General features: G+C 37.5%; 3 protein-coding genes, 1 long non-coding RNA gene and 1 pseudogene across 7 annotated transcripts; 3 read left to right on the plus strand and 2 right to left on the minus strand.

Annotated features, from left to right (window-relative positions):
- The first annotated feature begins 3,013 nt into the window (after nt 1-3,013).
- LOC145123995 (protein neprosin-like) lies at nt 3,014-6,783 on the plus strand. Its single transcript, XM_079059205.1, has 7 exons — nt 3,014-3,385; nt 3,481-3,567; nt 3,674-3,928; nt 4,146-4,307; nt 4,616-4,669; nt 4,799-4,945; nt 6,185-6,783. Exons 1-7 carry the CDS (start codon nt 3,158-3,160, stop codon nt 6,560-6,562), a joined length of 1,311 nt encoding a protein of 436 aa, XP_078915331.1. The 5' UTR covers nt 3,014-3,157; the 3' UTR covers nt 6,563-6,783.
- Nucleotides 6,784-28,059: 21,276 nt separating this feature from the next.
- On the minus strand, nt 28,060-29,014 carry LOC145126735 (casein kinase II subunit beta-2-like). Its single transcript, XM_079062043.1, has 4 exons — nt 28,900-29,014; nt 28,583-28,692; nt 28,313-28,478; nt 28,060-28,198 (listed from the first exon to the last, which is right to left on the minus strand). Exons 1-4 carry the CDS (start codon nt 29,012-29,014, stop codon nt 28,068-28,070), a joined length of 522 nt encoding a protein of 173 aa, XP_078918169.1. The 3' UTR covers nt 28,060-28,067.
- A 292-nt stretch (nt 29,015-29,306) lies between these two features.
- On the minus strand, nt 29,307-30,416 carry LOC145126736 (pentatricopeptide repeat-containing protein At5g50390, chloroplastic pseudogene; annotated as a pseudogene).
- Nucleotides 30,417-51,831: 21,415 nt separating this feature from the next.
- LOC145123865 (uncharacterized) lies at nt 51,832-53,303 on the plus strand. Of its 4 annotated transcripts, XR_013715373.1 has the most exons (5): nt 51,832-52,298; nt 52,381-52,477; nt 52,569-52,689; nt 52,818-52,878; nt 52,990-53,303. It is a non-coding gene; the product is annotated as an uncharacterized LOC145123865 (long non-coding RNA). The 4 variants fall into 4 exon arrangements; XR_013715372.1 differs by having other exon boundaries at nt 52,818-53,303; XR_013715375.1 differs by having other exon boundaries at nt 51,834-52,298; nt 52,389-52,477; nt 52,595-52,689; nt 52,818-53,303.
- A 3,489-nt stretch (nt 53,304-56,792) lies between these two features.
- Nucleotides 56,793-57,736, plus strand: LOC145126737 (uncharacterized). The gene is made up of 2 exons (XM_079062044.1): nt 56,793-57,668; nt 57,710-57,736. The coding sequence occupies exons 1-2, from the start codon at nt 56,793-56,795 to the stop codon at nt 57,734-57,736; spliced, it is 903 nt and encodes a 300-aa protein (XP_078918170.1).
- Nucleotides 57,737-72,089: the final 14,353 nt, after the last annotated feature.

The following is a 72,089-nucleotide window of genomic DNA, read 5'->3' on the forward strand; positions in this document are numbered from 1 at the left end:
TAATACCATTTTCCTAGTAGTGAATCTTCATCATCGGTCAACAAATATTGTAAAATTAAAATTTTAAACCTTTAATTGTTTAAAAACTATATTGATTATAAATTGTTCTCACATAAATCGTTTCAAAGGAAACTATTACAACTGCGAAACCGTTAGATACAGGTAAGTAAAACAATAATCTATATGTCACATAAACCCCATTCTAGTTTTCTATATTTGGATTCTAAATTTCAGTGGGTTAAAAAAAATCATTTTACTTAAGATGATCTTAATCCACCTTGAATTAATTGAAAGTGACCGAAGTTGTCATTACTCGACAAAAGATAATAGTAACAACGAGATTTATATTAAACACTAAACTTCATGTACATTAGTGGCAAAATCGTAAATTGACATGGATTGGAATTGATATGACATGCCATTATTTATAATTTGTAAGGAACTGCGTTTGTGGTGTTTCCATTGTTGTCTTCATATGTAGAACAAGGACAACCGTCACTAAATGCAATTGTCTAACAATGAACATGTGGGCTGTGGCTGCTCAATGCTCACTTCCCAAATTTTGGCATATAGGATACAGATGAAGGGCATAATTGTCAATTCCAAGACCGAAATAAATGAAATTTCATGTGTTCAAACCCTATATCCAGATATTTTGAAACCCTTTATCCAGATATTTTGATTGGATGTTTTGATGTTATGAGTTTAAATAACATAATTAGGTATTGTTTAGACAACCAAAGTTACATCTTATCCAGCTGTATGGTTTTTAGGGCATTTAGAAAATGTGTGCAATGATTAAAACGAGTGTGATACACTCGTATGAGTTAGAAAATATGCTTCTAAATGGCAACTACAAATGAAAAAGAAATTAAAATATCGAAGGAATGCAAAAACAATTTAAAAAACTCTAATACAACGTTGGTGATAACGATTTTGTCGCAATATATTTGGAAAAAATGATTCCAATAGAGGACACTTACTCTTAGGAACTTATCGAGTATTTGTGGTATATGGTACGTAGGTGAGAATCTATAATAACTGTCCATGGTTTAAATCTGGCTATCACTTTCCTTACCCTATTGAAAATTGTTATTTAATTTACCTGTATTATTGTATATTTTGGTTGTAGGAATGCTCATGAGGAATCTAATTCTTATTTGTCGTTACTTTATGGTTTTTTTAAATTGTTTAAATGCATAGTTAATCAATAAAGTTGTATAGATTTTAAAACTTATATAATAAAATAGTGTTTAGACAAAATTTAGAAGCAAATTACATTGTAAGATCAAAGTATGCAATTCATTGTAATCAAGACCAATATATGTAACTTTGTTTTATTTATATAACATATTTATACAAACATTTTCAATCATTTAATTTAAGCATGTTGCCTGTAAAATATTTCATTTTTTAGTTTTAAAATAAAGCAACATCCCATTTTTATGTATAATAAAAAAATTTCAAACCAATGCTACATAATTAGGCATGCAACCAGTTGTTAGAAAATTAGGCATGTAACCAGTATTGACTTTGAGGTGCTTCAAAGTAAGCAAATGGGATGGCAAAATCTATGACCAATATTGACTTTGAGGGAATAAAGAATAATGCATTTGATGAGATTCTTAGATATTTAAATGTCTATATACTATTTATTTTGAATGTATTAAAACGTAAGATATTGGATTATGGGGGAAGGCATTAAGCAGTATATTATAAAAAAACAAAGTGAATAATAATAAATTATTAATTATTTAATTAGAGAACAAAGAGCCTTTGGCCAAACAGTATCAATATATTGAAAATATGTGCCTCCCTTAAGGAATTAAGAGGGTGGGGGTTTGAGTTCCATGCCGAACAAAATGAATAATTTAGGAGTAAGATTTAGTAAATAATGTATTAGCCGGTATAACAAAATGGAGAGATAAAGTATTGTTTCCTATATAATCAGGTTATAAAAAATTGGAGAGATAAAGTATTGTTTCCTATATAATCAGGATATTAACTCATACAATATTGATGATATGTAGAAAAAAATAGAAAATGTTTTTGATAGGCTAATTTGGAAAATAATCACAACCTTCGAATTATATTAGATCGTGGTTCATATCAATTTTCATACTAATCTTACTTATCATTTGAACCTATATCTATAAAACGTAATACATATTTAGATATGGTTCTTATTTGTTGTTGCTTTATAGTTTTTGAAATCATCTAAAACTACAAAGTTTTATAGTTTCTAAAATTTATATAATAAAACAAATCTTAGTCCAAATATGCAGTTATATTTTATTGTAAGATTAAAATATACAGCATGATCAAAACATGTAATTATGTTTTGTTCAATAAAATCACTCATTTATGGTACAATATTCAACAATATTTTCTTATTTACCAATTTATATACCTGACACATGTTATACCAACATCGTTTCAACCGATTAAACATGATACATGTAAGTTATCTCTATTTTTTAGTATTAAAACAAAACAACATTGCTTATTCATATAAAACATATTTTATTGCATAATAAAGAAATTTCAAATCATTGTTACATGATTTGGCATATAACCCTTCTAAAAGTATCATAAAAATACATGTTTTATGTATTTTTCACTTACAACTATGCAAAAAGTGATGCAATCTCGATCAATGATCATCCTCCTTTTTGAAAACCCACACTTAACACCACCACACTCCAAAAATAAATAAATTTTACACTTTCCTCCCTCAAGAAACTCAAAACCATTTGAGAAGAAGACGATGCATTTTAACATCTCTGATTTTGGATTCACATATTGCAAACAAAAAGATCCCCCAAAAATTCAGGTAAAATGTCAAATCATTTACACCTTCACCTCCACCATGAAATTAAGAAGAAATTATTCTTCAATGAGTTTCCAGTGGCATAGTCGTAGGTCCACACTTGCCAAACGACAAACAACATAGCTGGCCATCTATATATTTTTTTCATCTTCAAATTTCAATCTATAATTTCTTCAATTCTCACTGGTTTTCTTTTCTTGCTTTAATTTTGGTTTCCCTTTATACCCTCCAAGTCTCTCTCAATCACGAGGGTAACAGAAGAAAGCGTCAACGGTTTTTGTTTGATTCCCATGAAAAATCTTGGTGCGTGAATTTTGTTGTGTATGGATGTGTATGAACAGCAGATGTGATCAGGATAACCATATATTGTTTTCCCATCGTACACAATTTCACTGCCATTGTGTTTGTGTGTGTGAAAGAAGAAAAATGATGGTGAATTTTGCGGTGGTGCTCGGTCTTCTCATGACGGCGCATTTATGTTACGCTACCGGAAATGGGTTTCAGGTTATGAAGCATTTGAATCGTTTCAACAAACCTTCAATGAAATCGATCAAGGTTTACTTACTTACTTACTTTCCCTCTTTTATATATCACTGATTCTGCTTTTTTGTTTCGTTAATTTGCTGAAGTTTTCTGAATGCATTAAACAGAGCCCAGATGGTGATATAATCGACTGTGTTCATATCTCAAATCAAGCAGCTTTTGATCACCCTTCTCTCAAAAATCATCAAATTCAGGTCTTTCTTTCTCTCTCTTTTTCTCTTGATTCCATTTAAAATCGGGGGAAAATTCAATTTCAATTAAAGCTAATCAATGAACACTTCGATCTTTCTTTAACTATAGATGAAGCCAAATTTTCATCCGGAAGGGATGAATTACGAGAGCATGAAAGCATCATCAGAAAAGCAGGAAACAATTCCTCAATTATGGCGTTTAAATGGGAATTGTCCCAAAGGAACAATCCCAATTAGAAGAACAAAGAAAGAAGACATTCTCAGAGCTTCTTCGATCAATAAATACGGAAAGAAAACCAGTCAATCCACTGTCGCACATCCAACTTCCGTAGATCTCGACCTCATCAACCAAAGCGGCCATCAGGTGAGTTGTACACTATACATCACAACCCGGTCGACTCAGTTGAATCATGTCACGAGTTTCAATTCCAACGTGGATTGTACACTCGACTCAGTTGAATCATGCCCACACATTACATTGTTGTAGAATTAACCTTTTTAGTTAAAAAAAATAAATAAATATACCCTTTTGCTTTTACTGAATCTTGCTTGTGTTATCTTTGATTTTGGAGATCATTTAGCATGCAATTGCATACGTTGAAGGAGAGTTTTATGGAGCAAAGGCAACCATGAATGTTTGGGACCCACAAATACAACAATCGAATGAATTCAGTCTATCTCAAATTTGGTTACTCGGAGGCTCATTTGCTTCCGATCTCAACAGTATTGAAGTTGGTTGGCAGGTAACCGGACAAACTTTCTACGGCTATTCTATTTTTTACCATACTGATAACAAGGGCATTTACGTCTTTTTTCACACATTACAGATCGAGAGCAAGTTCACATTTTTATTTGGTTGGGACAAAACATTGCAATGTTTGTCACACCGACAGTAGTAGTCTGCGTCTCAGTCGAATACATGTCAAACACAGTACAACTACAACCTGTTCTGTTCTGTCATGCATGTCAAACACAGTACAACTACAATCTGTTCTGTTCTGTCATGACATGTCATTATTGTAACAATTTTTATACATTTTGATGATATCAGGTTAGTCCAGATCTTTATGGGGATAACCACACCAGATTTTTCACATATTGGACTGTAAGTTCATCTATTTCCATCAATGATTGATTACATGTGAATTTGTAATAAAAAAATGGATAAATTTGCATAGGATTCTGATGAAATTGTACGACTGTGGGCCCTAATTATTCTATAAAATATTGGCAGAGTGATGCATATCAAGCTACAGGCTGTTACAACCTTCTGTGTTCAGGATTTATTCAAATTAACAATGAGATAGCATTGGGGGCCAGTATTTCTCCTATTTCTAAATACCATGGTTCCCAATATGATATTAGCATTCTTGTTTGGAAGGTAATGTTCTTATTATCGCTATATGTTTTAAATATTTGACATTATTATAAATTATAATGTTGTGTGAATACATACAAGATTTGATTTGAATAGCAAATATTTAAAAGTAATATGGGTTGAACTATTCGTTTAAGGAGGAGGTATAATAAATTTAAAAATGGAAGTTGACGTAGAGAATCTTTGACGTTTGTTCTTCATGACAAGAACTTCATTTTTTAATCTCCATTATAGCGGGAGATTATTGAAAATTAACATGATATTTTCATTACTTCAAGAATTGTTTTTCAAGATTTGTCGTGCATTCTTTTAGTGTTCAATATAGTTAGAGGTTTATATAAACGCTTAATTAAAGTCATAAAATAACAACATTTTTTTTATTTATCCCACCTATACATAGCAAGTCTTGGACTTACAAACTCGTTAACTTGTTTACTTCACATGTAAATTTTGATGACATGGTGTCTACATGACATGTATTTAACACATCATTAAATGGTTAAGATCATATAATGGCAATGTCGATATTTTGCTATTGTGTGACCTTGATGTGTCAAATACATGCCACATGACGCCATATTAACAAAATTTTCTGGTTAAACCGGTCAACAAGTCAACGGTTGACCTGAGTAGAACATTTTGTGTAAATACAATGACTACACAAAAATTTATACAAAATAAGACAAATTGCAAAAAGCCACAACGAATTTTTACCATTTTTTCGATTTAACCAGTTAATTATATTCTATAGCGATTAAATTATTATAATCTTTTTGACCATATAAAAAAATCATTCTTCCCGGTTACCCACTTTGAAAATGGTTAATTAAAATACTAAGGGCGTGTTTGGGAGTTCATTTAAAATTCCTTATTGACTTTTTTGAAAAAGCCAAGCATTCCTAACTTTTTGAAAAAACCATTTTTTTTTTTTGCCTAAAAGGTCATCTTTACCAAACATTTTTTTAACTTATTGACTTTTTAAAAAACCAATAAGTTAATAACTCATTTTAAAAATCACTCCCAAGCACCCCCTAAAAATCATAACTTACTTTCACCATTTGTCACTTTAGCCACTTAACTACTATTTTATTATGATTATTTTAATAATAATCGACGTGTTGTGCTTTTCTTGTACTCAGCACTCTGTATCTACGAAAAGATGTTTTTTAGAGTGTCAAAAAGTATAATTATTTAATCAAGCACAAAAAATAGTTAAGTGGCTAAATTAATAAAACTGACCAGGACCCCGAGCAAGGAAACTGGTGGATGCAATTTGGGAATGGAAAAGTGCTCGGATACTGGCCCGCATCTCTATTTTCTTACTTAACCGACAGTGCATCAATGATCCAATGGGGAGGAGAGGTGGTCAACTCAGCCTCAGACGGGCAGCACACAACCACCCAAATGGGCAGCGGGCACTTCCCTGAAGAAGGATTCGGGAAGTCAAGTTACTTTAGAAATGTTCAAATAGTCGATGGGTCAAACAGTTTAAGGGTTCCTAAAGACATACAAACTTTCACCGAGGAGCCAAATTGTTATGATGTGCAAACGGGCAAGAATGGTGCTTGGGGGAGTTATATTTTCTATGGTGGTCCAGGCAGAAACCAGAACTGCCCGTGAAAATTGATCATATAGTTAAAGAAGTTTGTGTTGGTGTATGTGTGTTACTTTTAGGTTTAATTGTGTATAAGTCTTTTGATTTGTTGTAATTTGTTATTGTATACGGTATGTTAGAAACAAGATGATGTTATCGATTCTTTCGATTTTATGTTTTTGTATCCATATGGCCCTTAAAGAATCTTTCGGGCAATTATAAGGAAGATGATGTTTATATTCTCACATCTTTAAAAAGAGTATAAAATGAAGTATGACTTCTTCGATCATCAAGAGTTTTATTTAGTATCAAGTAGGTTTACTTGATAAGCATCTTCAATTCTAGTTATAAAGTATTTCTTTATCAATGATGTTGATATATGCATCAATGCATGCATGTGGTATCAAAAGCATGACTAAAAATTATGTGTGTAATATTGCGATCATGTTGTTATAAAGCGAACTAATTGATTAAGAAGTCTTGAATTGAATTTGATAATTCGACTACGATTGATTTTATGTGTTAATAATGGACAATCATGGATGCCATCTATTGTAAATAATTGAGCGAAGACTTTAACATTTATCAAATACGTTTGGTATCCATTTAACGAAACAGTGAAACACAAAATAGAATAAACATGTTTTGGCATGAATTAAATATAGAAGTTTTGATTGCGCATGTGATTGTCTAACGAATAGTTGTTGATTAAATCATGTTACTTTGATTTCAATCTACCTGTTTGTGTTCGCAATGGTTTGTTTGTTTAAACTAATATGTCTTGCACGGTTTGAGAGTATGAGACGAATTCCTCCTTACATGGATAGATGATTGCTTGGTTATCAAGTTTATTATTATTATTATTTATGAATGTTTCATTTAAATAAGAGTTATTTGAGATCCTAACACCCTGTTCCGAGTTTTATTTAAAGGAAAGAAAAGAAAAGAAGAGAAATGTGCAGAGAAAAGAAAAGAATGGAAAGGAAAGTAGAGTATTTTTCTCGAGTTCGAGAGAAAGGAAAGGAAAATTATTATTTTTGTGTTCCCGAGTTGGAAGGAAAAGAAATGAAAACTAAAAGTGGACAATTATACCCTTGTCACCTTTTTTCCATAATTTCAAACACGATTCTCTTGAAAACAAAATTATGTCTAAACTATTATTTTTTTTGCCAACTATTGCCTACATCTCGACTTCTTTAATTATTTTTTTCACATGATTATTTATACAAAAATCATTAATGCATAATTCATTATTAATCACAATTCTAGTATGTTCTTCATTTGTATAACTTTTTCAAACAAAATCAATATAAAGTGAAACAGTAGTCAATAAACCCAAACCAAAAATAACATAAATGTATGAATAATCAAACAAATTCATAAGAAACCAATTTAAAGTCAATGCAAGAATAATCAAACAAATTCTTGATAGCTATATATCTTGATACATGGCAATCATATCTAAGGGTATATATGTAATTAAACTATTAGCTAGTATGTTATGTATGTATATGTTCTGAGTTTTAGTTAACAAATAAAGCCGATTCTTTTTGAGTTTTAAGTAGAATTTTTCTGAGTATTACCGTGTTTTAATACCAAAAATTACCATAACTATAGAGAAATACAGAAAGTTTACAATCTAGAAGACTGAATGAATCAGTATTAGATAAAAAAATTGTTGATTTTGATCAGAAATATCAAAACATTATGTGGTTCCTCTGTTTGATTTAAAGGCTTTTAATTTTGACTTAGTACAGAAAATAAAATGGGGAAGATGCTGGAACATTTCATGGTGTTTCGAATCTCTAAAGCATAGCAAAATAAGTGGACATGTAGTTCTTGTTCCAGAGCCTAATTCCTCAAGAAAATTAATGAATTCACAACTATTCAATGAACACTAGGTAAATTGGTTGTTCCTATCATCAAAACTGTTGAATAAGAGAATTATCACGTTAGTTTATAATTTATATTCATTGTGTTTATAGTATTTTGTTTGTTTCAATTTTAATTTTTTAATAAATTTCTAGATGAGTTCTATGATCACAGGTTCCTGATGTGGCAGATAATAATCATACAAAAGAAATCGATGAAGAGACTGTGTTCAGAAGAAGAAGAATCGTATTACAAGATATCAAAAAAAAAATGAAACCTGATGTTGGAAGTGAACAGCTTCAACAGAGCGTGAAAAAGGAAGAAGCACAGTAGCAGCGTGAAGGAGGAAGAAGCATTGTAGCAGCGATTGTATTTTCCTGCGTTTTGCTGCTGTTACGTGATTTTATATGGTTCAAGGGTAATATGGTAATCACAGGATTTTCTATGTATCATTGATTCTCTTCTCTCCAAATCTCTCCAATTTGGGAGGAAGATTAGGAGAGAAAATATACCTTCGATTTCCTTTCCTTTCTTCCCAAATCACTCCAAAAAATTAACTCGGGAACGCCACTAAATCCTTCTTTCTCTCCAATTCCATTCTTTTCTCTCGACTTCCATCGTTAATTGCAACTCGGGAACAGGGCGTTAGGGTGCCTTTAGTTGCGAAAAAAATGGGTTGTTTTCAGGAAAAATTTTCCAACAAAAATGAGAATTATGAAAATGCATTTAGTTCGTCTATTTTTCTAAAATTTTCACGGAAAATGAAAATTTTCCGTTTTCTAAAATCACAAAGAAGTTGGAAATTTTTGAAAAACCGATAATAATTGTTTTCCACATTTTTCTAATTCCAATTTTTTTCTAAAATATAAACACACACCCACTCTCACCCCATCCACCTCTACCTACCCCTACCTTAACACCACCACACCCCTACCTACCCACTCCTAAGCGCCCCCCCCCCAATCGATACGGTAATTGCCCCCATTGCCTCCTTCTTTCGAAAACATGATCCGACGACTCATGTAAGAATGTGACGGTTTTGGCTTTTGGTTAGGCATAAACTGCAATCTCAATTTTTATTTTGCTTTTGATTAGGTTGTGGGTGGAGGTTTAGGGGAAGATGAATAGTGGTGGTGGGATGTGGTTGTTGATGGAATTTTTGGGTTACAACTTTAATGTACTTGTGGAAAATCTCTTAACACTTAAGGGTGCACGCAACCTAAGGATCTATGTCTTTACAATTAATAGCAACATACAATGAACTACTAGAACCCTATATCATAATTAAAATATATGAGATTAGGGTTACATACCTTTTGAATTGTTATGACAATCATTTTTTTGAATCCTTTCCTTTTAGTCTTCAGAAAGCAAACCCTAAAACTATGATGTCTTTAATGGCTCACACCCAAAACTAGAAACCCTAGAATGAAGAGAAAAGAGAGGAGAGAGGAAGAAATTTTGTTCACATGATTCTTAGAAATGTCATGAACGAAAATTGCAAGCTAAGGAGTCTTATTTATAGTTTAAGTAACTTGTAGATGAATCCAAATTTGAATTAATTAAATAATAGATTTAATCTCAATTGAAATCATTTCTTTATCTGTAACCAGGAGACTTCCAGAAACCCTAGAACCTCCTCTAAAACCGTCCATACCATGGATGGTTCTAGAATTGCTTCCTTTGTTCAACCATTGAACAATTACAGCTCACCACTTGCACCTTTAATTAATTCCAATTAAATCTGATTAGTTCTAAATTAATTCTTACTGATTTAATATTAATTCATTAATCATATAAATTAACAACTCAACTGTTTAACTATTGATCTCATATTAATTTATTAACCACATAATAAATTAACAACTCAATTATATATTTTAATTAAAATATTAATATAATAATATATTAACAAATCATTTCCTTCCCCTTCTAATATCATTTCTTGCTATTTCTGGTTAAGAGGGCAACCGGAAAAGGACTTTGCTTTTAATTACAAGTATATACCAATTTAGTTATGAGTTTAGACACCTTAATCCAACAGTCTCCCACTTGGATACGTCTATAACTACAATTGCATGTATAACCTCGAACCAAACAGCAAAGTGTGTTTTCCAAAGCCACTGCCGAACTCCGATTCAAATCAAACATTGACCTTAAGATAACTAATCAACTATCCATTCGTTCTACAAAATATCACATGAACAAAGTCATAGATTAAATGATCAACCTCATGTTTATTTGTTTATTTATCGATCTCCGATTTCATGATCAAATTCACACTACAAAATCGAACACATCAATTCAGTCCGGACCAGACTTGGTTCTTATAGATCAACCCAAATCACCGAGGGTCCCAAATATATCGCTTTTCCTGTTAAGGCAAAATGAACGAATAAACTTTGATTACATAATTATAAGCTTTACTCGTCAAATCACACATGATACTATGTTTTATAACATCAAGTTATTGACGCATTTATGTAATACCAATGTACAACTGACTTTGTAACATCCCAAAAATCAAGGCAATAATTTTCATTTTTAAATAAAGTAAAATCATTGTTTTCAGATACCATCCAAATCAAAACCATTCATTTACAAAACATTGTTCTCAAAAATAGAAATCATATATATTAGAGTGTCCCTAAATCAATATAATCAAAACCAAGAGGATGTGCATGATCAAGCCTTCACCTTGTCCTAATCATCTGAAGTACCTGAAACATAAAACTGAAACTGTAAGCACGAAGCTTAATAAGTCCCCCCAACGTACCACTACACAAACATATAATCAAACAAATAACGGGTTTACAACCTTCTGGTTGGATTACCCCTGGCCCACAACCTTTCGGTTGGAATGCCCCGGACCATAACCTTTTGGTTAGCTTACCCAATACATAATGGGTCCACAACCTCCTGGTTGAATTACCACCGGCACACAACTTTTCAGTTGGAATGCCCAGGCCCACAACCTTTCGGCTGGCTTGCCCAATACATAATGGGACCACAACCTCCTGTCGGATTACCCTCGACCCACAACCTTTCGATTGGAATGCCTCGACTCACAACCTTTTGGTTGGAATGCTCCGGTCCATTGACTGACAGCACAACACAGTACAATCTCAACCCCACTATACCATGTTGACATATACATAACAAATAACATATATTCAACAACAAATAATCATATAACCAGACAATAGACAAACAGGCAAATCTACAGGGTACTGCAACATAACGACATCCTATATACGAGGATGCACAATCTAGTGGGCCGACATTGGTGCCTTCGACCCACAAGTACAGTGAGGAAGTCTCACCTGAATCTAAGAATTCTAAAACACTGTGATACGATCCATTTTACTGTTGCACCCGCGAATCCGCTAATCACCAAAACAAGGTAAAATCTCAAGTTGTATCCAAAGTCAAACTTGGTTAAAAAGTCAACGGTCAAGGAAAGTCAACAGTCAGCCGTCCTCACGACGTGACCAACTATAGCTCAAGTCGTGACATGCATCTCACGACTTGACATTCATCTCCTCTGGTCGTGAGATCCGTCTGAGTGCCATTTTGATCCAAAAACTTTTTAATCCATTAAGCCACTAATCCATCTTTTCCAGGAGGCTTCCTAACACTCCTAGGATCATAAAAATTGATGATTTAAGGTCTTGTATGTCCAATACAAGACTTAAGCTCAAACAGGGTCATTTATGAAGAAAAAGGAGTTAGGTTCTCAAGAAATGACTCAAAAATCCTCCAAACTTCAGATCCATAAGATATAAGCACTAAGGGACCCCTTGGACCCATAAATTTGCCAACTTTATGGAGTCCCAACACTCTAACTTTTAAACCATAACTAATGTAACACCGGGTTCTTAGTATGCTTTTAAATTATAATTTTATTCATTTTTAGGCAGGAACTTGACGAGTTGGAGGCCCCAAACTCTTCGAGTAGGAAATGGATTTGGACGCAGGTTTTGAAGTCTACTCGACGAGCTGGAAGCCTCAACTCGACGAGTAGGACCGCCTGAGTGAGACCCTAATTTTGGGGTTTTGCACCCTATTTAAGCATCTTAATCCCCTTATGCCAGCTTCATTTACAGCCTCCACGTCTCAAAACCCTAGCCAAGAAACCCTATAGCCTTGTGTGAGCTTGTGAGCCATGCAAGCTCTAAGATGTAATTTTGGCCTTTTAAGCCCCAAAAGACCATGCATGGAGGTAAAGGCAGAAACTTTATGTGTTCAAATGATGTCCAGGGCCTAGATCTCTGTTTGTATGCTTTAGTTTGGAGTATGGATGCCTTATGGACCAAGATCTAAGTCCTTAGGATTTAGGGTTTGAGCTAAATACGTCAAATGAGGGTAGTAGTGGGTAAAGTTGGAAACTTTACCCTTAAAAGGACATTTTCAGTGTATATGAGAAAAAGATGAAACATCCCAAAAATACAATCTAAAAATTTCGTTTTTAATCATTAAGAAAACCATAGCCAATAAACATTATATAAAAAAAATCATAAATAGTGTATCTCAAAATATCATAACAGCTGTCAAAATATATCAGAGTATAAACATCCCAGGCTAAACAAATGGTGTGTGCGCTGCAATCATCCCGAGCTCTTCCCTTTGCTACCGCAAGTACCTGAAACTAAAACTGAAAACTGTAAGCACGAAGCTTAGTGAGTCTCCCCAAACTACCACATACTATACACATAATCACATAACTTGGGCCTTTCCCGCTACATCAGGCCCCGCCCGGCATCAGACAAGTCCGACATCAGGCCCCGCCCGACATCGGACCGAAATCTGGTATACATATAAACATATCAACAATGCATATAACATAAACACATAACATAAACATAACTTGGGCCTAGCCCACTACATCGGGCCCCGCCCGGCATCGGACCATATCCGGGATCGGGCCCCGCCCGACATCGGACCGAAGTCCGGTATACATGTAACATATCAACAAGCATATATCATAAACACATAATATAAACAAATAAACGTTCCTCATGCTTGCCCCGGCATCGGACCGTAGTCCGGAACACATAACAAACACATGCAAGAATCACAAATACATCAAGCATACAAACATTCCCTGGGCTTGCCCCGATATCAGACCGAAGCCCGGAATCATATAATCTACATCACGCTAACCCCGACATACACCATCATACATAAACGGGCCGACCTTGGTGCCTTAGACCCGTTCCTACTGGAAGCGGACTCACCTCACACTGCTGAAGTCCTGCGGAGCAAACCCTAGCTGCTGGATGACAGATTCTCGAATCTGTCAACATCAAAATAACACCCAATTAATAACTGGGTCCCAACACATATCCATAAGTCCATGCTTGGGGTAAAAGACTACTTTACCCCTAACTTAGCTTGATTCAAACCCAAGGCCCAATCCAAAGGCCCAAAAGTCTAATAATGAACCAAGGCCCAACTATGGCCCAATTTTCCAAATTGGCCCCAAATCCTCATATGGGCCTTACCCTAAATCCCAATCCATATATTCTTAGTCCATATGATTGTTCTTGGATGGCCCATTAATAGCCTAATCACCAAAGCCCAATAGAAAGGCCCAACTCAAAGCCCAAGTAAAATTAAGGTTTCCACATAAAATGACGATTAGGGTTAAGTGTTTCTTACTTAACCCATTAAGGATTTAATCCATTAAGTCCATCAATCTACTAGGTTAATCATGTAGTGTGGTCAAGCTTAATACATAATCTAATTCCAATGGCTCAAAATGCGGGTCCCGATAAGTCCAAACCAATAATTCAAAAATTAGGGTTTTCTAAGCCCTAATTAGGGTTTTCAACCCATCACAACCCAATTAGGCCCAAAAGCTAAGTCTTTAGGTCCATTAGGGTTTCATTAGGTCAATTAGGGTTTTCCTAAGTCGGGCACCACCCACTACCACCTCGGGTAGTGGTGGTCAACGACGGCTCACGGCGACGGCCACCACCTCATGGTGGTGGTTATGGTTCTAGTCCATTTATGTCCAAACATCCCAATAGAAATCCAAAAACATGCAAAACACACCGCCACCCAACACGGCGGCTGGTGGCGGCTGATGGCGGCAGCCACCACCCTATGGTGGTGGTTATGAGTTTCTTGATTACACTAGTCACTAATTACAATTTACAATGCCAAAATCCCAAATAACATACACACACACTAAGATAAACACACACACACACAATGGTGGTGATGGCTTTTCCCAAGAATTCCGGCTAAATAAAGCACCCAAACACCACTTTACTGAAATAAACACCATTGACACATACTCAGCCACCTATCATGGTGGCTGGTGGTGGAAAAAGAGAATTCACGGCAATAGCCACCATGGTTGGCTGCCATGGTGGTCTTTTTGTGTCTTCCAGCCACCTAAACACACTCACACTGCGACATGGATTGAAACTAACACCCACACGTCGGAAGTCATACACTAACGAAGCAACAGCCTCACCATCGGAGGAAGGTGACGGTCGGAGAACCCACGAATGAGAACAACGAGAAACGATGGCGGTGGTCCAGTGACAACACAACAGCAGAAGAACGAGGAAGGAAGGGAGGTCGCGACCCCGACTGGTGAATGGCAGCAACACCAAATCGTGTTCTTCCAATCGCCCACTTCCCCAACGTCCAAGGGCATCCTTCGTCTTCAACGGAGTGAACGCATCGGTGGTTATCAGCTTCAACGTCGGTGGTGGAGCAGCGGTATCCGGGGATCACGGTGGCAACACGGCGGCTGGAGGATTGGAGGGATAATGGTGGCGGTTGGTGTGTTATTGCTAGGGTTAGGGTTTGCAATGTTTAAATATGGAGGCTGCACATGAGGGTGACGGGTTCAACCGTACTCCTTCAAACTTCTATCCATTTTACCAATATCAGCCCCTCCCCAACATATCTTTTCCAATTTAAACCCAAGACTTACCTTTTAGCCCCTGCCTCCATAAAATCTTTTCAACTTTAATATAATAATTACCAAACACCCCCTTTCTTCTAAAAATCTTTACAAATAAATCCCGAGATTACACTTTAACCCCGAATAATCCAATTTATAACATTTGGCTCCCCAAAACCAACACCCCACTAAATATTATAGATTTTAAGGTTACTATTCTTTTATAAATCTTTATCTATTTATTTATCTACTAAACATGGTGTTACAACTCTCCCCCACTTAATTTCGATTTCGTCCTCGAAATCATTCCTTACCATTCCTTACACGCCAGACAACTCGAACGACATGGCCACAATCCCGAGCATAACCTAGCCTTTCCAAGGCAACCAAAACCATCCCTCGCAGGGTTCTAAGATCCGAGAATGAACGAATTCCTGGCATTATGATCACATTACTCAATCTGAAATCCGAAGTCTCGATATGGTCTGACTCCCTTACAGACCACCCATATAGAATCATGATATCTGAATCCCGTTGTGAGTGACTTAGCATTACCCAACAATCTGTTACCCATCCATACCTGAAATTCTAAAACATTAATACTAATACTGCCAAAACACTGAAACTGCCCGAAACAACATGTTGTCACATGGCTGCTTTCTAAAATCTAACGAGACCTCCCTGGTCTCAATTCGTTTTCCAGTCACCTGAGATACCGGGTTCCGGCCCGGTTGCGGAGCCAAAGGACTCCCACGTAATCGCCCCACATGATTTTCGAATGAAATCCTTGTCTGTGAATAGTTGCCATTAGTTATCTTGCCACTATGGCTCTAACGACCTCTTGATCCAACCGATCGGGTTCATACGTCAAATCCTGATGTCACCCAACTCCAACGCTAAAAGTGATTGCTACATGACTAAGGGTAGCCTTATATCACAAACAACCTTAAACGGTCCATCACTTCCTTGATCCCATGACTGCAGTGATGTTCCTACGATCTTATCGCTGGCTCAACCAGGTCTAATTCATCTAAGGAAATCCGTAATCCAATCTGTGGATCTGCCACGCCCTCACTGCTACACCCGAACTGATGGGTACTATTGTTCCTTCCGCGATCTAACCACACGCTCATGCTATCTACCAACCTAGTGAATGCTACAGCTACACCCGCATACTTACAACACTCTAACACTGTCTGCCAACCTTGTGAATGCTACAGCTACACCCACAGACTTACAACACTCTATCACTATCTGCCAACCTTGTGAATGCTACGGCTACACCCGCAGACTTACAACACCCTATCACTATCTGCCAACCTTGTGAATGCTACAACTACATCCACAGACTTACAACACTCTAACACTATCTGCTAACCTTGTGAATGCTACGACTACACGCACAGACTTACAACACTCTAACACTATCTGCCAACCTTGTGAATGTTATGGCTACACCCGCAGACTTACAACACTCTAACACTATCTGCCAACCTTGTGAATGCTATGGCTACACCCGCAGACTTACAACACTCTAACACTATCTCAATCGCTGATTACCAATCCGAACACATCCAACGTCGAGCATACACACGACCTAGCATCCCAGAATGAACTCATGTCCTGACTGAAATCCCCATAGTTTCATTACAACTGTTGTTTAAGAGTAATTACACCATAGTTTCATTACAGATAGGGGAATTCAAATTACATATCAACGATCTATTGCGGCTCGATCTTGACTTCTTGCAGAAGTACCTGTGATAAATCCTGTGTAGCCCCAACCACTATACGGGGGCAATTCGCCCTGATGTGACCAGGCTGATGACAACGATGGCACAACTCTACCTCCAACGTGCATTCTTGGCGATTGTGACCCTTGCACCCGCACCTTCCGCACTTAGACCTGCTACGAGCATCCTTTTGTACCCCTTCGTCCTTCGTGGAACCACCACGACCCCTCGGGTTTTTGACTCCTGCTGCAGCCGCACCCAACTGCTCGGTTTGTCGACTCAGACCATGTTCCCGCTTCCTCTTCCCCATGTGTCCATCCCAACCAATCTTCTCCTCCTGAGTCACCATTGACCATCCCGTCAACCGCCTGAATAACTGAGGTCCGTCCCTCGAGTCTGGCAATCTCTCTATCAGTGACAAACCCAATGATGTTGGGTAACTCCTCTCGCAGGGCACGCGAAACCTCCACAGTGATCCAATCATGTGCTAGACTCCCCTGAAGACAAGGTGCATAACCCACCTTCTTGACTGAACCAAAGATTACAGGCGTCTGCTCCAAAATACTGCGGGTAATCTCAGCTGAAATAAACTCCCTCATCTGCTCATCGAGATGCCTGGCTCCAGAGCCCGAGCCTAATCCCTCACCGACACCTGAACTGCCCACTAGTCTACCCTGTAGCGTCACCATACTACATCATAACATAACAACAATCAGAATACTCATCACTATCGAGGGATCACACACGCACTACAAGTTCCCTGGTTTTATCTCAGCCCTCCTTGACTCGAGTACGGATCCTCTACTTTCAGTAGTACGGGCCCATACTACCTTCCACATCTATCCATACTTTCCTCAAGCATTGCCTCAACTCCACGAAGTCCCTTACTACTACTACTGCTCCCAGCACTACTCTCATCCTAGACTTGCCCTAGGGTAATCACCATCCCACTCTCCGCCATCAGCTGCATAAAAGTCCCTGCTATCTCCCCGTAACTAGCTCGCAAATACCATTACATATCACTAAGACTAGATAATTCTTCGAATGAGAGGTTCTACCCTACAACGGTTACACTCAAACGAGAGCTGCGAAATAAGGCTAAACCTAACCTTCTGAAATTATTTAGTCCTCGCAATATGTAACTTAACATATTCGTTTACTAGTTAGTAAAAGATAACTAGAACTCCTAAAAGTACAAAGCAAGCAACATTCGAGCATTGAGTACACGTAATCAAGCATATACTAATCAGGCCATCATACTGAGTAATCTGTACTAGCATGCAATTCATAAAGATGATACACATATAACAGGCATATAAGGCATCCTTCCTAGATCATTAGTCCTAATCTAGTATGCAGTTCTCATAAACATATAATAACATAAACTTGTATGGGTAATTTGGGAGTACTCACTTGAGCTCGGTTGATTGCATGCACCACATCCTTTTTTCAAAGTTCTTTTCTATTTTCAAAATTCTTTTCTTTTTCTCAAAGTTCTTTTTCTAAAAATGATTTTCTTTTGAAAATTTTCATACCAATTCCTTAGTTTGAGTTCAAACACACCCGAGAGTGTGCCCGAATCCCTCAAATCATAGTCAATAAACATTATATAAAAAAAATCATAAATAGTGTATCTCAAAATATCATAACAACTGTCAAAATATATCAGATTATAAACATCCCAGGCTAAACAAATGGTGTGTGCACCGCAATCATCCCGAGCTCTTCCCTTTGCTACCGAAAGTACCACTACTAGAAAAACAGCCTTTTACGATGCGCAATGCGTGTCGTAAAACGCTCAGACGACGCGCAAATGTGTGTCAAGGAAGGCCCTGTCATAACGAGAGACGACACGCTTTTGCGCGTCGTCTATTTACGATGCACATTTACGACACACATTTACGAAGCTAATTTACGACTCGCATTGCGTATCATTAAAGCCCATGTCAAGAAAGGCCATGTCATAAATTAAGATGACACACATTTTTGCGTATCGTAATTTTAAATGTTAAAAAAAACTATTTATAGATTTACTAATTTTCAAATTAAATTTGCATTTAATTATCATAATAGAAAATAAAATACCATATACAAAAAATAAAATGCATTGCATAAAATTTAATGTCATACACATAATAGATGAAAGTACATTGCTATTTCTTCTATTTATTGCTATACTATTCGATGAAATTTCAATGTGACATTAAAGTAATCTCCCCATGTGACACAAGAGACAATTTGATTACATACAACTTGAAAAATGTGGGCATCCGACCTCAAAATTTTTTATCTTTGCAAAAATCTTGTTACGCATTCCCCATGTGCTAATTGATGGGTTTGAGCCAAAAAAACATCCTATGTGCTCATGCAAACCCTAATGCTTGGATCTAGGTTTCTCTATTGTACATGCATTCATCCAAGTCTTTCAAACCCTAGATCTAGCATATGATATTCGAAATTAACATATGTAAACAGATCTAGATGATTACCTTGTTGTTTATTGAAGATCTTGAAGCCTTGAGAACCTTATCACCTCAAGTGTTGTGCCTCTAATGAGTCACAAACACCAATAGAAATTGGAGGAAACAAGAGAGAGAGGGGAGAGGAGAATTTCGGCTCTAGGACTTCTAGGGTTCAAGTGGCCGAAATTCCCATTCCTAGGGGTCCTTTATATAGGTGTAGGAATTAGGGTTTCAATGGTTATCCTTATCTGATTACTTAGCCACCAAGAAGCCCAAGGATAATTCTAGAATCCCTATGGACGAATTCTTTAGGATTTATCCCTAGAATTCGTCCACCCTATCTATTAGGGTTTCCTTGCCCTACTTTGTAACTATCACATAATTACAGTTCAGCCCCTTAAGTTCAATTAACTTCTTTTGATCACAAAACTAATTCTTAATTAATTATTGACCAATATTAATTAAACAAATATGATTTATGTTTTAATATATTATGCTTATAATATATTAATAAACCATAATCACCTCTTTCTATATTATTCCTCCAGTCAAGTTGCTTTGGTGAAGGCAACCCAAAAGGACCATGCACAACCGGGCCAAGTACATACCAAATATAGTTATGGACTTAGACACTAATCCAACAGTCTCCCACTTGGATAAGTCTAATAACTATAAATGCAAATGCACCTTCTGAATCCGATTAGCAATCGCAGTTCTCAAAACTCTTGATCTTATCAATAACTTGTCCTTAAGATAAGGGATCGTATAATCCTCTGTTCTAGATATCGTGCGGACAAATACATGGAACATAGTCATACTTATTGTCCAACAGTTGTTTTCTCGATCTCTGATTCATTTGACATAGAACTTAATTGAACACATCAATTCAGTCCTGACCGGGCCCGACACATAAGTCAAATCAAATCATCGAGGGGCCCTGATATCGCTTTTACCCTCTTAGGATAAAAGGAACAGATAAACTTTGACTTATATGCATTTACTATCCACAAATCAAATCATACACAACAATGCGTTTTATAACATCAAATTACTGATGCGTTTACGCATTATCAATGCACAACCAATTAACAAACAACAAACCATATATCTAGGTTTTAAGACCATATGATATTATCGTCTTGCGATCACTCGTGATAAATTCCATGAAGTGATTCCAACAAGCGCGAGTCTAATCTAATGCTCAAGTCAAACTCATAAGCACTCATGAACATTGTAGCAAACTTTTGCTATGTCTAATACTCTTCAGACAATCTACATATCAATTAATGACAGTCTTCATTCATACCTACTTCCAACATATGAATGATTGTGGACCGATCGAATAATCTTGTTATTCAGGAAGTCAAAACATGCAAAATGAAAGAACAGGTAAAAAATTAACATAAGACAGTAACATTACTAATAAATAATACTCTTTTATTTAATCATCGAATGTTAATTAAAATTTATCTATTACACGTTTCTAAACAATCTAATCTAAACTAATATCGTCCTTCAGCCCAATGCTCCTAGCGTGCTGCAAGTGCTTAACCCTGTTGAGTCCCTTCGTAAGCGGATCTGCTAGGTTATCCTCTGACGATACCCTCTTCACTACGAGGAGTCCTTCTTCCACTCGATGTTGAATAAAGTGATATTTTCTGTCGATATGTCGAGATCTGCCATGATCCCTTGGTTCCTTGGTCAAGGCAACCGCTCCTTCATTATCACAGAAAATTTCCATAGGCTCCTTTATGGCTGGCACAACTCCAAGGTCTCCAATGAAGTTCTTCAACCATATTGCCTCCTTTGACGCTTCGCTCGCTGCAATGTACTCTGATTCGCACGTTGAATCAGCTACGGTCTCGTGCTTGGAACTTTTCCAAGTCACTGCTCCTCCATTAAGGGTAAAGACCCAGCCCGACTGCGAACGATAGTTGTCCCTGTCGGTCTGAAAGCTGGCATCACTGTACCCTCGCACCTTTAAGTCATCACTCCCACCGAGGACTAGAAACCATTCCTTGGTCCTCTGAAGGTACATAAGAATATTCTTGACTGCGGTCCAATGTGCTTTGCCAGGGTTCCGTTGATATCTGATGACCATGCTCAAAGCGAAGGCCACATCAGGGCGAGTACAAGTCATAGCATACATAATCGAGCCAACTGCGGAAGCGTATGGTACTCGGCTCATTTATGCTATCTCGACTTCGGTACTCGGACTTTGAGTCTTACTCAACTTGGCATTACTTTGGATTGGTAACTCCCCCTTCTTTGAATTCTCCATACTAAAACGTTTTAGTACCTTGTCCAAGTAAGTATTTTGACTAAGTCATATTAGTCTCTTACTTCTGTTTCTCACTACCCTTATTCCCAGAATATAGGCAGCCTCTCCGAGGTCCTTCATAGCGAAGCACTTCCCAAGCCAGGATTTTACTTCCTGCATCGTCGGGATGTCGTTTCCTATGAGTAGTATGTCATCAACATACAATATGAGGAAGCTTACTATACTCCCACTGGCTTTGACATATACACATGATTTATCCTCGCTTCGCAGAAAACCAAACTCTTTGACTTTCTCATCGAAACAAAGATTCCATCTGCGAGATGCTTGTTTTAGTCTATAAATGAACTTCTCAAGCTTACACACTCTATTGGGATGCTTCGCATTGATAAAACCCTCTGGCTGAGCCATGTAAACATCCTCAGCCAACTTCCCACTAAGGAAAGCGGTTTTGACATCCATCTTCCATATTTCATAATCATGAAATGCGGCAATGGCTAGCATCACCCTGACAGACTTTATCTTCGCAACTGGTGAGAAAGTTTCATCATAGTTAACTCTGAGAGTTTGAGTGAAACCCTTCGCAACCAAACGTGCCTTATAGGTATGTACATCCCCATCCATGTCAGTCTTCTTCTTGAAGATCCACTTGTACCCGACCGTCTTACGACCTGGTACATTATCAACCAAATTCCAAACTTGGTTGTCATACATGGACTGAATCTTGCTGTCCATCGCCTCTTTCCACTTCGCAGACTCTGGGCCTGCCATGGCGTCCTTATAGCTGTTAGGTTCGTCCAAATTTATTAGTGTACTATCACTAATATACATATCCCCTTCTATAGTAATATGAAAACCATATAACTGGGGTTGAAACCTAACTCTTTTGGAACGTCTAAGAGGTAATGAATCGTTAATCGGTTCAACCGGAGTTTCCTCCTCGGGTTGAGCGCCGATGTTAGAGGTTCATTCATCGCTTGACTCTTGATGTTCTTCAAGATCGATTTGCCTCCCACGGTCCCCTTGGCTTAAGAGTTCTCACTCTCGGAAAACCCCTCTCCTCGCAACGAAGACAACATTGTCACTCGGTCTGTAGAAGAGATATCCAAAGGACTTCGGTGGGTAGCCGATGAAAATACATCGCTCACTACGAGGTTCGAGCTTGTCGTGAGTCTCTCGTCTTACGAAAGCCTCGCAACCCCAAACCTTGATATGTGCCAACAAGGGAGCTTTCCCTGTCCACATCTCATTAGGTGTTTTGGCAACCTTCTTCGTAGGGACTAAGTTAAGGATATGGGCGGCAGTCTTTAAGGCATACCCCCAGAATGAGATATGTAGCGAAGCACGACTCATCATGGAACGAACCATGTCTAGAAAGGTTCGATTACGCCTCTCAGCCACACCATTCAACTGTGGTTTCCTAGGTGGCGTCAATTGCGAAACCATTACGCATTCCTTGAGGTAGTCGTGGAATTCAAGACTTAGGTATTCTCCACCTCGATCAGATCGAAGCATCTTGATTTTCCTACCCAACTGATTCTCCACTTCTTGCTTGAACTCTTTGAACTTTTCAAAGGTTTCTGATTTATGCCTGATTAAGTAGATATAACCATATCTGCTATAATCATCGGTAAAAGTCACGTAGAAGCGGCAGGCATCCTTTGTGGTGGATCTAAATGGTCCACATACATCTGTATGTATGAGGTCCAATAAATCCTCACCCCTCGCACAACTGCAAGTGAAGGGTGACTTGGTCATCTTTCCAAGTAAACAAGATTCACACACATCATCGTCCCTAAGGTCGAATGACTCCAACACTCCATCCTTTTGGCGTTGGGCTATGCACTTCTTGTTGACATGTCCAAGACGACAATGCCACAAGCATGCTTTATCCAAATCATTGGAAGAATCAATACACAACACATCATTTCCTAGTTTGTATACAACCATCACAATTTCATATATTCCATTACAAGGCAATGCTTCAAAATATAAGACACTATTAAGATAAGCATAAATATAACCCTTTTCATTATCAAATGAATATATAAATCCTTGTCTATATAAACCATGAAATGAAATGATGTTTCTTGCCATATCTGGCGAATAGCAACAATTATTTAAATCTAAACCTAATCCATTACTAAGCACTAAGGAATATACTCCAATCTTGGTGACAGGCGACGATCTTCTGTTTCCCATGATTAGGTTTATCCTTCCATGCTCCACATCCCTATTTCTTCTTAGTCCCTGCAAATCAGAATATATGTGAAAACCACATCCTGTATCAAGAACCCAAGAAATAGCATGCGATGAATCATTAGATTTAATAGTGTAAATACCTGCGAAGGACGGCTTGATCTTCCCATCCTTGATAGCTTGTAGATATTCTGGGCAACTTCTTTTCCAATGCCCTATCTTGTGGCAGTGGTGGTACTCTGCCTCCTTAGCGTTAGAGTTGGGTTTATCAGAACCAACTTTGGTTCCACTAGAAGAGGTACCATCTTGGGACTTTCCCTTGTGGTGGCTCTTTGAGGGAGCCTTCCTCTTCTTACCCTTCCCTTGCCCTATTGCCAAGACTGGGGCAGCAGCGGGAGTTGGAGTTGATGCAATAGACTTATCTTTGAGATTGCTCTCAGCAGTCCTCAGTAAGCCCTGAAGCTTGCTCAAAGAGACCTCCTCCTTGTTCATGTGGTAGGTTATGCGGAACTGGCTATAGCAGGGAGGCAAGGAATGAAGGATGATATCAATTGCCAGCTCTTCATCGAAGTTCACATTCAACTTTAGTAGGGGATCGACATATCTCTGAATCTTTTGCAGATGAGTAGTAAGGGACTCTCCATTACCCATTTTGGTAGTGATCATCGAAGTGATGATCTCGTACCTTTCTTGCCTAGCGCTTTGGTGGTACCAGTCCAGCAGATCCTAATGCATTTCATAGGGGTACATGTCCTCATAGGACTTCTAAAGTTTTGCAGTCATAGTCGCTAGCATGATGCAATGGACTTTCGTGGCATCACGCTCATGGGCCTCAAAGGCCGCGATCTCTTCAGCAGAGGCAGTGTTGATGTCAATCTCCTTTAGCTTCTCATCGAGGATATACTCTTTGTCCTCGTAACGAGTGACCATTCGAATGTTGCGGATCTAATCATTAAAATTTGACCCGTCAAAGATCACTCTCCCACACAAGTTCATGAGTGAGAACGAGCCAGAGGAAGTTGAACCAGAAGCGTTGTTGTTGACATTCGACATCTGAAAAGGAAAAAGATCAAAGTTTGATTAGAAATGAATCCCCAATTAGACACCCAAATGAGAAATTAGGGCTAGGATCCAACAACATTATTTACAAATTAGAAAAGGGATGCCGTAATCTAACAAGTAAATAATTTGAAGGTAAGTGAATGACGATTCACTAATTCTCCACCATGAGAAACGAAAAAGAGATTAAGTTTTAAATGTATTGAAAACTCCTAGATCTTTTGAGATTCATTGAAATTTTCAATGGCATGTTTAAATCTCGATATGCCCCTCTAGTTTGTGACTGGGATACCGAGGGTCACAAAGCGGGTGTGAATAACCATGCAAATATACATGGTGCCCTCATTGTTACAGTCACCTATTCAATGTGCCGGTTAACCACACATGCTCCATCGAACTATGAAGAACAATGAATCACCCTTTTCCACCTTTTCTTAGAACCCAATTAGTGTGCCGGTTAACCACACACGCTCCACTAACTTCTTAGCAAGGGTACAAAGTGAAATTTCATGGAATTGCATGAATTCACTTTTGCCTAAAGTAACTAAGATTGGGAATTTTTGTAAAAACATTTAGTTACTTTATATAGGTTCATTATAGTTTTTAATGAGGAAATGTTTGCCCTATCCTACCCGTTCGGCTAACGACCCTCCACTAGTCAAGGGTGCGGTGGGTAAGAGTGGATACCTAATGGTGGTCATTTTACAGGCCGCTTCCTTAAACACCCCTTATAGACTAGCTTCGTGAATGAGGCCTACTAACGGTAAGACTAGCATTTAGGTTACATATATATATATATATATATATATATATATATATTAATCTTATAATATTATAAAGTATAAGGTTGAATTTTAAACTTGTAAAAAATTCTAGGTTTTGAAATTTAAATAGTTCAAATTAAACTTTTAATCATAAAATTTAAATTTCAAAACTTGAGGACAAGTTTTGAACTTTTCAAAACACAAAGGATCAAATAGCAAATAATTTAAATGAAACAATTAATTTAATGATTATCTAGATTTGACCTAATCAATTTTATTTATAAGATAATTCAACAATTAATTTAACTAATCAAATATTATCAAATAAGGAATTTATTATTCAAACAATTAGTAATTATCTTTTGATTTGGTAAGGATAATCATAAAACAGTAATAAAATTCCGATTTTATTAGTAAAAAACGATTTAGGTAATTATCCTTAAGCAAAACAGCAAGAAATCTCGAAAATCTCTCTGTTTGACAGCTAAACTCGTCGAGTTCACATTGGAACTCGTCGAGTTCATCCAACTCGTCGAGTTCATCCAACTCGTCGAGTTCCCAATGGAACTCTTCGAGTTCATCAGACAGATAGCCCAAAAATCGATTTTAAAGCATGAATGAACATACAAGGCATCAATACAATAGAAACCAAACAAAGCTCGGATACCACTGATGGGTTTGAGCCAAAAAAACATCATATGTGCTCATGCAAACCCTAATACTTGGATCTAGGTTTCTCTATTGTACATGCATTCATCCAAGCCTTTCAAACCCTAGATCTAGCATATGATATTTGAAATTAACATATGTAAACAGATCTAGATGATTACCTTGTTGTTTATTGAAGATCTTGAAGCCTTGAGAACCTTAGCACCTCAAGTGTTGTGCCTCTAATGAATCACAAACACCAATAGCAATTGGAGGAAACAAGAGAGAGAGAGGGGAGAGGAGAATTTCGGCTCTAGGACTTCTAGGGTTCAAGTGGCCGAAATTCCCATGCCTAGGGGTCCTTTATATAGGTGTAGGAATTAGGGTTTCAATGGTTATCCTTATCTGATTACTTAGCCACCAAGCAGCCCAAGGATAATTCTAGAATCCCTATGGACGAATTCTTTAGGCTTTATCCCTAGAATTCGTCCACCCTATCTATTAGGGTTTCCTTGCCCTACTTTGTAACTATCACATAATTACAGTTCAGCTCCTTAAGTTCAATTAACTTCTTTTGATCACAAAACTAATTCTTAATTAATTATTGACCAATATTGATTAAACAAATATGATTTCTCTTTTAATATATTATTCTTATAATATATTAATAAACCATAATCACCTCTTTCTATATTATTCCTCCAGTCAAGTTGCTTTGGTGAAAGCAACCCAAAAGGACAATGCACAACCGGGTCAAGTACATACCAAATATAGTTATGGACTTAGACACTAATCCAACACTAATAACCTATAATTTTCCACAAATCTTACAACTTAAATGAGTATATGATAAGAAACATCTAATGGAATCACAAAAGAAAAACTTCACCTCCTTATCTTTATCAGTGAGAGTTGGCACCTCAATACATATTTGGGATACATGCAACACTTTTTTAACATTAAATGCATGTTGTTCAACACTAAAAAAAGGACACACAAAGTGTGTGATTTGTGAAACAATTTTCGTGACCTTGGGGATTCATCTCCCAGGAAATTTAGGAGCAAATTCTTCATGCTTTCTGCAGTGACTTATGAAGAGTTAGTTACATAAAAAATATAAAAATTAAAAGATAGATGTAATGTACTATTATGAGTATGAGCACGCACAGACAAACTGTGTTGCTGCAATGCAACTTGTATAAACTAAACTAAAGGAAGCATCTATGTGCAGGTAACAAAACAAATATACAACAATCAAAATTCAAAACAAAACAAAGAGGAATACAATGAAACTACCTTGGCTTGTACAGACCAGACCAGAGCATCACATTACATTAATTCTACTACCAAGTGTAACATATAGAAAGATAAACCATTTTCCATATAACTTCTTAGACCTCATAAAATTTAATTAAAAAAAAACACAGAAACGACAGCCACATTGAAACATCTACTAATTTATTTTTTTTCTTTCTTTTGATATAATAATCTTAAGACCATGATAAACTTTTCACATTTTCAGGACATACATACCCATGTAAGGTTAGAACCCGAACCCACCCACTTAAGCATTGCATGTGAGATTTGTAATAAGTCATGGTTTGTGAAGCTTGAAGCCGAATACTCTTGGGGTGTAGCACTGTATGGCCTTTTGTGGCTTCAGGTGACCATAACTCATCAAGAACAAGTGAGGGAAAGTCGTTCCAAAATAAGCACCATCAATATCTATTATGCAACCAAACTCAAGGAACACAAACATACAAAAAAAAACCAGATTATTTTCAATGAAAAATATATTATAATCAAATGCTTGCTTTTGTAGATTTTAATAAAGGATACTGCCTTGGTATTTGGATCGAGGGTAGTAGATATCTTCACATTTGGGACAATAAATTTTGACAGTGCTGGATCGAGGTATGTCCGATTGGCCAACAGGAAGACAGGGTTGTCCACAACAGTAAACTCTTGGGCACCTTCCAAAGTTGTAAATTTTGTACTTTTCCAACTATATATATGCAATGTTTTAAACACTACAAATCTCAATATACATATATATATTTTATAAAAAAATTAAATTTATCAAACAAGAAAAAGAGAACAGATCTGTACCATTGCATACATTCCACGGGTGGTCAATATGTAGCGCACATGAATCAGGCCATATAACATCTCAGCTGCTGACTCAACCAGTTCATTCTGTTCTTCAGTGAACATATCGCCTTCTTATTTATAAAACAAATCACCATTACTTTAACCAAACCAAATATATATATATATATATATATATATATATATATATATATATATATATATATATATATATATATTCCAACTATATATATGCAATGTTTTAAACACTACAAATCTCAATATACATATATATATTTTATAAAAAAATTAAATTTATCAAACAAGAAAAAGAGAACAGATCCGTACCATTGCATACATTCCACGGGTGGTCAATATGTAGCGCACATGAATCAGGCCATATAACATCTCAGCTGCTGACTCAACCAGTTCATTCTGTTCTTCAGTGAACATATCGCCTTCTTATTTATAAAACAAATCACCATTACTTTAACCAAACCAAATATATATATATATATATATATATATATATATATATATATATATATATATATATATATATATTCCAACAAACAGTCATTTATATTAGGATATACCAATACCAGTAAACAATAACAGGATACAAATTTATTTATTTCAAAATCTGAACTTTTGTGATTACAAGTTACAATTTATAACTCGCAAGTAAACAGAAATAGAAAAATTAAAGATGAGAATAAAGGTTATAGAAGATAAAAAAAAAAAACTAGTTTTCTGAGTTTTTGTTTGGAACATAACCGTATTTTCCAATTTCCAACATTAATTTCTTCAAATTCCTTACAATTTGAACATGGGATTTTGATTTTTTATCACTTGAAACAAACATATGCTGTTGTTTCTTCACATCTATCCAACTACACACAGGCAACATCCTCAAACCTTTCTTTTTTAAAGTATGAAAAACAGAAGCAGCTTCTTTTTGTTTTCCACATCTGTTGTAAATATTTAAAAGAACAACATAATTACTAAGCTTTTCTGGCTCCATACCGTATATTTTTTCAGCTGCAAGCTTTCCAAGTTCTAGATTCTTGTGGACCCTACAAGCTGTAAGCAAAGCAGCCCACATGTTTACTGTAGGATTAAATGGAGCATTTTGGATCAAAGAAAAAGCTTCATCTAATAACCCTTCACGACCTAATAACTCAATCATACATGCATAATGCATAGCTCTAGGTTTTACCTTGAAATCTGTTCCCATTGATTCAAATATGTCCCACCCTTGATCTGATAAACCAGAATAGCTACAAGCAGATAGAACAACAAGAAAAGTAACATGATTTGGGATCATGTTTTCAGTAATCATTTGTTTGAATAACTCTAAAGCTTCAATTCCTCTCCCATGATTACCATATCCAGCAATTAACGCGTTCCATGATATAACGTTCTTGTGAGGAATTTTTTCAAACACGTTGCGTGCATCATCGATTCTTCCCCATTTACTGTAGAAGTCAACAAGTGCAGTGTTGGCAACTGTGTCTAGACCAAAACCATGGCAGATGAGGCCTGCGTGTTGAAGAACGACAACCTTACTTGAACAAAAAATTGGTTTACGAAAAATTGAGAAGAAGACCAAGTAGTTGTGGCTACCTACAGTCGATTTCCCGATTTCTATTTCTCTTTCTCCCATTCCAGTCTCCGTCTTTCTGTTGCTATGATAGAGAGTTTCCTTCCGGCGTTGGGTTTTGAGTACAGTAGTATTAGCATAGGTAGGCGATGTTAGAGGTGGGAGAGGATGGTGGTGGGCAACATGAGAACTGTTTAGAGTTAAAGAGGAAGCGATAGTATGTCCAAAGAGCAGCGGAAAAGGTAAAGCCATCGGTGTTGGTGACGGATTTTTTGGAAACTGATGAGATGTGAAAAAGAGAGGATTCAGCGGAGGGTGAAGAAGCAGCCGACTGAGGAGGTGGCTCATACGGTGATGGGTTGAGGACGGAAAGCTGGCATCGGACGATGGCCGACGAGTCAATAGGTGAAGATAATGATTGATTGTTATTACGATTTAAGTGAGATATGCAAATCCATGGGAGATCTCTATGAAATCGCAGGTTGGGTTTTAGGTTAGAGAGAGAGAAAAGAAGACGAAGACCCTAGGCTTCTTTCTTGCTGATTGGAAATGGAGGGGGTTTTAATTTTTCACATAGGCGGGGTTTAATTTTTGGGGATTTCATTTCCCGCTCAAAACGCGTGTTTCGTTAAAAAAAATATAAAGCGACACACTTACATGACATGCATTTTATAATAGGCGTCATTCGTATTTCTTTTTTTTCTTTTCTGACACTAATTTCAGGGCACGCACAAATGCGTGTCCTCTATCCTTCAAATTTCATAAGAGATGACATTATTTTTAGGACGCACGTTTTTGCATATCGTAAGTCATTGCGTGTCATTGTTTGCGCGTCATAAAAGGCTGTTTTTCTAGTAGTGTACCTGAAACCAAAACTGAAAACTGTAAGCACGAAGCTTAATGAGTCTCCCCAAACTACCACATAACATACACATAATCACATAACTTGGGCCTTGCCCGCTACATCGGCCCCGCCCGGCATCGGACAAGTCCGGCATCGGGCCCCGCCCGACATCAGACCGAAATCCAGTATACATATAAACATATCAACAATGCATATAAGATAAACACATAACATAAACATAACTTGGGCCTATCCCACTACATCGGGCCCCCCGACATCGGCTTACCCGACCTCGGACCGCATCCGGCATCGGGCCCCGCCCGGCATCGGACCGAAGTCCAGTATACATATAACATATCAACATGCATATATCATAAACACCTAATATAAACAAATAAACATTCCTCGGGATTGCCCCGGCATCAGACCGTAGTCCGGAACACATAACATCCACATGCAAGAATCACAAAGACATCAAGCATACAAACATTCCTCGGGCTTGCCCCGACATCAGACCGAAGCCCAGAATCATATAATCTATATCGGGCTAACCCCAGCATACGCTATCATACATAAACGGGCCGGCTTTGGTGGTGATGACTTTTCCCGAGAATTCCGGCTAAACAAAGCACCCAAACACCACTTTACTGAAATAAACACCATTTGACACATACTCAGCCATCTCTCATGGTGGCTGGTGGCGGCAAAAGACAATTCACCGCGACAGCCACCATGGTGGTCTTCTTGCGTCTTCCAACCACCTAAACACGCTCACACCGCGGCATGGATTGCAGCTAACACCCACACGCCGGAAGTCATACACTAACGAAGCAGCAGCCTCACCATCGGAGGAAGGTGACGGTCGGAGAACCTACGAAAGCCAACAGCGAGAAACGGAGACGGTGGTCTAGTGACAACACAACAACAGAAGAACGGGGAAGGAAGAGAGGTCGCGACCCCGACTGGAGAACGACAGCAGCAGAAAATCGCGTTCTTCCAATCGCCTACTGCCTCGACGTCCAAGGGCAGCCTTCATCTTCAATGGAGTGAACGCAACGGTGGTTCTCATCTTCGACGTCGGCGGTGGAGCAGCGGTATCCGGGGATCACGGTGGCAACACGACGGCTGGAGGAGTGGAGGGATAAGGGTGGCGGCTGGTGTGCTATGGCTAGGGTTAGGGTTTGCAATGTTTAAATATGGAGGCTGCACATGAGGGTTACGGGTTCATCCGTACTCCTTAAAACTTCTATCCATTTTACCAATATCGGCCCCTCCCCACTAGATATTTTCAAATTTAAACGCAAGACTTACCTTTTAGCGCCTGCCTCCATAAAATCTTTTCAACTTTAATCCAATACTTACCAAACACCCATTTCTTCTAAAAATCTTTACAAATAAATCCAGAGATTACACTTTAACCCCTGAATAATCCAATTTATAACATTTGGCTCCCCAAAACCAACACCCCACTAAATATTATGGATTTTAAGGATACTATTCTTTTATAAATCTTTATCTATTTATTTATCTTCTAGACAGGGTGTTACACAAGAAGCTTAGATATGAAGAGTAGGGGCTTAATCCTTTAAGATGGCCCAAACAGACTGAGGAACTCGTCGAGTCCAGAGAGGGACTCGACGAGTTGTGCCGTTATGTCCTGATTCTGAATATGGTAGAACTTGACGAGTCTGAGGATGACGCGACGAGTTGACTCGCTTAATCGTGACTATGAGTAGCCAGAGAACTCGACGAGTCAGGGGGATGAATCGATGAGTTGGATCGCGATTTTAGGGTTTTTGATTTATAGAACTTGGCGAGTTGATGGATCAACTCGGCGAGTTGAATCAACTCAGAACGTTGACTTTGACCAAAATGTTGACTTTGATCAGGGGTAAAATGGTCATTTTACGCTAAGAAGGATTATAAGATTTTGACAAAGTGTTATTGTAATAATGATATCCGGGGAGTCGTTGGAGCAGCCATCAAAGATTCCTCACACGAGATTTCGCAGTTAGCTTACGAGGTGAGTTTTCCTCCAGTTAGAATGTGTCGAAGGCACCAAGGCCGACCCGTTTATGTATGTTAGTATGTTCCGGATTAAGGTCCGATGTCGGGCGGGGCCCGATACCGGACAAGGCCGATGTCGGGCAGTGCCCGAGGTAGCAGGGCGGGGCCCAATGTATGTTATATGTGTGTATGTGTATGGTATGTGGTAGTTTGGGGAGACTCACTAAGCTTTGTGCTTACAGTTTTCAGTTTTGGTTTCAGGTATTTCCGCTAGTAAGGGGAGGAGCTCGGGATGACTGCATTGCACACACCACAACTTTTAGCCTGGGAGGATTCACTATGATATTTATACATGCGATATTGTTACAGTATTCTGATATGATGTTTTGAGATACTATTACTTATGTTTTTATGAGATGTTTTGGGTTACCATGGTATTATTTATAAATTTAAAATGAAATTTTTGGACCGTATTTTTGGGATGTTTCAAGTTGGTATCAGAGCCTTGGTTTGAGTGATTCGGGCACACTCGCGGGTGTGTCTGGACTCAAACTGAGGACTTGTTATGAGAATTTTCAAAAAGGAAAATCAATCTATAAAAGAACTTTGAAAAGAGAAAAGAATTTTTTAAACGAGAAGGGGATTTTGAAAAGAGAAAAAGGTGTGGTGCATGCAATCAGCCGAGCTCAAGTAAGTACTCCCAAATTACCAATACAAGTTTATGTTATGATATGTTTATGAGAACTGCATGCTAGACTATGGCTAAGGATCAAGGAATGATGCCTTTTGTGCCTGTTATATGTGTATGAGAACCTCATGCTAGTCTAGGGCTAAGGATCTAGGAAGGATGCCTTATGTGCCTGCTTTATGAGCTTATTGAATTGTATGCTAGTACTGATTAGTCAGTAATATGATGACCTGAGTAGGATATGCTTGATTATGTATACTCAAAGCTTGAATGTTGCTTGCTTTGTACTTTTAGGAGTTCCAGTTATCTTTAACTAACTAGTAAATGAATATGTTAAGTTACATACTGCAAGGGCTAAATAATTTCAGAAGGTTAGGTTTAGCTCTATTTCGCAGCTGTTTTTTGAGCTCAACCGTTATAGGGTAGAACCTCTCATTCGAAGAATTATCTAGTCTTAGTGATATGTAATGGTATTCGCACGCTAGTTAGGGGGAGATAGCAGAGACTCTTATGCAGCTGATGGAGGAGAGTGGGTTGGTGGTTACCCTAGGGCAAGCCTAGGATGAGATTAGCGCGTGAAGCAGTAGCAGTAGAAGGGACTTGGTGGAGTCGAGGCAGTTCTTGAGGAAAGTACAAATAGATGTGGAAGGTAGTATGGGACCGTACTACTGAAAGCAGATGATCCGTACCTGAATCAAGGAGGGATGAGATGAATCCAGATAACTTGTAGTGTGTATGATTCCTCGATGTATGATAAGTATTCTGATGTTTGTTATGGTGTATTTTCTGTATGGTGACGCTACGCACTAGACCAGTTGGCACTTCAGGCGTTGGTGAGGGATCAAGCTCGGGCTCTGGAGCCAGGCAGTTAGACGAGCAGATGAGAGAGTTCATCTCATCTGAGGTCACGCGCAATATTTTAGACCAGACTCATGTGATCTTTGGTACGATCAAGTAGGGTATCTTGGAGCTTTTGGATGAGAGACTGAGTGCTTTCCGCACTGAGGTGGCGGCCATGATGGGGTCGCGCACGCTGAAATTCCGGGAGTTCAGAGATTGTGGAACTCCCGACTATCATGAGGCTCGGGACCCCATTGCTAGTAGTAGGTGGTTGGCTGATATTGCCAACGCCTTCCGTACGAGCTGATGTCCTGAGGGGGACAAGGTCCGACTTGTCTCCTGTCTTCTGAAGGACAGGGTACGAGATTGGTGGGAGGAGGTTGGGAGAGCTATTGGAGATGATGTCGCTATTGATGTGATGACTTGGAGTGATTTCTTGGCCAGGTTCAGGGTCGAGTTTGCACCTATGATTGAGGTGCAACAGCTTGCGAGGGAGTTCCAGGACCTCCAACAGACTAAGGAGACGGTGGCCGAGATCACGGCTATGTTCATGAAGAGGGCCCTTCTCGTTCCACATTATGTGGAGGACGAGGAGATGAAAAAGGCCTGATATCATGAGATGCTACGGCGTGATATCCACCACTTTGTGAGCCGATCCAGCTGACAGACGCTGGAGGATATGATTGCTAGGGCTCGGGAGAGGGATGTGGATTTGGAGATGGAGAGAAAGAGGAAACCAGATGGGGTTCAGACAGGTAGTTCGGTGTAACGCCCGTAGATCCGGGCTAGTCAATTTAGAGACAATGAGCATCAAAAATGAGTTTTTGATGGAAGATTATTTAGAAGGAATAATCTTAACCAAGTTTTAGAATATGTCACAAGGGTTCCGTACATATAAAGAATGCCGAAATCCGAGTTATAACGAAGAAGTTATGGTCCGTCGAAGTTTCGCAACAAAACCGGCACGACATTATGCGACGTAAATAGTGACTTTATGATAGAGGACTTTTTGGCCTTAGTAATCTAAACAAAATTTGTCGTATACGTTAAACCGAGAGCGTGCATAAAAAGAACGCCCAAATCTGACTTCGTATGAGGAAGTTATGATTTTTCTAAGTTTTGGCCTAGCAGTGCACGGCCTGAAACTCGAATTTTAGATCGAGCGGTTTTTGGCCAACACGACCTAGATGAGAATTGAAGATGTCATTAATAGGAACTCAACGACAAAAAGACAGACGAAAATGGAGTCCGTATGTAGAAGTTATGAATTTTACGCGGACATTTAACAGTGTAGTCACCTTTTACTGTTAAATTTAAGATCGGTCGAGAATTAGCCGACGAAGTCAAAAGGAAAGTTGTAAATCTTATTTTTACCTACGCGTGGATTTAAGAACGTAAAAAACGAAGCTCGTATGCGAATGTTACGGATTTTAGAAATCGGAAGTGTGTTGTACGAAAATGGGTGATGTGACACAATCTTGGCAATTGCTTTCTCCCCAAGTCTTGCCACCAGATGGTGACATGTGGCACCAAGTTCAGCCATATTTCACCCTATAAATAGAACCTCTCCCACCCTCATTTTCTTCATACATTTCCCATTCTTTCTTCTCTCTACACTCTCTCTAAACCTCCCAAAAACTCCCCTAGCGCTAGAAGAAAGCCCCGGAGCGCTCGACGGCTCCAAGAAGAAGAGCTTTCGGCTCGGAAGTCCTGCCCTTGCAGAGCCCGGATTCTAGCCAAACCCCCTCGTAGGTAAGATATGCCTACGTAATTTTCAATATAGCTTTTATTTAAATATAGTAACGTTATTAGGACCTTATAATAATTATTTGAGCCATTATTATGGGTTATATAAGTGTCGTTATAATATCTTTTTAACTACTCGCGGTATGGGGAATCTGGTTTAAAGGGCCGCATAGGGTTGTTGGATTTTAGAAGTGCTATATGCCAAAATGGTCCTGCCCTCCGGTGTTTTATGTCTGGCCCCTGTCTGTACATAGTGGTTGGAAAATATTGTTTAAACCCTTATATAATAATCATAATGCTAAGACTAATAATTACTCACGGTAAATATTAGACTAAAGTTTAGCAATAATAATGCTAGGCTTCGTCGAAGGAAAATAGAATCGTTAAAAGTGAAGCGCTGCCCGAGTTTGGAATCATCACTTTAACAAGTGAGTGCATAGTTACTTTCATCTTACACATAGATATGAAGTATTTTATATAAATTACGTGCTATGTGTGTATACTGTCTGAATACTTGCTGTCTATGCTGGATGAAACATTTTATACATGTTTTAAATGATCTAAACTGTATATGTATTTTATATCTACAAAATGTGTTGGGTAAAACATGGGTAGATTAGAGGTGAGATAAATGATGAGCGATGAAAGATGAGATAAATGATGAGCGATGAAAGATGAGATGAATGATGAGCGATGAAAGATGAGATGAATGATGAGCGATGATATATGAGTGATAAAATATGGTGCGAAGCGATGACCTAAACGATGAGCCAAAGCGATGAGCCAAAACGATGAGCCAAAGCGATGAGCCAAAACGATGAGCCAAAATGATGAGCCAAACGATGACCCAAGCGATGGCCCCGTCATCTAGCAGAGTATGGATGACAACCACAGACTATTCTAGACAGTCTAGTGGAACACTAGCAGGCTCGCAACCTGTAGGTGTTGTGAACGATGTGTTCACCCGGTGTACTCTAAAAACCCATTGACAGGTATTACGAGTGGACTCTCGAAAACGATACTGTCAATAAACGAGATAAACCCTGGCGACTATGCAGACTTAGTGTCGATTCCTTAGGATACTCCATAGGAATGAATGAACGAGGAATAGCTGAATCTTAGTGTAGATCCTTAAGAGTAAAGAAGATAATGGGGATGGGTAATTGGGTTGATTGTTTGATGTTTAACATGATAATTATATTATTGTGGGTTGAAAACCCTATGTACTCACCAGGTTTCCCAACCTGACCCACTCAAGCTTATTTGTATCACAGGTGTCGATATGAAGCTACTTTACACTGAGGGATTTAAAAGAGATGTAGATCACTAATGTAAATGAATGTAAGTTCTGTTTATGCTTATGTTTCTGTATTGACGATGACATCCCAAATGTTTTAAAATGGATAAAATACATTTCTTCCGAAATGATTTGATAACGTATTTATCATGTTTTTCTGGGAACAAATTCTGCAACATTTTTATTAAAAGAGGTACTATGATTTTTATAAAGCATAAACAAAATCGGTCTTTTCTGGCTGTGAAAATGGGGATGTCACAGCTGGTATCAGAGCATTAGTTTAAGCGAACTAGGAATATGGATTTATTTCTAGACTTAAACTTAGAATGCTAAGTGATGATCGTGAGGAGTGTGTCTAATAAATTTAGGTAATACACCTGAATAGACACAAGCACTAGCTTATTTAGGAAAATGCCTAACATGCTTTTATGTGCTAAATGATTTATGATATGCACTATATGATCAGATCTATGGTCTGTTGCCGACCGGATCTGGAAACTTTATGTGTTCAGACTTCTGAACGTTTAATTACGGTATTAGAACTGACATGTAACTTTTCGGAGTAATAGGGAGATTTACACGTCGATCGTAAATAAAATCTTTCCTATCTTAATTCTTGTCGTTTCGCACCGAACGTCTGATTTGGTGTATAGAACGAAATGGCAAGAACCCGAAGTGGAAACGCGAATGGAAATAGAAATCAACCGCCTCAACCACCAGTGATTGAGAAAATACCTGTTGTAGTAGCCACTCCTGAGCCAATCACAATGGCTGGAGTACAAGCCATGATTCGGGTTATTCTTGCTGAGCAAAGAGAAGAGATGAGGCAGATGTTGCACGAAAATAGGGATGAACCTACGGTGCCCATTGTGCAACCTGAGTTGATCGTTGAACAATCGGAGGAAGGAAATTATAGCCGCACTGTGAATCAAGTTGAAACCCAAGGGGCAAGGAGGAATGGCCCGGAGAAGGGAAATGACAAGGATGGGCGGATGTATAAGAATTTCTTGGGTGCAAAACCGCCGAGTCTCTCTGGAAGCCCAAAACCAGTGGAGATTATGGACTGGATCTCCGATATGGAGATGGTATTTGAGAGCTGCGACTGCAGCGATAAGCAAAAGACCATCTTTGCAGTCAGACAACTAAAGACCAGAGTGTTAAGTTGGTGGAAGTTTCTGGCAGATACAATGCCACGAGGAGAAGCCATACGAATGTCTTGGGAAGCATTCACGGAGCAGTTAAAAATGCAGTACTGCTCAGAGATAGATCTGATAGACCTAAACAAAGAGTTTCAGAACCTGAAGAAAGGGAAGATGAGTGTTGATGAGTATGCCACCGCATTTACTGAGAGGATGAAGTTATTTCCCTACTTGGTGCCTACTGAACTCTCCAAGATAGGTAGGTTCGCTAACGGACTGCCCGCAGACTTTGGCCCAACGGTCAAAATGGCAATTACTTTGAAAACAACCGTTAGAGCAGCTAAGAATATAGAGACCTAGATAAGAGAAAAGGGTCTAGAAAAAGATAAGGCAGGAGAAAAGAGGAAGTTTGAAGGATCTTCAAGGCCCAACAAGGAGAGTAAATTATCGAAGTTTGGAGGAGGATGAAGAGGAGGAAGAGGCGAAGCAAGATGGTGTGATAAGTGCGAGAAGAAACACTTAGGAAAATGTGGCGAAGAGGTGATATGTTTCAAGTGTGGAAAGTCTGGCCATTACGCCAACGAGTGCACATTCAACAAGAAGGTATGTTTCGGATGTAACAAAGAAGGGTATATTTCTAGAGACTGCCCAAAGAAAAACGAAGCAGCAAGGCCAAATGCACCGCCAAAGCCAAGGGAATTTCACATGATCCTCGACGAAGCAGATAACAACGCGAGGAATCAAGGATGAGGACTTCATATCTGAAGATCGAGTTATGCAGTAGCCATAGTATCGTATGATGTAGCCTATTAGAGGCATAGTCTAGGGTGAACTTGAACACCTATGTAATCGTTTCAAGGAATAATATAAAACCTTCATTTCGCTATCTGATGTGTTAAGTTGTTATGTGATTTTCTTGTATGGGGACTTAGAAAACTGCGAGACAATACTTGGGACAAGTATGAGTAGGTGTGAATGGTAGTAGAGGCCTATACTACCGAAAGCACAGGACTCACACTTGGATTAGGGAAAGTCACAAGGTTACCAAGAAGCTAGTAGTTGATTCCGTTTTGTTCATGTATGTCATTACCATTGTTTCGGTAGTGACTAAGAAGATGATTGTTATTCTGACCCTAGTGGTCGTATCAAATTGAGTCCGACTACGATGAGTATGTTACGTGGTTTAGAGAACCAAGTTCGATGTAGCATCTGACTTAAACCAGAAGATTGAAATAAAAGATAATCAAAGCGATCAGTAGAGGTATCGCGATAGTTACTTGTAGCTAGAAATGCTACCTTTTAAGATGTGATTAGAACATGAAGGAAGGTATAGTCTGTTCTGGAATTTGACTCTAAGAGACCTGAGTCTAAGCGTTGCAACATGCGATGATAGGTCATTAGAATATGACACATCGGTCCATTGTAGTAATAAAAGAGCTTATCTTAAGTTTGTTAAGAAGAAGCAGTCTCCAGTAAGGATCGAGATTGTGACTTGAAGGTCATAATTTGGAGTCTAACGTGAGATAGGGAGCAGGTGCAAGATCGAGCACCGCCTGCAGTCAAGGAGTCCAAGAGTTAAATACTCGTTCGAAGCAACATAGAAGTTACGGTTATTACCTAGGATGAAGAGTTAACGTAGGGAGTCATTATACAAGCCCTGTTTCGTTGATGATTCCGGGACGTAATCATCCTAAGGGGGAGATAATTGTAACACTCGTAGCTCCGGGCTAGTCAATTTAGAAACAATGAGCATCAAAAATGAGTTTTTGATGGAAGATTATTTAGAAGGAGTAATCTTAACCATGTTGTAGAATATGTCACAAGGGTTCCGTACATATAAAGAATGCTGAAATCCGAGTTATAACGAAGAAGTTATGGTCCGTCGAAGTTTCGCAACAAAACTGGCACGGCACTACGCGATGTAAATAGTGACTTTACAATAGAGGACTTTTTGGCCTTAGTGATCTAAACAAAATTTGTAGTATACATTAAACCGAGAGCATGCATAAAAAGAACGCCCAAAATTTGACTTCGTATGAGGAAGTTATGATTTTTCTAAGATTTGGCCTAGCAGTGCACGGCCCGAAACTTGAATTTTAGATCGAGCGGTTTTTGGCCAATGCGACCTAAATAAGAATTGAAGATCTCATTAATAGGAAATCAACGACAAAAAGACAGACAAAAACGGAGTCCGTATGTAGAAGTTATGAATTTTACGCGGACATTTAACAGTGTAGTCACCTTCTACTGTTAAATCTAAGATCAGTCGAGAATTAGCCAACAAAGTCAAAAGGAAAGTTGTAGATCTTATTTTTACCTACGCGTGGATATAAAGAACGTCAAAAACGGAGCTCGTATGCGAAAGTTATGGATTTTAGAAGTCGGAAGTGTGTTGTACGAAAATGGGTGATGTGGCACAATCTTGGCCATTGTTTTCTCCTCAAGTCTTGCCACCAGATGGTGACATGTGACACCAAGTTCAGCCATATTTCACCCTATAAATAGAACCTCTCCCACCCTCATTTTCTTCACACCTTTCCCATTCTTTCTTCTCTCTACACTCTTTCTAAACCTCCCAAAAACTCCCCTAGCACTAGAAGAAAGCCCCGGAGTGCTCGACGGCTCCGAGAAGAAGAGCTTTCGGCTCGGAAGTCCTGCCCCTACAGAGCCCGGCTTCTAGCCAAACCCCCTCGTAGGTAAGATACGCCTACCTAATTTTCAATATAGCTTTTATTTAAATATAGTAACATTATTAGGACCTTATAAAAATTATTTGAGCTATTATTATGGGTTATATAAGTGTCGTTATAATATCTTTTTAACTACTCGCGGTATGGGGAATCTGGTTGAAAGGGCCGCATAGGGTTGTTGGATTTCAGAAGTGCTATATCCCAAAATGGTCCTGCCCTCCGGTGTTTTATGTCTGGCCCTGTCTGTACATAGTGGTTGGAAAATATTGTTTAAACGCTTATATAATAATAATAATACTAAGACTAATAATTAGTCACGGTAAATATTAGACTAAAATTTAGCGATAATAATGGTAGGCTGGTCTGGTCATATGAGCAGAGGGGCCGTGCAGGGCGGAGAGTTCGAGCTAGGCGGAGAGTTCGAGCAAAGATGCACGAGGGGCCGTGCAGGGCGGAGAGTTCGAGCTGCTTCAAGTGCAGCTGGTCTGGTCATATGAGCAGGGATTATATTGCTACCACCACCAGCACAACAACTTCAAATATGATTTGCCTTCAGTGCAAATAGAGGGGCCACAAAAAGGTCAAGTATCCGCGTTTAGCAGTAGCAGGACAGGTGGCGGCGCCTGCTCCTGCTACGTTGAGGATTACAGACGGCCGACAGGGCCGGACCGAGGCACCTGTGGCGAGGAGCAGGACCTTTCAGTTGACATCTGAAGAGGCACGTGCAGCACCCGATGTTGTGACGGGTATGTATTCTATCCTTATCTCTTTATTTGTATTGATTATCGCTTATGTTTACTTGTTTTGTTATTGGATCGTTCTTAGTGAACGTTATATCAGCACTGGTATTGTTCAATTCGGGGGCTACCCGATCTTTTGTGTCGCTCGCACTTAGCAAGCGATTTTTTGGAGCTCTGGGGGAACTAGACTGTCCACTAGATGTAGAGATAACGAACGATAGGACCGTTCGGGTTGCGAGGGTGTATCGGGGATGTAGCCTACAATTGTTAGATGAGAAGTTTTCTGTGGATTTGGTCCATATTCCCCTGCGAGGGAATAAGGTTATAGTTGGTATGGACTGGTTGAGCCCCAATGGGGCAGTGATCAACTGTGAGCAGCAACTAGTGAGGGTTCGGACTCCTAGTGGGGGAGGGTTAGTGATTTAGGGCGAGAGGTCATAGGGTGGACCGACTCTATGTTCAGCAGCGAGAGCGAGACGCTACTTACAACAGGGTTGTGCAGGTTATGTCACCTATATCATGGATACTCGGGAGAAGGGTAAGGCGACAGTGGAGGATGTACCGATCATGCGAGATTACCCGGATGTATTCCCGGAGGAATTGCCTGGGATACCTCCGGAGAGACAGGTTGAGTTCAGGATTGACCTAGTCCCTGGTGCGGCTCCGATAGCCAAGGCACCATATCGGTTGGATCCTCTCGAGATGCAGGAATTGTCTACGCAGCTGCAAGAGCTGCTAGACAAGGGATTTATCAGGCCGAGTGGTTCGCCATGGGGATCCCCGATCCTGTTTGTGAAGAAGAAGGACGGGTCACATCGGATGTGCATAGACTACCGGTAGATGAATAAGGTAACGGTGAAGAACCGTTATCCCTTCTCGAGGATTGATGATTTGTTTGACCAGCTGCAGGGTGCATCTTGGTTCTCCAAGATTGATCTATGATCGGGTTATCACCAGATGCTAGTCAGGGACGACGACGTGCCGAAGACAGCCTTTCGGACTTTCTATGGTCACTATGAGTTTGTGGTGTTGCCGTTTGGGCTCACTAATGCTCCTTCCGCGTTCATGGACCTCATGAACCGCGTGTGCAGACCGATGCTGGACCGGTGTGTGATAGTATTCATTGATTACATGTTGGTTTACTCCAAGACTCAGGAGCAGCATGAGGAGCATCTGAAGGAGGCGCTGGAGACACTGAGGAGGGAGAGACTTTTCGCAAAGTTCTCCAAGTGTGAGTTCTGGTTGCGCGAGGTGCAGTTTCTGGGGTATCTTGTCAACCAGAAGGGTATTTTGGTCGATCCGACCAAGATTGAGGCCGTGATGCAGTGGGAGGTTCTGAGGTCTCCATCTGAGATTCGAAGTTTTCTTGGTTTAGTGGGTTACTATCGGAGATTCATTCAGGATTTCTCCAAGATCTCTGTTCCTCTGACCCGACTGACCAAGAAGTCGGTGACATTCCGCTGGGGGCCTGAGCAGCAGGCAACCTTCGAAACTCTCTGACAGTGGTTATGTGAGGCACCGATTCTGACTTTGCCAGAGGGCATCGACGACTTCGTAGTTTACTGTGACGCTTCGATCATGGGCATGGGTGCGGTATTGATGCAGTGTGGTCACGTGATAGCTTACGCTTTGAGGCAGTTGAAGCCTCACGAGGCGAACTACCCGACACAAGATTTAGAGCTGGGGGCTGTGGTTTTTGCCCTCAAGATTTGGCGACATTACCTCTATGGGTTTCGTTGTACCATTTACACGGACCACAAGAGTTTGAGGTACCTCATGGATCAGCCGAATCTGAACATGAGGCAGCGTCGGTGGTTAGATGTGGTGAATGATTATGACTGTGAGATCCTTTACCACCCAGGCAAGGCCAATGTGGTGGCTGATGCTCTTAGTCGTAAGGCGGTGGTGGCTCCGATTCGAGACATATGTATGAGGATGACAGTGATCGCACGGCGGTGACGGCTCTGCTGCTAGAGCAGATTCGAGAGGTGCATGTCGAGGTTATGAAGGAGGAGCGTCGGAAGTGTGAGCGGATCATAGGCTAGGTGGCCTCATTTGATTATGACAGCCGTGGGTTGTTGACCCTGCATGGGATGGTCTGGGTTCCGTACTGGGGCGGAGTACGACAAGTTCTGATGGATGAGGCGCACAAGTCGAGGTTCTCCATCCATCCCGGGGCGACGAAGATGTATCGGGATCTTCGCCCTGATTACTGGTGGCCCTACATGAAGCAGGACATGGCATGGTATGTGGAGCGGTGCTTGACCTACAGGAAGGTCAAGGCCGAGCACCAACGACCTCATGACAAGATGCCGCCGTTTGACATTCCCGTGTGGAAATAGGAATATATCACTATGGATTTCATCACCAAGCTTCCCCGAACCGTACGTGGAGTAGATTCGATATGGGTCATCGTGGATCGGTTAACCAAGAGTGCTCATTTTATCCCGATCCAGGAGAGTATATCGGCTGAGAAGCTAGCCGGGATCTACGTTCATGAGGTGGTGGCACGTCATGGAGTGCTCGTTTCGGTGGTGTCATACTGAGATGTTCGTTTCACTTCTAGATTTTGGAAGCGGTTCCACGATGAGATGGCTACTCGTCTCCATTTCAGCACCGCCTTCCACCCTCAGACGAATGGGCAGAGCGAGAGGACGATACAGACTCTCGAGGACATGTTGCGCACATGTGTTTTGGACTTCGGTGGCAGTTGGGATATGTATCTCCCGTTAGCAGAATTTTCGTATAACAACAGTTACCACGCCAGTATAGACCTACCTCCCTTCGAGATGCTCTACGGGAGGAAGTGTAGGACCCAATGTGTTGGGGCGAGGTTGGACAGAGGGTCATGGGGAAAACTGAGGTAGTACTCAAGACCACTGAGAGGATCCAGCAGGTACGGAGCAGGCTCCAGACTGCTCAGAGTCGGCAGAAAAGCTATGCCGAGAAGCACCGTTTAGACTTGGAGTTTCAGGGGGGCGACATGGTCCTCCAGAAGGTGTCACCTTGGAAAGGTGTCATTCGGTTCAGGAAGCGGGGAAAGCTGGGCCCCAGGTACATCGGTCCTTTCAGGGTTATAGCCCGGGTGAGCAAGGTGGCGTATCGATTGGATCTTCCAGCAGAGCTCAGCCAGATCCATAGCATTTTTCATATTTCCCAGCTGCGGAAGTGCCAAGTGGATGACTCCGCAATTGTGCCTCAAGAGTATATACAGGTTGATGACAGCATAAACTATATCGAGATACCAGTAGCTATTCTCTAAAAGAAGACGAAAGAGCTAAGGAACAAGAGGGTAGAGCTGGTGAAGGTGCAGTGGCAGCACCGTAAGGGCTCGGAGTGGACTTGGGAGCCAGAGGAGGAGATGAGGGAGCACTACCCAGAGTTATTCGAGGCAGCAGACTTCGAGGACGAAGTCTAAGACAAGCGGGGGAGAATTGTAACACCAGGTTCCTGGTATGTTTTTAAATTATAATTTTATTCATTTTTAGGCAGGAACTCGAAGAGTTGGAGGCCCCAAACCCGTTGAGTAGGAAATGGATTTGGACGCGGGTTTTGAAGTCTACTCGAGGAGTTGGAAGCCTCAAATCGACGAGTAGGACCGCCAGAGTGAAACACTAATTTCGGGGTTTTGCACCCTATTTAAGCATCTTAATCCCCTTATGCCAGCTTCATTTACAACCTCCAAGTCCCAAAACCCTAGCCACGAAACCGTAAAGCCTTGTGTGAGCTTGTGAGCCAATTTTGAGTGAAACCTTGTGTGTTTTGAAGCTTGTGAAGGAAAGGGAAACTTGAGGACTCAAGAAGGAGATACTAGATCCAGTAACTTCGTTTCTTCCTCATCATTTTCTGGTAAGCAAGTCTCAAACTTGCTTAGTAGCTTCTTAGATCTCTTTATCATCTTTTTATTGGGGGTTTTGGTCGAAGAATGTTAGCTTTTAGGAAATGGACGACCCAAGTGGATACTCTCCCAGATCTAGGACCTTGAAGGGCTGTTATGGCATAAAGGTACAAACTTTATGGCCATTGGAGCCCCCATGCAAACTCTAAGATGTCATTTTGGCCTTTTAAGCCCCAAAAGGCCATGCATGGAGGTAAAGGCAGAAACTTTACATGTTCAAATATTGTCTAGGGCCTAGATCTCTATGTGCATGCTTTAGTTTCGAGTATGGATAACTTATGGACCAAGATCTAAGTCCTTAGGATTTAGGGTTTGAGCTAAATACGTCAAATGAGGGTAGTAGTGGGTAAAGTTGGAAACTTTACCCTTAAAAGGATATTTTTCAGTGTATATGAGAAACAAGAAGCTTAGATCAGAATAGTAGGGGCTTAATCCTTTAAGATGGCCCAAACAGACTGAGGAACTCGACGAGTCTAGAGAGGAACTCGACGAGTTGTGTCGTTATGTCCCGATTCTGAATATGGTAGAACTCGACGAGTCTGAGGATGACTTAACGAGTTGACTCGCTTAATCACGACTATGAGTAGCCAGGGAACTCGGCGAGTCAGGGGGATGACTCGACGAGTTGGATCGCGATTTCAAGGTTTTTGATTTATAGAACTCGGCGAGTTGATGGATCAACTCGGCGAGTTGAGTCAACCCAGGAAGTTGACTTTGACCAGAATGTTGATTTTGACCAGGGGTAAAATGGTTATTTTACCCTAAGAAGGATTATCAGATTTTGACTAAGTGTTATTGTAATAATGATAGTCGGGGAGTCGTTGGAGCAGCCATCAGAGATTGCTCACACGAGATTTCGCAGTTAGCTTATGAGGTGAGTTTTCCTCCAGTAGGAACGGGTTGAAGGCACCAAGGCCGTCCCGTTTATGTATGTTAGTATGTTCCAGATTAAGTTTCGATGCCGGGCGTGGCCCGATGTAGGTTTATATATTTTTCGGGTTTCGATCCGATGTCGGGGCGGTACCCGAAGAATGTTAGTATGCTTGATGTCTTTGTAATTCTTGCATGTGTTTATATTTGTATGTTTCCGGACTACGGTCCGATCCCGGGCAGTTCTCGAGGAATGTTCGTATGCTTCCGGATTTCGGTCCGATGTCGGGCGGGGCTCGAGGAATGTTTATATGTCTATAATTAGGTGATTATGCTCATGTTATGTGTATTAGTAGTTATGCTTATATGTATGCCGAGCTTTGCTCGATGCCGGACGGGGCCTGATGCCAGACAAGGCCGATGTCGGGCAGTTCCCGAGGTAGCAGGGCAGGGCCCAATGTATGTTATATGTGTTTATGTGTATGGTATGTGGTAGTTTGGGGAGACTCACTAAGCTTTGTGCTTACAGTTTTCAGTTTTGGTTTCAGGTACTTCCGCTAGTAAGGGGAAGAGCTCGGGATGACTGCATTGCACACACCACAACTTTTAGTCTGGGAGGATTCACTCTGATATTTATACATTCGATTTTTATACAGTATTCTGATATGGTGTTTTGAGATACTATTATTTATGTTTTTATGAGATGTTTTGGGTTACCATGGTATTATTTATAAATTTAAAATGAAATTTTTGGACCGTATTTTTGAGATGTTTCATCTAAACATGCATAAAACCTTAGGAGAGGCTGATGTAATTCTTGGAATGAGAATTAAAAGGATGAACAAAGGTTTGGTAATGACTCAAAGTCATTATATTGAGAAATTCTCAAGTGATTTAATTTTACCGACTGTTCTCCTGTGAGTACTCCTATGGATCTAAGTGTGAAACTAATGCCAAATAATGGTGTTCCCATTTCACAGTTGGAATACTCTAAGGCTATTGGTAGCTTGATGTATGCCATGACAAGTATCAGACCTGGTATTGCTTTTGCAATGTGTAAATTGAGCAGGTACACTAGTAATCCCAGTGCTCAACATTAGCAAACAGTAAATAAAGTGTTTAAGTATCTCAAGGGAACCATGAATTATGGTTTGAGTTACTTGGGGAGTCCTTCGGTTTTAGAAGGTCATTCAGATGCAAGTTGTATAACCAACATGGAGGACCATTCCTCAACTTTTAGTTGGGTATTCTTGCTTGTGAGAGGTGCCATTTCTTGGGCTTCCAAGAAGCAATCTTGCATTACAAACTCGACAATGGAATCTGAGTTTGTTGTGTTAGCAACTGCTGATAAAGAAGCAGAGTGGCTAAGGAATTTAGTCTATGAGGTTCCTTTGTGGTCTAAACCGATAACACCTATTTCTATCCTATATGATAGTGCAGCCGCTTTGGCTAAGGCATATAGCCAGGTCTATAATGGCAAGTCTAGACACCTAGGTGTTAGACATAGTATGATTAGAGAACTAATCATGAATGGTGTGATTTTTGTTGAGTTTGTAAAATCGCAACAAAATTTGGCAGATTACTTGACTAAAGGTCTGACAAGAAACTTAGTGCACAAGTCTGTAATCGGGATGGGATTAAAGTCCATTTAATTCTGTAATGATGAGACACCCAATTCCCTCCTAATATAATGTTAGGAGTTGAATTCAATGTGGAAAGCTCATACTTATAGATTGGAACACATGAAGTATTCATCCCAAGTATGTGTTCGGTTCTATAAGTTAGCCAGGTTGAAGTTTAACTTCTTCATAATTCATTTGATAAATGTATGTGCAAATACATGAAAAGGAGTTACCTACGTGATTGTGAAGTGTAGGCGCATTTCAAGAGGTTGTGGTCTTGGCCTTGATACGATCATGAGAGGATTGGGACATACGACTTTATAATAGTGTCAAGTTGTATTTTGCTAGAAATTCAATAAACTAGTATGTATTTTACTTTCGGGTATTCAGATGGGTTGATGGGTTTAATTGTTAGAACACCCTGATTCTCGAGTATTTGCAAATGTATGATAGTAAGTGGAAATTCATTCATTTCGATATTTTCATTATGTACTAGTTTGGTTTGTTTGATAAGGTTATGTTTGTTCAAGGGTTACACTAAAATAGGGGAGGATTGTTGGTGATTTTAGTGTCACCATGTCATTTTATATAACTGGAATTAACATGTGAGCTAAGAGGCTTCATAATTTGTATTCTAATATATATTTTCGGGTTTTGTGCAGAATGCACGCACGTATAAGATCAAATTAGAAGTCGGTTCGACGACAAACCGGAGGACCGGGGGCAGCGCCCCTGGGTCCGAGGTTTCCAAAGGGGCAACGCCCATTTGGCGGGGACTAAGGGAAGCGCCCCTAGCGGGGTCCTAGGGGTAGAGCCCCTGGCTAGGGTCTCCGAATTTTACATATGGGAACTTAGTGGGAAATTAGATTTCTTGAGGGTGATTATGGTAAAACTAACGAAACTCGTTAGTTTTGGTAACCCTAAATCCTCATTAAAATCCGGCTTACCCTTACTTGCTTCCAAAGAAACTCATGACAGCCCAACCCTAATGAAACCCTAATCTCGTTTATTATATAAACGGTTCTTCCTTCTCAGAAGAGACAAACAAATATTAGCTCTCGTTTTCATCAAACTTTCACGGTATCTTTCTAGCAATTTGGCTTACGATTTCTGTGCCTAAAATCGTAAGTGTCCACTTGGATTATCCTAGGTTGAATTTCTTGCAACCCAGACATATGGTAGAAATATTAGTTCGAAAATTGTTCTCACGGTCCAAGTTGGTATCCAGATCTACACTACAAACCCTACGTTTTCTAACATGCTATGTTTCTCTGATTATAATTTCGTTAGTATCTTTTCTTTTTAACTCTCTGCAACTCTTTTGTTTATTTCTTTAAAGTTTGTTTGCTTTCATTTCAGTTTATATAGCTTTAATTTTCATTTGTTATCTTTTTTAAAAGTAATATGTTTTTTTTATCATTTATGCAAATATGTTGTTCAGTTCTTTTCTTTTTAAACTTCAAGTGGAAAATTATTTGCGCTTACCCTAGGTACATCCCTGCTATTAACCATTACTATAATGCAATGTTTTAAAAACCGGTTTGAACCGGCCAGTCGAACCGGTTGGACCGGAAACCGGGGGAGAGAGCAGTTCAATTATCACTGGTTTTACACTGATTTCTGAACCGGATTGAACCGGCCGGTTTTTTGAAAAACCCGGTTGAACCGGTTAAACCGAATAAAAACACATGAAAAATAACATTTACATAATAATTTTTGGTGATTTTTTTTCAAATCTATTTAGTTTTCTTTAAATAAAAACATATGGTAAATGTTATAAAGTTTTTTTATATGTTTTGTATTCATCTAAAACGATATTTCGTTTCGGTATTATATATATATATTTTTTTTCACGTATATGAATTAATGTAAAACATTAAAACTTATGGTTGTGTTATTTTAATGTATTTGGATTCATCTACAACTTAATTTGATGTGTATTTTTAATGTTTGAACTTGTAAACATCAAATTCATGATATATATATATATATATATATATATATATATATATATATATATATATATATATATATATATATATATATATATATATATATATGTGTGTGTGTGTGTGTAAGAAAAATAGAAAAAAACATGAAAAATATAGAAAACCGGTTCACCCGGCGGTTGAACCGGTTCAACCAGAAACCGGTCATCATACCGGTTCAACTAAAAAACCGGTTTTTAAAACATTACTATAATGTTAAATTAAATTATTGAGCTAACACGTATTTTGGGCGTGAGTATTAGGGTATTTAAAAGTCACCAAGTTTATATACCATACGTTTAATGTTTTAACAGATTTAAACGATCATGCAAAAGAAAAAGTAAGAAAGAAAAAGAAACATCACATGCATGATATTGAAATTTCATTGTTGAGGTGATGGTTATTGTGTTTGTCGGTGGGTTTTTACATCTAACTTCTTATGATTTTATTTATGGTCCTTGTGGTTTCTTACTTTTGTCAAAAAATAAGTTCCTATTACATGTTTAGATAATACATTCAGTCCCTCCCCTTATGACTGCTTGGATGGCTCAGTGCCAGTGGCGGACGCAGAAGATTTTAGTAGAGGTGACATTAAAAAAGAATTTCCGAAAAAATCTAAATTATTAGTGGCACTCGTATTTTAAGCCGGTGCACCTAATAGAAAAAACATAAAAAAACATTAAAAAAAAAATCTTTTTTACACTACGTGCCGGAATCGGAGCAGTGGCCCGGGACCCCCCGGGCACCACTAAGGTCCGCCACTGCTCAGTGCGCCTAACATGCCCATCATATCAGGGGTATTTTAGTCATTTCATGCTAAAACTACTCTTGGCAATCAGTGACTTCACCTTCCTGTGAAAACCTTTGGAAACATCATCGGGAAATTTATTTTTTTGATGAGTAGTTACTTGGAGACTGATTCTGGTTGCTTAAATTAAGAGCAGTGAGGAATTGAAGCTTCTGTAAAGCTCGATATCTCTCCGGAATAACACCAGTAAAGATTTTTTTTTTTTCTTTCAGATTGATCACTAATGTTATTTCGGTTAATAATAGTCATCTGGATTTTAATTAAATTTGAACTACAACTACTATGATCTCATAATTCCGGTTTAACATGAACTTAAACCGACATAAATTCTTATAATCTACATGACATCAAATGTAATTTTTAAAATATCATCTAATTATCTCAATACTTTCTTTTATATATCTTTATCTTTATTGTTATATAAAACATATTTGATGTTTTATGAAAATTAAGAGGTACTCCTATTATAACATCATGTGCAATTTTATTAAACATACAATGAAAACGTCTACGCTCCTTTCATTGTAACTTACGGTAGAAATCCCTAATATCATCTACACACAATCAGTCCCCGTTTCATCCACCTTCCGTCTCTCTCTACTTGCTCTTTTCAATCTCCGGCAGGCCTCAGTTACCACCACCTTTCTGACGTTGTCACTACAACCTAGAAGTCGGTCACCGAACACCCAAATGTTCTTCCCTCTCAACTGGATGATCAACGCCTTTGAAGTCCACATTTGTCGCCACCGCCATTCGCCACCCCATATGTCACCCCGCTTCAACCTTTTTGTCGAAAAGAGAAACCCTAACCCTATCCCGTCACCATCAATGCCAACGTCACACACCCCTAACCCTAGGTTTCCTCCACTATCTGTCTCTTAATGCCGTCTTCACAGAGTCTTTGCCCTGACACCATTATTCCAGTGACGAACCACACCAAAAGAAAAAGGAATTTTGGTATCTTAACTCTCAAGTGCTTCTTCTTTATTTTCCATTAGTCTCAATTGCAATTTCTTTTGTTTGTTTATGTTGATTTTAGTTTTCCAGGTTCTTTTTTTCTCCACAATTGATGATTTCATATTCAACAAATCGAGAAACCCAACACCTTGCACCGATCAAGAATACATATTGATTAGGTAAATATGCATTAATTTTGTGTTTTTCTATTGTTCCAACTTATCAGATTACCTGAGAATGGTATCAATTGTTGATGATGATTCAACATAGAGCTTATACAAGTCGATGGCCTACAGAGGTTGTACAGAGCACAAAAAAAATTCTTTGGGAGAGATGGTTATACGATTGGAAAAGTGATTTTGTAAGGGAAATGATGTATTGTCCATTAGATGTAAATGTTCTACGCCTTCATCTTTTTCTTACCCTATTTGCTTATTTTATGGATTTTTGATTCAACAAGTGTTGAAATATGTCATAGTAACTACAAATTTGATTATTGTTTATCGATTGTGTGTTTAGATCTAGCACAACGAACAGGAACAACCAATGGATCAGTTACATGTGTTTTGTAAACATTATGGTAAAATTTCTTTTCCTTTTGACTATTATGATTCTGTTAGATAGACAAAATTAATTATATTTTGATGACTTAGTTTATGGTACATATGAGAATACATATATTGTTTGACAGGAGCGAATATAAGATGAGAACATGGTATCATCTTCATTATTTCTAATTCTCTCCTCCAATGTTACTTTTCTCTGCATTTTTATGCATACTTTTTTTTTTACAAATGACTTTTCACATCTTATGTTTGCTGGTTGTGGACCTTATCCTTATGTTTTAACTTTTTTATTTTATATTTTTTGGGTGGTCATTTCTATCAAATGTAGTTTACAGATACAAGGCTGTGAACCCTTAAAATTTTCATATCCTGGATGCTCTGTTACTATTGGTTTGATTATGTTAAATGAAATTATTAAAAATTTATTGGTTGATTTTCACTTTAATTCTTATAGTTTATTTTTGTATCTTCCATTTTGTGATTTGATAAGGACTGAGTTTTTTTTCTTCATATTTGTGCTTTTGTTTGGGTATGCACAAAATGGGTGCACAAGATATGTATATGTGTCATGTTGCCATGGACATTATAGAAGCATATTGGGAATACGGTTCTAAAACCAAGGGATATGGCTTTTAAATCTGCACAAAGAAACACGATGTGTTGCTTTTTCTTGCATGATGATTTTATATTGGTACCAAAATACCAAAATGATCCCCACCTGGATCACATGTATCTTGCTCTTATTTCTATTGAAGGACTACAATTCTACTTTTATTTACCATCATTATTTGTTTTATTTTTTCCTAACTAAAAAAAAATATCTAAAATCTTTATTTTTGGTTTTAAAAAACCAAAATAAATTGAATTACCAAAATATCATTACATTGTAGATTCATTCCAAAAAAATGCATAAATTCAATTAATCTGTATATATAATTGTGTTAAATATTAAAATTAGGGCTGCAAACGAACTGAACGTTCAACGAACTGTTCGTGAACCGTTCGGCAGGAAGTTCGTTTATTTTTGTTTATTTAATAAACGAACGAACATGAACACAAATTATCGTTCGTTTAGTTAAACGAACGAAAATGAACAATGTTCTCGTTCGTTCAGTTATGTTCGTGAACGTTCGTTTATGTTGTTCGTTTATGTTCGTTCATATAAGTTCATTTTATGTTCACATATGCTTAATTCTGTTTGATTACATTAGTGTATTATATATTCATTTATATGTTCATATATCTTCAATTATGTTTTTTTTTATCTTTGTTAATTTATGTTCGTTGGTTTATATTCGTTTAGTATGTTCACGAACATAAACGAACGAACATGAATAATGTAATTTGTTAAACGAACGAACATGAACAAGAAAACTCGTTCATTTATCCGTTCGTGTTCGTTTATTTGTTCGGCTAACTTAAACGAACGAACATGAACAAGCCTCGTTTGTGTTCGTTCGGTTCGTTTACAGCCCTAATTAAAATAATTAACATACACTAATTGTTTTGCATTCCAGTTTCGGTTCAACAAATTTATGTGTTAACCATGACATTGAAATTTTGACTATTAATGTGGGATAACTTTAGATTTCGATAACTATATAAGAACTTTTGATGTAGTTGGTCATCAAGGTATAGGTCGTGTCATCATTTTGTCATGTAAGTTCATACCATCATAATATTAATAATTAATGAGATAACATCTTATTAAAGATTTCATATCCGACTTGATAGAGAATACCTGACCTTTATCGGGGTGCACTAACCGGGTTCCACAACAGGTTGGGACAATTTTTATTGTTTGAGATAAACTAATTCGTGATTGGAATGATAGTCTTATGTGATTATTGTCCCACAACACCTACAAAAGCTTCAACTTTGGTCTTAAAAGATCACTCATTTATACTTATAAATGCTTTTTCATTAAGAAACCCAATTTTGTCGAGTGCCCATCGGGTAAAGGCTCTATAAATATAATAACTGATTCCCATACCGGATGTAACCCCTATACCACATAATGGTTGTAGACCCCCCAAAAAACATGTGTGTAGAAATAAAAATTGAAGATATTTCAATAGAAAGAGAAACAAAGGAAGAGAAACAAGAGAAATAATTGATTCAATGATCTGATCAAATAATATTTTTATGTTCAGAGAGAAAATAACCGATCAATACAGAATTTTAGGAACAAGAACCAGTCCCATTCACATGGGTCCCGTTTATGGAATTGGCAATTCTAACTGGGTTCCCTTTCTGAAGGTGTATACCCGACTTTCATTCTCACCCATACTTTATATGCGTATGTTTTATGGCAATTGAACTAGATTCATCTATTTCATGTAAATCAAAAATCCAAAAACCCGAGAAAATGAGGGAAATTACTAGCAAAACAAAACCATTCGATATGTGTTCCGAAAGGTATTATTTTCTGAAAGAAAACTACATGGCACATATCAAAAGAAAGTTAATTCCTGGAAAAGACTACTTACCTCCCGCTTGCATTCGTTGCAGCCGGTTTACGCGGGTACACCACTAGTATATATATATATATATATATATATATATATATATATATATATATATATATATATATATATATATATATATATATATATATATATATATATATATATATATATAGGTGTATGTTCAAATGAGAACATTTTTGAGATTGAGAACATTTGAGAATATTTTTTTAGCTTATGAGTTCAAAAAACACGCACCTTTGTTTTTCTAATTGCCTTCAGGGTATTTGGGTAATAAAAATTAATTATATCCATATTTTTTTAAACAAATTTGATATCAATATGTCACACACTCACACACACATACATTCTCTCTCCCCCCCCCCCCTCTCTCTCTCTAGATCTGGACCACCAGACTACTGTCTGAATCACTACCACAACCATTGGACCACTGTCGGAACCACCAGAACCACCGTAACACCGCTGAAATCACCAGACCTGCACCTCTTCACTCTATCCAAATCTGCTTATTTGGCATCTCCCTCCACCTCTTACCTTGGAAACCACCCGACTGTCACCTTTACACTCTCCAGATTTGTTTTTTCATCACCTCCCACCATAGAAAACTACCTACATCTACATCCACTTTTCCCGAACCATCACCAGATCTTGCTTCACCAGCCACCGCCTCCGGATCTCGTCTTGCGGCCATCAGATCTCGTTTCGCTGGATCTCACCAGCCACTCATTAAATGTGATTAGAAGAAGGCGTCGCCAGAAGGGAGGACCGTTCACCTGAATCATGGTTAAAACAATTAACGAAATTGAAGGCGTATCCATTAGAGAAGCTTCAAGGAGATGTTTGGGGGCAAAATCACTTGGATTAAGTTAGCCATCGCCGTCGTCGTCTCTGTTCCGTCGTTTATGGATCTGCATCACACTATACGGTATACACACTAGACATCATCACGAAGAATGTAGTTGATCCAACTGCCTTTACAACGATTGGTGCCTGACCACGCTTGACTTGATAACAAGCTTCCTTATAGGGGTTTTGAGCACGAAAAACACTATCAATGCCATCTCGGAGAGTATGAGAAAGAGAATTTGAATCATGGCTGTGAATCGACGCACTCTCCGCTTCACAGCCGAATAATGGAGTTGGTATTGGAGAAGAAAAGTCAACAAGTCAACGATTAAGTCAACAAGTTAACGATTATACTTTCTATTATAGAAGTACCATGTCATACGTAACTAATAAGCAATGTTTTCCTTTCTTCTGTATATAATGATCTATTGTAAAGTTATTCTTTAATAATGAAAATCATTTTCTCTCATTTTCTCTTTCAATCAATTCTTGATTCATCTTTCAACATGGTATCAGAGCGGAAGTTCCTGATTTCTTTTTTTTGATTTCATTCTCGTTGTCTTGTGTTCATCTCATTTGATCTCTGTTTTTCAATCATGTCAAATTCTATTCCAAATCAACCAAATGCATTCAATGGATCTAACATTGAGATTTCAAGTCCTTATTATCTCGGTTCTTCTGATAATCCGAGTACGATTCTGGTGTCAAAACTCTTTGACGGAACAGGTTTTGCAGCTTGGAAGAGATCGATGACTCTAGCTCTTTCAGCGAAGAACAAACTCTGTTTTGTCGATGGTTCTTTGAATCCTCCTGAAGCAAATTCAGATCTCATTCACTCATGGAATAGAGTTAGTTCAATGGTTATTTCCTGGATCTTGAATTCTTTAAACAAAGAAATTGCGGAAAGCGTACTGTTTCTTCAGACAGCAAAGGAGATCTGGTCTGAATTAAGAGAAAGGTATTCTCAATCCAATGGTGCTTTGGTTTATCAAGTTCAAAAACAATTATACTCTATTAATCAAGGATCTGAGGATTTTTCAAGCTATTACACAAAAATAAAGAAGATATGGGATGAATTGAAAATGATACAAGAAGTTCCTGCATGTACATGTGAATCGGCTGCTGCTCTCAACAAATTCATGGAAGAACAACGTTTAATTCAGTTACTGATGGGATTAAACGATTCATATAAAGCTATAAGAGGACAAATCTTAATGATGAATCAGTTGCCTAATATTGCTACCGTTCATTCTTTGTTAATTCATGAAGAAAGACAGAGAGAGATTTCTTCTAATCCAAATATTGTTACTGAGGCCATGGCGATGCAAGTCAATCATTCATCAAAAAGAAATCTAAGTTGTTCTCACTATAAGAAGACAGGACATGTGAGGTCAACATGTTACATGCTTAATGGTTTTCCAGCTGATTTTAAATTCACAAAGTCAAAGAAGGTGGACTCAATGGCAAACAATGTTGCTGATAATTCTCAATCTATATCACCTGAGAAATACAGACAATTGATGCAACTTCTGAACAATAACAATGGATCTACTCAAATCACCTCTGTGATCACTGATGGATCAATGGACTCTGCAGGTAAATATATCGATTCTTCTGGAAATCGTGTGTCATATATTTTTAATGTGTTATTTGGTTCAAGTGGTGAAAAATCGTCATGGATTATTGATTCGGGAGCAACAGATCATATTTGTTCGGATAAAACTTTGTTCTCTTCATTAATGAACTTCTCACAACCACATTCCATATCACTGCCAAATGGTCAATCCTTACTGGTTTTTCAGATTGGAGATGTTCCAATTCACAACACCATTAATCTTCGTGAAGTTCTCTATGTTCCAGAATTCAGACACAATCTCATATCCATTGCCAAAATCACTAATCAGTTAAAAGTTTGGATCATATTTACTGATGAATTTTGTGCAATGCAGGCCCCTTTATCCAAGGATAGCTTCATTTTAGGAAAAAGGGTGAAAAATCTGTACATCCGTGGGGACAAGTACTTGAAGATACCTACATCTATCAATGTCAATCAGTTAGTTTCATGTAATAAGAATGATGTAACTCTTTGGCATAAAAGATTAGGTCATTTACCCTTTGAAAAAATGAGATTACTATCTCTTACAAATAAGGAATGTACAAACGACTTGTTCAAATCATGTACTGTTTGTTTTCAAGCAAGACTGCACAAACTATCTTTTTCGTTAAGTGAAAATGTATCACAACAGCCATTTGACTTGGTTCATATAGATATATGGGGACCATACAAGATTCCAACTCACAATGGATTTCAGTATTTTTTGACCATTGTTGATGATCACAGTAGATGTACCTGGGTACATTTATTGAAACATAAAAACAGTGCATTCACAACTATTCAAGCATTTATCAAGTATGTTCAAACTCAATTTCAAATCATTGTGAAGAAAATTTGTTCTGATAATGCATTTGAACTTGGATCCAGTCAAGAGGGTATCAAATTCTTTCAATCTCTTGGCATAGTTCATCAAAAATCATGTCCTCACACACCCCAACAAAATGGGGTGGTTGAACGAAAGCATAAACATATGTTGGAGGTAGCACGTGCATTATTTTTTCAATCTGGGATAGGAAAAAGCTATTGGGGAGAATGTGTATTGACTGCAGCTCATATCATAAATCGCACTCCTTCAATAGTATTGAATCATAGTACTCCTTATGAAATCTTATTCAAGAAAAGGGTAAATTTGAATGACATGAAGTCTTTTGGTTGCTTATGTTTTGCTTCAACTTTATCTGTCAACAGGGACAAATTTATGCCCAGATCAAAAGCATGCATTTTTGTGGGATATCCTTTTGGTCAAAAGGGTTATAAAGTTCTTGATTTACAAACAATAATCATTTCTATTTCACGTGATGCTAAGTTCATTGAACACATATTTCCTCTTCATCTCAAAATGGGTATTAATGTCCAAGATTCATATATTCCTGTGCCTTTTAATGAAGATGTTCCAACTGAGCACAATCCTTCAAATGAAGAACATCAAGATCAAGATCACCCAGTTAACAATGAACAAGTTAATCATGAAGTGATTCCACCTGTTATCCCTTCTATTCCACTTCGAAGATCCAACAGAAACAACATTCAACCAGCTTACTTACGAGATTATATATGTTACAATGTCACAAGTCAAGATTACCAAGTTGATGATTGTTCACACACCATTACAAATATGTTTATCAATGGTTCTAATCCTATTCATCATGCTTCTAATCATGTTGCAACAATGGGTAACAATGTTGCAGTTAATCCCAAGATCACTGAACCATTATTTTATCACCAAGCAAAGAGTAATCTGCTATGGGAAGAAGCAATGAAGAAGGCGTTTGATGCTTTAAATGCTAACAATACATGGGAAATTGTTAAGCTTCCTAAAGGAAAACGATCAATAGCATGTAAATGGGTATACAAAGTGAAGTATAAAGCAGATGGATCTATCGAACGTTATAAAGCTCGATTGGTGGCTAAAGGCTTTACTCAAAAGGAAGGGATAGACTACCATGAAACATTTTCGCCAGTTATCAAGTTTAATACTGTTTGAAGTTTAGTGGCATTAGCTGTTAAAAAGAAGTGGAAAGTACATCAATTTGATGTAAATAATGCCTTTTTACATGGCGATTTACATGAAGAAGTATATATGAGATTACTCCCTGGAATGGATGGAATAGATTCTTCATTTGTATGCAAACTCAACAAGTCATTATATGGCTTAAAACAAGCCTCTCGTCAATGGTATGACAAATTATCTTCATCTCTTCTAATTAGAGGCTTTAAAAGATCTTCAAATGATCATTCTCTCTTTATCAAGAAATTTGATAGTTCAATAATCATTGTTGCTGTCTATGTTGATGATGTTCTGGTTATAGGGAACAATGATCAAGAGATTTCTGCTTTAAAAGAATTTTTAGACAATCAATTCAAAATCAAGGATTTAGGTTCTATTAATTTCTTTTTGGGGTTAGAATTTGTTGAAACAAAAGATGGGATGGTTGTTCATCAACATAAATTTATCACAGATTTGTTGGAGTACTATTTGCCCCATGATGCGAAAATTACACAATCTCCTTTACCCAGCAAACTCAAAGATCTTTTTGTCAAGTCTGATACACTCAAAGATCCTACATCATATAGACAGCTGGTTGGGAAATTGAACTTCTTATTACATACTCGACCAAACTTATCATTTACAGCACAATTTTTAAGTCAATTCAACAACAATCCTTGTCAAATACACTTTGATGCAGCCATTCATGTTCTCAAGTACTTAAAAGGAACTCTATATTAAGGTGTGTTTCTTAATGGCAATTCAGATTTCAAATTAGAAGCTTTTTGCGATTCAGATTGGGCTGCTTGTCCTACAACTCGAAGGTCTGTTAGTGGTTTTCTTATCACAATGGGAGGAAGTCCAATATCATGGAAGTCAAAGAAACAAGCTACAGTCTCTTTGTCTTCGGCTGAAGCCGAATATCGTTCTATGAGAAGAATATGTTCGGAGCTGGCCTGGTTAAGTCGTTTATTGACTGAGTTTGAAGTACCTAATATAAATCCTATACCAATGAAATGTGATAATATGGCGGCTATTTACATAGCAAAAAATCCCGTTTTTCACGCAAGGACAAAACATATAGAAGTAGATTGTCATTTCGTGCGTGAAAAACTTCAAGATGGTCTCATATCCTTGTCCCATATTTCAACTAAAGATCAACCAGCTGATGTTCTGACGAAGCCTTTATCTGGTGCTGATCATCTTAATGCCATTTCCAAGCTTGGTCTCATTACATGTCCACCAGCTTGCGGGGGCCTATTGGAGAAGAAAAGTCAACAAGTCAACGATTAAGTCAACAAGTCAACGATTATACTTTCTATTATAGAAGTGCCATGTCATACGTAACTAATACACAATGTTTTCCTTTCTTTTGTATATAATGATCTGTTGTAAAGTTATTCTTTAATAATGAAAATCATTTTCTCTCATTTTCTCTTTCAATCAATTCTTGATTCATCTTTCAACAGTTGGTGGTGAGATCATAGCTCTGGCGGTGTTCATCAGAGGGATGCATGTTGCAGGTTTACAAAGCCTTTTCAGACTCCACTTGAGCGGTAACTTATTGTGAAGCTTGAAGAAGTTGCTGCTCCTTACGAGAAGAAGAATAACAGTGAAGGATTCGTACTTTGGAAAAGATAAGTAACTCCTTACAATTTTGACTTTTCAAAATTAGGTTTTATTTTGCAAAAGCGTTAAAACGGATAAAAAGGCTTTAGTGGACTGGACTTAATTCTCAAATAAATTACACGTATGAATCATTTTTATATTACAAACCATTTTTATATTACATATTACAAATTATCGGTTTAATTTTATTAGATTTAATATAGGATAAATGTAGAATTTGTAAAGTTTTATTTTCATATACTTTTTTTGTGGGCTCATCGTATATTTTTTAAATACATATTTTTTTTAACTAAATAGTAAGTATAATATAAGCCTAAATATACTTTTCAGATGAGACTATTATATTTGATCCTAGCATGGAGATTTTATTAGATTTAATATAAAATAAATGTAGATGAGAATATTATATATATCCAATCAAATATGAATTACATGGACCATATTTATTTTTGCGTTTTTGACATAATAGTTATTCTTGTGTAATTAATCACATTTAACAACATGTATTTAATCACATATAATTTATATGGACACAGACAAAACTTGTCTATATAAATATATGTGATGAAATACATCTAATCACATGTGACGAAATACATGAGACCAATTACTGAATTAAACATTTAAAAATAAAATGTTGTCCACATAAATCATATGTGATTAAATATATTCGTCACATGTGATTATATGTATCTAATCACATGTGATTATACACACACACACACACATATATATATATATATATATATATATATATATATATGTGTGTGTGTGTGTGTGTGTGATTATATGTATCTAATTACATGTGATTAAATATATGAGAAAACTTATTGAATTGATAAAGCGAAAACGAATCATGTCCACATAAATCATATAAGATTAAAAATATGTATATATATATATATATATATATATATATATATATATATATATATATCACCTGTGATTCTATGTATCTAATCACATACAATTGATGTGAACAAGGTTCATTTTTGCGTTCTCGATTAAATAGTTTTTCTTGTTTATTCAATCACATGTTATTATATATATCTAATCACATATGATTTATATGGAAAATATTCGTTTTCACGTTCTCGATTCAATACTTTTTCTCATATGTTTAATCACATGTGATTATATGTATTAATCATATATGATTTATGTGCACAAGATGTCATTTTGCGTTTACAATTCAATAGGTGTTCTTTGTCCACATTTGAAAATGAATATTGTCTACATATAATCATATATGATTTATATGGACAATATTCGTTTTGTGTTTTGGATTCAATATTTATTATCATGTATTTAATCACAAGTGATTATATGTGATTAGATACATAAGAAAGTTATTGAATCGAAAATTCGAAAACGAATATTGTCTATATAAATAATATGTAATTAGATACATATAACCACATGTGATTATATGTATTTAATCACATATGATTTATGTGATTAATAAATATAATCACATATGGTTTATGTAATTATATTTATTTAAATACACGAGAACAACTACCGAATCACATATGATTTATGTGGACAAGATTCATTATCGTGTTCTCAATTCAATAATTGTTCTTATTCAACTTTAATCATATGTGATTAAATACATTTAATAACATGTGATTATATGTATCTAATCACATATGATTTATATGAAAAAAAGAATATTATCTTTATAAATCATATGTGATTACATACATATAATCATATGTGATTATATACAAGAAAACAACCATTAAATCAAAAACGTAAAAACAAATCTTTGTTCACATTAATCATATGTTATTAAGTACATATAATCAAATATTATTAAATACATGAGAAAATTTACTGAATGGAAAACATGAAAACTAATCTTGTTTATATAAATCATATGTGATTAGATACATATATTCATATATGATTATATGTATTTAATCACATATGATTTATGTGATTAAGGACATATAATCACACATGATTTATGTCATTATATGCATTTAATAACATATAGTTTTGGTGGTTGTAAGTAGTGGGTGGTGGTCGTGCGGTGGAGATGCATAGTGATGCGTGGTGGTGGTGGAGTTCAGGAATGATGGTGATGGGTGGTGTTGATGGGTAGTGGGCAATGGGGTGGTGGGTGATAGTTGGGTTGTGGGTGGTGGTTATGGGTGGTTATAGGTAGTGGGTGGTGGTGGTGGTGAAGGGTGGTGTGGGTGACAAGTGGGGTGGTGGGCTGTAATGGTGGTGATGGATGGATGACAGTGATTTGTGGTGGTAAGTGGCGGATGGTGATGGTTGTGGTGGGTGGTGGTTGGTGGTAGGGGTGGTAGTTTTAGTGGATGTTTGGTGGGGGTGATGGTGGCGGGTGGTGGTGGTTGGTGATGGTGAATGGTGGTGGGTGTTGGTAGTGGCGTGTGGTGAAATTTGGTGTTTGTGGAAGTTGGTGGTGGTAAGGGGTGGGTGGTATTGGTGGTGGTAGGTGGAGGTTGTGGGTGGTGGTGATGGTGATGGGTGGTGGGTGAAGGTGGGGGTGGTGGTGGCGGGTGGTAATGATTATGGTGTTTGGTGGTTTTGGTGAGTGGGATTGTGGTGTTCGGTGGTTTTGGTGAATGGTGGGTGGGGGCGGTGGTTGGGAGTGGTGGTGATGGGTGGTGGTGGGTAGTGGACAATATTCATTTTTGTGTTCTCGATTCACTAGTTTTTCACGTGTATTTAATCACATGTGATTATATGCATTTAATAACATATAAATCATATATGATTCTATATGTATAATCACATGTGATTCGATCCATATAATCACATGTGATTATATACACAAGAAAAACTAATGAATCAAAAACACAATAACAAATCTTTGTTGACATTAATCATATGTGATTAAATATTATATAATCAAGTATGATTAAATACATGAGAAAAATTATCGAATAAAGAATATGAAAACAAATCTTGTATATAAAAATCATATGTGATTTGATACATATAATCATATGTGATTATATGTATTTAATCACATGTAATTTATGTGACTAAATACATATAATCACATATTATTTATATGATTATACGAATTTAATCACATATGGTGGTGGTGGTTATAGTAGTGGTGGTGATGATGGGGATGTGGTGGTGGTGGTGGAGGTGGGGTGGGTGGTGGTGATGAGTGATGAGTGGTGGTGGTGGTGGTGGGTGGTAGGTGATGGGGGACATGGGTGATAACTGGTTGGGTGGTGGTGGTTGGTGAAGGAAGGTAGGTGGTAGTGGTGGTGAAGGGTGGTAGGGGTGGTGGGTGGTGGTTGGTGTATGATGGTTATGTGGTTGGTGGGTGGTAGGTGGTGGTGTTCTCGCGATAAGAAATGTTCTCGATTGAACGCTCCCCTATATATATATATATATATATATATATATATATATATATATATATATATATATATATATATATATATATAGGCTTAAGTTATTTTGTTTTTACTAACTATTGTATGCTGAAATGCACAGATTTGGACCAACGGATGGAATTAATCAATGGACATGATTTGACAGTGTATGATATTACAATGGGATAGCATGTACCATATAAACACTTAAATTTTAGCAAAAGGGTATTTTGGACAATTAACTACAATTATAAAAGGAAAATTCCGGATTTTTAGGGATAATTAATTCTCCTCATTTTAAAAATCTGAATTTTTTAAAGTAATTCAATTTTAATTCTAACGTAATTTGTAAACATAACCGATTTTATTCTGTCAGAATATTTTTTTTATAATGATGCTCTTTCAGAATTTTATTCCATTAGAATATTATTGAAAAATAACAAAATTCTTAAATCCGAGGTTGAAAAATAACAACATTCTAATATATTTTTTTACATCCGAACTTAAATACAAATTCATACATATTTTTACAGACTAAAAGTCTTATACATTTTAATATAATTATACATATATTCTAAAAGAATAGCAACAAAAATGAATTAAATTCTTAAAAAATAACAACATTATTAAAATGTGAGTATGATCAAACTTTATTCATTATTCAAGTTATTCCTTTTAGGTCTTCAACACATTCTTTCAGTGATTTCTATCACAAATACAACACAAACTAATAATGGTTAAAAACATGTTACTTGCAATTAACTATCACTTTAAGGAATGAATCATCTGTCTTTCGGTGCCAATTATCAAAGTTTCATGCCTCGAATTTCATCTCAGTAGAGAGAATATGGACTTTTGTATCCCATAATCTACAAACTGGATATATCTTGTCGCTACGATTATCAAAATTTCTGGAATAAAACATAAATAATGGTTAGGAAATTGTTTAATACTTCTATTGGAAAGATTATAAATGTTTGATGATATGTGAACAAATATAATTGAAGATGTAATCAAGATACTGAAAAAAAAACAATTATGTGTCATATCATGGAGTTTAATCCTTAATAAAAATTTACAAATAACAACCAAAACCATCCAACATAAAACATTCTTAAAAAATCATTATACTAAAAGCACAATTACAATGTAAAATTCTAACAGAATGTGTATATGATATATAATGTATATATTCTTGAACCTAACAAACATCTTCTGGTTCCTAAATTGTATGAACAACACTTTCAGTTGTATGTTATGGAATATTAAGATTCTTGAATACTAGAGTGCAATAATATACATATACAATGAAAACAACCAAATCTAAAGAAAATCGATGTGGAGTGATTGTTTTTGTTACCTTTGACTTTGGAGACAAACTTTGTAGGTTCATATTTTCATCGAAGACATCATGTATCTTTAGATTTATCAGCTTCTTGAACTCAATCTTTCCTAAAACTTATGTTTTTTTAATACATCAAGCCAATCTTGTTTCATTTATCTGGTTCAAGTGTCCATCTTGTGTTCTTTTTTCCTATTGATAAGACCAAAGCCAAAATTCACCATTACCAAATTACATATCAAAATTTTGCTAAAAAGGATATAAGAATATGATTACCTGTCATTAGAAGTATAGAGTAAGTCCGTATGATGTTTTGCAACTAAAAGATATATATGAATATGTTTACCTGTACAGAATAGTGGCAATTCAAAAATAGGAAGTAATTACCGTGTGTTTAGCATTCAAATCAGATTACATAAGCAAATTAAATCATCATGTTTATGTAATAACTAATCATAAGCAAAGTCAAAATAAAGAAAATAAACACCTCATTAGACCAACACAAGACTAGATTAACAAAACTAAATTGGCTAATTTTCAAATCGGTATAAATACTTATCAGTAGACATCATGTTTATGGAATAACTAATGATAAGCAAAGTCAAAATAGAGAAATATAAAGATCTCATTAGGCCAACACCAGACCAGATTAATAAAACTACATATTCTAATTTCCAAATGGGTACAGATACTTATCAATGAACATCATGTGCAAATGAATGGATGAAATATTTGATTCAAGCATTTTAACAAACAGTTGGCGGGCAATAATCAAATGCCTTCTTAATTTTAGATATTACAGTAAAAAGAATGGGTCTTGCACTGGGAGTCTTTGGGGCTATTCTAAACACTAAAAAAATGAAAATAACTGATTAAGGAACTGTCTAAATGTATTTAAGATCAACAGCTAACACCAGGACCATCTCGCTGGAATAGTCCGTGTCACCGGCCTCCATGGTGGTGTTGACTGTCTTGGTGGGTTTTCAAGTGAATTTTGATCAGATAAGAAAAAGAACTACCTGAGGTCGATGGAAAAGCAAGGAAAAAATGACTGGGAGCTGTTGAGAGTTAGATATATTGAAGGCAGGGAGGAGAACTGGTGAGGGCCGCTGCTCCTTCTTCTTTGGTGAATAGTGCCGATAGGGATTGCTTAGGATCGGGGATTGCTTCAATTGGCCATGGCGCTGATTGGGTCAGTTTATCATAAAAAATAGAAGGAAGAAGAGAGGTTGGGTTGGAGATGGAAACAACTTTGGTTGATGTTGGGCTCTTTTCTGGTGATCAGGAGGAACAAGAGGGTAAGGGAGTTTAAGGAGATAAAAAAAGGCGAAGGTATGTCGATGGAATGAACAGAGGGGTGATTGGTAGGGTTTTAAATTGATTTCCCTTATTTAAAAGGGGTATTAAATGTTTTCAATAATTACTAAAATTAAATAAGTAAAGATTACTATTATACCCCCAAAACAATTTATTAATTATTTAATATTTCTTGAATTTTGATTGGTCCTAAGAGGCACACAATAGTTGTTAGAAACATTTGAACCTAACTCTTTCTCTCTCTCTCTCTCTCTCTATATATATATATATATATATATATATATATATATATATATATATATTCTAATAAATGAATAGTTTTAATCTCTTTTTGCCAACTGTCACTCTAATACAACTCCTCATTAATATTATACCATGTGTCATGTAGATATATTAGGCAACCCATTTCAAAATTCAAATTTACATTTTCTAATTATATGTTAAATTTGAAGTTATAATAACTTTAAAATTTTGATATATCTCTTAATTAATAATTTATTTAAAATGAATTATTTAAAATAATTGATTAATAATTATAACTTTTTATTATAAAAGTTTAATTATTTTTATAATTGTGGTTCCCACGGGTTATAAACTAATATATATATATATATATATATATATATATATATATATATATATATATATATATATATATATGAGAAAAGTTAATATACCTTATGGCAGTATATAAGTTTAGGTACTTTAACCCCATAATACCACGTCATATTGTATATATATACATGCATTGTGATCTTCCAAAGTTCTTAAACTTCAACACATAACTTGATTTACTTCTAAGATTTTCAGGAATTTCACGATTATCTTACTCTTACATCATTTTCATTTGCAACTATAGTATATGTATCCTGCCAGGTGTTCAAAATACAGATGTGATGTAGCTGGAAAATAACAATGAAAGTCTGAAAATCATGGAAGTAAATCAAGTTACAAGATGAAGTTTAAGAAGTTTAGACGATTATAGTGCATATATGATACAAAACTAAGTTGTATTTTGGAGTGAGGGTATCTAAGCTTATATACTATTGTAAGGTATATTTAAAAAAAAAGGAAAATTTTGGATTTTTAGGGATAATTAATTCTAATGTAATTTTATATAATAACCGAATTTATTCTAACAGAATGTCAGCCATAAACTAGTAAAGACATTTCTGATTTTATTCTTACAGAATATAGTTCAAATTCAGATAATTTTGACAATTAACTTGATTTAAGAATTTTATATATTCTTTATATACACCCAAGTCAGAATGTGTGACAACCCGAAACTTTTATCTTGTACACTTGACCAATTCAATCAATGTTAAACATGTTTTGTTGACTTCTTGCACTGTTTGAAGGTTCGTTTAAGTGATTCTAAGCTTGAGTATGACCAAGGTTGAGTTTAGGAATGAGTCTGCAAGTCGTATACTGTCAAAACCAGGCCATACACACCCTTATGGGGAGTGTACGGCCGTACACATGGGTGTGCGGCCGCATACTCACCTCTGGGCAGCACACTCCCTTCTGGGCAGCACACTCACCCCTATATAAAGGGTAGCCCCCTTTCCTTTCATTCCTTTGACACCTTGGCAGCACACAACACTTTTCCTCTCAAGTTTCTTCATCCACAAACCCTCCAAAGCTTCAAGAACGTGAGTAATTCATCCTCTAACTTGATATCCATGAAAGACCACTCTATCTAAGCCTTAAGTGTACAAAAATCGACATGTTCTTCGTGTTTGGAAGTGAGTGCGGCCGCACACCCTCTTAAGGTGGCCGCACACCCTTAAAACACCTTCCAAAGTGAGAGTTTAACTTCCAAACTCGAGATAGACATGACCCTAGCCTTGACTGCACCTTAGAATTGGCATTTTGGACATTATCTTGTTGGGTGTACGACCACACACTCAAGTGTGCGGCCGCACACTCAAGTGTGCGACCACAGACTTAAGTGTGCGACCACACACCCAAGTGTGCGACCACACACCCTTGTGTGCGACGACACACACATTCTAGGACCACAAACCCATTTTTAGGACCTTAAACTTGCACTAAAATTGAGTATAGACCTAGAACACTTCATGGAATGAAAGTACGGACCTTGAAACACCTCAAAGACACTTTCTAACATGAGTGTACGGCCGCACACCCATTGGGCCGCACACCCCTGGCCGTACACACCTTTAAGGTGGCCATACACCTCCCTCATGCAATCCTTTAAGGTCGCAACACTTAGTGCAAGTAGTTCCAAGTCCCTAGAGTGGTTCTCCATCATATCTAGTGGTGAAATACCCTCATTTGACTCATTTATGTGTCATCGCGTGTTAATTAGGATCAAATTGTGTTCAAGGCTTCACTTGAACATTCCGCATTCCGTATCGATCCTTCATTCAAATCGCCCGAGGAGAGTTCATACCCCTACATTTTCCGTGTTTTAAATGTTTTCAGGGGGGGGAATACAAGCCAAACCATAAGTGCTTTTGTAAATTGATAAAAAGAGCTTTTAACAAATATAAAACTCATGCAATTCTCATACCTTAACCCTTTTGTACTATGTTGAGCATAAGGGAAGTTTTACAACTTATCACTAAATTGCATAGTTTTCCGGACTCGATATTCACTACGCTATACATGCAAACTATAATCGGTATAGTTTGGGAGTTTCGAAACGTAACAAGTACAGAAACTTTCACTACTAAACGTATACACTATGACATACATATTTTACAGTTTACATCACTACAGGGACATGGCATTCATAACTATAATTGACACTACATACGGATTTCACTACAGTATAACGCTACCACACTACATGTAAACTAGATTGTACGATACTGTGAGGCACTAATTCAACACTGTACCCTTAGGTGTACAGGGATAAATCCTATCAAAGTATAACCAGAGTCTCCTGGAGGGAGAGCGTGAGATTTGTGAATAGATCTATTCGGGACTGACAATCCCACACCTGAACTGCTAGCTACAGTTAGGCGGGCACGCGTGGGGTGAACAAATGTCATTTAGCTTAACGCCTGAAGAACGTTATAAAGGTCTCTAGGTCATATCAAGTATGGTTATACGACTCGCAAATAAGTATAAACTAACTTTGGTTTACAGACTCTACCCTTCATTTGTTTTATTTTGAGTAATAAAACTACTTTTATATATACTGATAGTAAGCTAGGATTTCTACACTTGCATCTCTACCTCTAGGACGGATAACCTGTTTTTAGGGAAAATATGGGATTTTCCCAAGGTAACACTGGCATTTCTAAAACTGATTGTTTATTTCCTACTAATAGACGCTCTTTCAAAACCGATTCTCATAAGAAAATATAGGATTTTCTTGAGGAACACTTTTCAAAAGGATTCAAAGAACATTTTTCCAACAAAATTAAATGCTTATGAACTCACCAGCTTTATGCTGATATTCTTTTAAACTGCTTGTATTCTTAGGGAATCAGTAGATAGGTACCATCCGAGCATTGTGAAGAAGTCGGAGCTAATAAGATTTTGTCTTTATACTTCCTTATACTTTTGATGTATTCGAATCAGATTTAAAACCGATGTAAACTTATTTAATTTTTAGCTATGCAATGTTTGGTTGTGTTTACTATGATTGCTATTATACACTGGTTGTGATGCTAAACACGACGTCCTCCACCCTGGAACGATTCCGCCATTTTGGTTTCGGGGTGTGACAGAATGAAGTTCTATGATTTTATTCTTCATATACGTCCGAACTTAAATAGAAATTCATACATATTCTTATAGACTAATAGCCTTATACATTTCAATATAGTTATACATATTCTAACAAAATATCATCAAAAATAAATAAAATTCTTTAAAAATAACATTCTTAAATATACAGTTATTGAACAAATACATTTGATATTCTTTAACGGTCCAAATAATCCACTTGATTCCAACTATTATTACGAAAATGTGATGTAATTTCGTAAGAATGTAATTCTTCACAAATATACTTGTTGTTGAACTCGATTCCATGTCTTTCTCTTGTATGATCAATACTTGATTCCTTCTTCAAACCATTCTGAAAGAATAACATGCATTACTCGTGAGTATTACCAGTTAACCAAATATAGTTGTTGTTAACAAATATTCTTAAAGACATTATGACATAATGCATTTATACATTCTATGCTTCAGAATGTTTATACATAAAATACATTCTACTAGAATACACTATCGCACATTTGGATGGGGTGCTGACATGGCATTGTCTGGGGGTGGCACGTGTCGGCAAGCTGGTGGTGTGTCAGAGTCGCGTTGCGCACCTTGTCGGCGTGCGCATCTGCGCGTGGAATTTTGAAATATTTTCAAAATTTTGTATCTCCTTCATACGTGTTCTGTTTTGACGTACTTTGTATTCACTCGTAGCTTCAGACGAGATCTACAACTTTCATTTAGACTCTGTCGGCTAATTCTCAATTTATTTTTAAAGTTAAATTTTTTATAGGCTTAAACTGTTAATGTCCGTATAAAAATCATAACTCTCTCATACGATATCTGTTCTTGACTGTCTTTATACTGACATAATCATGTGGAAGAGATCTTCAACTCTCGTTTAGATTGTTTTGGCTAAGAACCGACCGATTTCTATTT

The sequence above is a fragment of the Lactuca virosa genome, chromosome 7 (genome assembly GCF_052849685.1).
Source record: "Lactuca virosa cultivar CGN04683 chromosome 7, Lactuca_virosa_CGN04683_v6, whole genome shotgun sequence".
Lineage (NCBI taxonomy): Eukaryota > Viridiplantae > Streptophyta > Magnoliopsida > Asterales > Asteraceae > Lactuca > Lactuca virosa.

Excerpts from the sequence above, each read along its gene's own strand:
- LOC145123995 (XM_079059205.1), top strand. The coding sequence starts at position 3,158 with ATGTGTATGAACAGCAGATGTGATCAGGATAACCATATATTGTTTTCC. Across the intron at positions 4,308-4,615 it reads GTATTGAAGTTGGTTGGCAG|GTTAGTCCAGATCTTTATGG; the intron begins GTAACCGGACAA and ends TGATGATATCAG. Across the intron at positions 4,946-6,184 it reads TTAGCATTCTTGTTTGGAAG|GACCCCGAGCAAGGAAACTG; the intron begins GTAATGTTCTTA and ends AAAACTGACCAG.
- LOC145126735 (XM_079062043.1), bottom strand. The coding sequence starts at position 29,014 with ATGTTCACTGAAGAACAGAATGAACTGGTTGAGTCAGCAGCTGAGATG. Across the intron at positions 28,479-28,582 it reads CCCGTGGAATGTATGCAATG|TTGGAAAAGTACAAAATTTA; the intron begins GTACAGATCTGT and ends GCATATATATAG. Across the intron at positions 28,199-28,312 it reads TCGATCCAAATACCAAGGCA|ATATTGATGGTGCTTATTTT; the intron begins GTATCCTTTATT and ends GTTGCATAATAG.
- LOC145126737 (XM_079062044.1), top strand. The coding sequence starts at position 56,793 with ATGTCAAATTCTATTCCAAATCAACCAAATGCATTCAATGGATCTAAC. Across the intron at positions 57,669-57,709 it reads TGGACTCAATGGCAAACAAT|ACAATTGATGCAACTTCTGA; the intron begins GTTGCTGATAAT and ends TGAGAAATACAG.